Source organism: Rhyacophila brunnea, unplaced genomic scaffold, assembly GCF_057557595.1.
Source record: "Rhyacophila brunnea isolate RB1 unplaced genomic scaffold, BYU_Rbru_1.0 scaffold_15, whole genome shotgun sequence".
Lineage (NCBI taxonomy): Eukaryota > Metazoa > Arthropoda > Insecta > Trichoptera > Rhyacophilidae > Rhyacophila > Rhyacophila brunnea.
This window is the reverse complement of record NW_028232806.1, coordinates 37,290,988-37,363,076: the sequence shown is the minus strand read 5'-3', so window position 1 is coordinate 37,363,076 and position 72,089 is coordinate 37,290,988. Positions and strand designations below refer to the sequence as shown.

The 72,089-nt window shown below is 32.9% G+C and overlaps 2 protein-coding genes across 8 annotated transcripts in view; one reads left to right on the top strand and one right to left on the bottom strand.

The window, feature by feature from the left end:
• LOC147075296 (uncharacterized) overlaps positions 1-6,216 on the top strand; it is a 16,985-nt gene extending 10,769 nt beyond the window's left edge. For both annotated transcript variants that reach the window (XM_085942692.1, XM_085942691.1), the window contains exons 5-8: positions 389-795; positions 1,862-1,989; positions 3,429-3,538; positions 4,691-6,216. In XM_085942692.1, coding sequence (XP_085798818.1) covers positions 389-795; positions 1,862-1,989; positions 3,429-3,538; positions 4,691-5,131 — 1,086 coding nt within the window. In that variant the 3' untranslated portion in view covers positions 5,132-6,216. The remainder of the gene's footprint in view (positions 1-388; positions 796-1,861; positions 1,990-3,428; positions 3,539-4,690) is intronic.
• A 22,814-nt stretch (positions 6,217-29,030) lies between these two features.
• Positions 29,031-70,109, bottom strand: Rcd6 (Reduction in Cnn dots 6). Of its 6 annotated transcripts, none has more exons than XM_085942711.1 (7): positions 69,831-70,109; positions 68,420-68,789; positions 41,776-41,919; positions 39,062-39,157; positions 37,078-37,220; positions 35,846-35,985; positions 29,031-33,735 (listed from the first exon to the last, which is right to left on the bottom strand). In XM_085942711.1, the coding sequence occupies exons 2-7, from the start codon at positions 68,552-68,554 to the stop codon at positions 33,224-33,226; spliced, it is 1,170 nt and encodes a 389-aa protein (XP_085798837.1). In that variant the 5' UTR covers positions 68,555-68,789; positions 69,831-70,109; the 3' UTR covers positions 29,031-33,223. The 6 variants fall into 6 exon arrangements, with proteins under 6 accessions (XP_085798837.1, XP_085798838.1, XP_085798841.1 ...); XM_085942712.1 differs by having other exon boundaries at positions 69,651-70,100; XM_085942715.1 differs by having other exon boundaries at positions 68,420-68,655; positions 69,655-70,100.
• Between the last annotated feature and the right edge of the window lie 1,980 nt (positions 70,110-72,089).

The following is a 72,089-nucleotide window of genomic DNA, read 5'->3' as shown; positions in this document are numbered from 1 at the left end:
TTATTTGTTATGCCATCCGTCAAATAAGAAAGTATTATCTCAATTAACCTATTTAGTGCAACATCAGCTCTTTGGTCAATTTTTTGTTACAACTAAAAGAAAATAAAATTCTATGAGTACCAATTTAACCATACTAAATATGTAGAAGAATCAGTGTTGCAGTACAAAAACTCCATAAGACTCCCTCTAGCTATAAATTCAAACTCTATGTATAGCATCATACAAATGACAGGCATTATGTTCGAGTTCATGAGAAAATTTTGTTTGGAATCTGTGACTGGTTTATAAAGTACTTAAATGGTGTGTGTGGAATTGAAATTGTGATACATACTGTCACATATTGTGTCTGTATGTTTTTGTATTAATATACCCTTAATTCTTTTTTCAGGTCCTCACCCTGATGGCTAAAATGGCAACTCTAAGAGCCGGCGCAACGAAGAAGGAAGCGTCTCCAAAGATCGAAGACAAGAAACAACCGGCCAAGGTGGATGAGAAACCGAAACAACCGGACGCAGACCAACAATCAATGGTTGTCACCAGGATCTTGAAAAACAACGACAGAAACTCTGCATCCATCACTAAAGCTCTCGGAAATACAAATTCGAGTGTTTCACCTCAGGGCAGTGAGAATGGTAATGTCGAAATGAAGAGTCCAGTCATAGTGCTGAAGCGAGGGGAGACACTTATACCCGCCAATAAGAATGTGGAAAGCGAAGCGACAGATCCAAATCCTGAAAGTGTTGCGTCTCAACCCAAGACCGAGGAAACTGAAGACGAGGAAAGTATCGCAGATCTGTAAGTATTATCAAAAAAAATTTTTATCAATCCACTCAAATCTTTTTAAAGTGAAACTTTTTTACGTATGATACATGAAAATTGCCGATGGAGTGAATCGTTCTGTGAGGCTATTCTAACATATCATTTTATGTATTCAGGCAGTTAATTATCACAAGAAGTTAACTGTCAAAAGTGCTGTTTGTTAACACCCTCTCTCTTGGCTATGTTAATAACTTTTACGAGATAGAGTACTTCAATTACATATCATGTATTGAAAATTGAGATGCAAGATGTGACTATTTTGAAAAATAGTCACGGCCGATGCCTTAATTTATAGCCCTCGACGAGCTGTCAAATATCGATTGGCGAGTGTAACATTTTTTTTAATACATACTGCAATGACATGACTACTAAAATTGTAGATTATGTTGATATGTTCAATTCTTGCCTGACGTTTCAATACAAGATTTTCACGAGCATACCCGAATTTGACCGAACTCCGCAAATAAGAGACGGAGAGAATCGGAAATTTCGTAGGCACATCTATGATCGTAAACAAAATTAATGAAAAATAAAAAAATTTTCAAAATTTTAATATTTTTCCCCCATACATTTCATAATTCGAATTTTTTTTCGATTTTCGGTCCCATGGAATTCGTATTAACGAGGTTTTACTGTAGCAGATTTGGCCATTATCAATCTACACTTTGTTTCTTTCTTGCACCTTCCCGAATCCATACCAAGGATAGAAAGTTTTAAATTATACAGTAAATTTCACATATTTCAATAAATACCGTGTGACGCAAAATTGCCTCTCCAAAGAAATTATTATATCACACGAGAGGCAAACATAACACAGTTGACTCTTGTATGGCATGAGTGTTTCGGTCCACTTAACTCACAGGCCTCTATACAGGTCCGTAAGATGATAACAGTAAATAGTCTGGGTGGTAAACCAGCCTACAGGGTATATACATACATTGCTTTGTGAGGCCAGTTTACAAGAATGACTATGCAGTTAACTGTATAACTTTTCTCGTTTCATAGCAGAGTATAATATATGTGTGCCTCATGTTCATTCCAGTGTTGCGAAGATAAGTGTGTCCACCCATACGGAGATTGAAGCAGCTATGTACGCTTGGCGATCGGCTGTCAGTCAGGTTCAGAATGCCCGCAGACAAGAGCTGCAGCACCAGAAGGAAGATGAACTGCGTAAGAACCAATTTACACTTAAGTTACATTGAATATTCGGTAGTGAATAGGCTTTGCAATCATCATGTTCGATTTCTTGATTCCCTAAATTCTATGACTTGAAATATTCCAATCTGGGATTATACAGACAAGCAAAGAACAGAATGTATAAAATATTTTACATAGTAAGGCAACTAAATACACTGAACCATCATTATTTAAACATTTAGATGAATACACTAAAATCGTGTATCGTACGTATGAAATGTGAAGTACATACAGATAATATTTAATCATTAAAATCATTGTTCAAATCAAAACATTGCAGAATAGCTATCAAGTGTTGTAATACTATAAGTTCATAGAACTCCTTTTGTTATAAGTAGTTTTTGTTATAAGTGGCAAGTACAAAAATTGTTTTTCAATTTGTGTGTGTCAGGGTATGGACCTAATAGGTTGAGCAAGTGGCTGACATCCATTTCTCGTAAAAAACAAAAATCTGTCAATATAAACCTCCACTCTGTGGAGGCCCATATGATCCTATCAGGATCGGACATGGTCGAAAAAAAAAAAAAAAAAAACTGTCAACACATAGTAATGGATTGTTATCCATCTATTTAAAAAAAAAAAAACAATTAGAAGACATTTGAAAGAATGATTATGGGTTCAATAAGAAGGCAATTATTTTGTGGGCGTTTAACGATTGTGCATTGATGAAGACTGCTTGTTTGATGGAGCCCAACAATTATAACAAACTAAATGAATGACAGTGATCAATTGAGTTATAATGTATATGTAGTAATGCCCAAATAGTGGGCTAAATGTAAATTGTACGTAAAACATTTCACTGTGGCACAGTTTGCCGTGAGTTTTCTTATCAGGAAAAGATGACCGTATATTATACGGTCTCCAATTTTATTAGATTCAATATGAACATGAATTCAATTTTCATAGCTGATTTTAGCAAAATTCATGAATTCAAGATTGAAAACCTAACCTAACCTCACAAATAATTCAGTATACGTATCGGCTATTTTCAAAATTTGTTTGCTGCTGACTTCCTGTAAAGTGTAAACCGACAAGAACCGTGTTTTATTTAGACATAAATTTTATGTCAGTACTATACGACCTAGAGGCTGGATGGTCTTTCATATACGGCCGTATATTTCTGATACAACATTTCGCGGTGAAGTGTGATACGGCGAACTGCATACGTACAAGTTTCCGGACACGCAAATAGTGCGCTGCAATTTGATAATTTTTATTTCTCGAAAGTTGGGCGTTAATCTCTTATCCTCATACAAATATTAGTTATCAATAATATCATAGTATTATTTCATTGTAATTTCGTTACTTATGTATGGAATAATGATTTGATTGACGCTATCCGTGGCTATAAGGCTCCCTTGCTACTACATATTGTCCAAAATTACACCTACAATATAAATTATTTGTTTCAGTTATAACATCTTTAGCAGAGAGCGTCAAACTTCTATCAGAGTGCGCAAGAAAAGCCCGCCTCGCAATGTGGTGCGATCTCACGCTGACGGTCGCCATGGCTGCTGAAACAGTATGTTTTTTTACACATCAATATTAAAAAAGATATACACAAAAATATATTGCAAGCATTCTGACAATATGACCTACTTACGAAATTATCTGAGTTTTTTTTTAATTGCCTACAATCTGCGCATTTATTCTATACACAAGACTGCTTTCGGCCGCAACGGCAGCTGTCTAGGGTAGGTTTGTATCGAAATATTAACTCTTATTGTAACAATTACAATAAGTTAGCTGTCTAAACCAGAGGTTTGGCGCGGACCCTTTTTTGAGTTGCTCCGCTCTGGGACCTAATACTTGCTACAGCTCCGCTCCAGGGTCTGCTCCGCTCCGGGTAAAAAGTCTAAGTTGTATTATATGTATCTATCTATAGGTATCTATACAAATGTTAAAAGAATAAGCAGTTTTGAAATAACGCTTATTATTCGTCCTTTTCATTATTGAGTCTTTTTTTTTACAACAACAACAAAAATTCCGACAGCAAATCGTCTTTCATTATCTGCCTCTTCTCATTAAGAAATAATTCCAGTGTTGCAAAGTGTCTAATATAATATTTTCATTGGATTTTAGGACGAAAATTTAATAATAAAAAACATTTTGAGCAGTGGAGCACTACAAATTTTCAGTGCTCCGGGTAAAACCTCATTGCTCCACTGCCCCAACACTCTGGCCTAAACAGTCAAAACTGTCTATCTCACTCTAAAATTTACCACAGCCGAGAGTGGTGCTGTTAAGACATAGCACTTGTTGTAACAATTACAATACTTTGGTTGTGCTAATACTTCGATACAAACCTACCCTAGATAGCTGCCATAGCGGCCGAATGCAGTTGTATGTATAGAATTGATGCACTGATCTACTTAGATCTTGGCCGAACCCGAACAGATTTTTTTATGAGAAATGGATGTGAGCTAATTGCTCAACATGTCAGGTTCATGTTCTGGATCCAAACAGACGTTGAAAAATAACATATTAGTTTGGCAGATGCGATATTCCAACCCGCGACCCATGACTTCATAAACAGACACTATACCATTTGCCCATTGCGGTTCTGTGATTGTATTACACAGACTTTAATAATTATGTTGCATCATCCACGTTTTCACAATAAACATTCTCATCTTGCTTAAACTTGGTGTATTTATTACTGTATTGTTTTCAGCCTGCCGAACCAATCGTTGAGGTTCCTAAATTGGAGAAGCCGGAACCGATTAAGAAAACTGAAGAGCCTGCAAAAGTGAAGGTGGAGATCCCGGAGAACACAAAACCAGCCAGCGTCACTACGGTAACACCTCCAGTGCAACCGATCAAAGAAACTTCACCCAAGGCGACGCCCGCAATTACTGCGACCACTGCCGCCAGCAACGGCCCTTCCAAGTCAAACGGTATGAGCTACAGCAGGAACTTTAGAAACAACCGAAACGGAATGCAGTACAATCACAATGATAGAAACGCAGGCAAGATTTGCAATGTCGTGGACGGCTTCCAAGGTAAGTGTGATCCGAACGGAGCAAGCAATCCGGCCGGCAGACCTTACTCAAAAATGGCGCATCATCCCAATCACAACAATAACTATGTAACTGCCGCCTCCCCTATCAAATAAGCTAAACAGTACTGTCAGATATTGTGAATTAAAACATATTAACCCGCCAATTGTTGGCCTAACGTCATAGGTGTATTGTAAAGTAACACGCCTCATTGGCTATAAATCTTTAGCCTATTGTGATAGGTGTATTACAAAGAATATTATGCATTGTGTAATAAAAACTACAAATCAGTAGGCGTGATTGTTTCCTGTCCTATCGTTCGTTATTAGACCGTGGTTTTAAAATCTCGGCTGTTTTTTTTTTAAATTAAGTAAGGCTTGTTTATCTAAATTGTAGGTTAAAAACATGGTGCAGCGGTGGCTCAGATGAATTTGAGCCGTAGACAAACAGCCGTGGGATTATTTTTATAATCGTCTGATGCTCGTAATGGATGTTTTATTTTCGTATTGTCAACGGCGGCAGCTGCGTTGAAACACAATTATTTATTTAATAATTATAAAAGTTCAAGCGTAGGAAAATAATAATAACGAATTGATGTTTGCAATAATCGGGCGTTTTTGAAGCATGCGCGCGTTTGTGTGAAAACGCTACGCTAAGATGTTACCTTATCAAAATAATATGTCCATGACTGGAATGTTCCGGAAAGAACCTTTTCAGAATGTGATAATAATGTGTGTTTCCTTATTAATCGTTGTCGTTTATCGGATAGATGACTATTTAGGATGATAAGAGAAAGAAAATAATCGTTTTAAAAAATAATATATGTGTGTACGGACTTCGCCTGTTGTTTCAGTCCCATTCCATCACAATTGATAGATTACTCTCCCGTTCTACTTCAAAGTTGCTGTACTGATTCACTATAGAATGGATCTATTTCAAATTTGTTTTCCTTTAGAATGGAATCCGCTTCAAATAATCCAAAAATAGTATAACTCTTGATAACGCAATACAAACTATTTTCTCCTATATGTAAGCATAAGGAAAATATACCGATCCATGCAGTGGTTGATACGGTACGGTGTTACAAACCCCTATTTATTACTTTTAACAACATTATTGCTAACATTAAGATGACTAACATTGCAATATAAAATGATATTTAATTTCTTACGTTTCAAATTAAATACATTGTTTCTTCTTCAAAAATGCAATCAATGAAGTCAAACTATTTATTCTTCTTCTTGCCATATCCGCTTTTAATTAGATCACGTAACCGCCACGCGGTACTTTGAAGAATACCAGTTGTCTTGTTCTTCCCAAGTTATCCCAGTTGTTTTGCTGTATATGGGATGATTCACTTAAAAGTGATCTCTGCGGACAATTAACCACACCCATAAACCAATGTTTTATTTTAATTCCAGCATTTCTTTGTTTTGTTTACGGTTACTATATTATTCAGGAATGGATAAAAGAAATGTTGTAATTCGTAACTCAAAATTCTAATGGAGACAGTCCAATTTATAATATTAAGTGAGAGTTTTGTGAATCAGTCTCTTGAAGTGGATAATTTCTAGTTCTTCTACGTTCTGGCATAGTTTTTGGCTGGCCTTTAGCCTAACATCAGTTGCCATGACTTGTTCAAACTAAATACATAACTGTTTCTAACAAACATTCTGATAGTGTTTATGATGGAATTGGGCTTCATATATCAGGCGGTACCGTGCATATCTTTAAACAAAACTTCTCAGTGTGTTTATCGTTGTACTTCGCAATAGGATAATTACTATTGACAGAGCTTTTAAATTAATATTATCATTATTAATACATAAAATATTATTAATTGTTTTTCTTATAATGTTTATATTAAGAGGTCGCCCCTCTTATTATGTTTTTATTTTGTAATCTAGCTTATAACGCTCCCCATTGGATGGATTTAATATTTTTTTTTTTCTATAATGCATGCAGAACTATTTTACATTGCTTTCAAAGAATTATACATACTCTCGTAGAAAAGTTTCTATATACCTACATAAGACACTTTTGAATCTGGTTTATTAATTATTAAGTAATTCTCCAATATTATTACATTTAAAAATAACAACTTTCGCATGTAGTATTTCAGCGAGTGAATTGTGGTGAAATGCGTCTCCCCAGCAATATTTTATATACTTATAAATATCGCCAAACACGGACCAAATATCAATTGATTCTCTGGCCAAGGTAGATAGAAAAAAAATTGTGAACTTTTTCGCTCATTGTTGCACAAGTTTCAATTTTCAATCCATAAAATAATGAAAATTCGTTACTTAAAATGGCTTTTGGCTATTTTACGAAGATCGCTTAGCACCAACTGTCATATTACTAAGCATTTAATTCATTTCGTATTTTTAAAATACTATTAGACTTTGAGAAATTTGTATCCTGGTATACATAAATTTTAACGTTAAAACACCAAACCTATTGCGGTCCAACAATTTATCTTAACTTAAAAACAATTAGAAGTGATTAAAATCGTATAATTAGTCGTACTTCACTCTGTAGAGCTCTAAGCTGACGTCTACGTTTTTATTGTAAACTGCATTTATACGGCAGACATTTTATTGATTGTAAACAAAATTATATCCGTCTGAAAATACCTGATATTTGATAGTGATATATAACGCAGCAAACATATTGTAATATGTTTTAGAAAAATTACAATGCAAAGGTACGATTTTTTAATTACAATTACGTATTACAAAATACTGTAACTCAAATTTTTTTTATATCGATTCAGTCAGTTATGTAATTGGTTTTTTTTTTTATTATTCGCACATCCCTTCGAAAAACGTTGTCGGTTGAAAATAGTCAATTTTAATTTTACAAGGAAAGTACAATATTAATAATTATTACAAAATAGTTTTGATGCATAATTTTTTTTTTTAATATAATTCACCTTTTAACGGAAGTCTCACTATGTAGAACCAAAAAAAATTGTATTAGATTGAAATAATCCATTTTCGAATGAATGGATGGACAGTGCCACATGGCTTCCAAAGAAAACAGTATCGAATCGAAATAATAGATTGAAGGTCAAATTTAATGTTCCCATTGTAATGAGAATTTGTTTTCGATGGGGAAAGATTATTTTTATTTTATTATTCCAAAATAATCTTTAAAATGAAAATTTGTGAGGTATGACACTTTTCTATGGGATGTGCGATTATATTATTGCTCAAGGCAGCCATGAATAAATAACATTAAATTGACAATATATACAATTTCGTATACAGTATTGTATTTAAATGATTACAAATTTCCGTTTTTACAAATTACGATTATATTTCTTTTCGTAAAACTTACACCATTGCATAATATTATAAAATATTAAATTATTATTTTTTTAAATGGGGAGCTCATGACTTTAATGCTACTTTTCTTCTTCTTTTCTAACGTTTTTTTCTTCTTTAAATAAAACGATAATAATTACGATTCTCTAAACCGGATTACTAATAATATGAATTTACGATGATCCTTTAGTCTCGCTAGTAGAAGTTTAGTCATCATTGTTAAGTGTCTATTTAATAATAAGAAATGTTTATCATACCCCCCCTCCCATAGTACATAATTGAATATTGTGAATCTGTCAAAGACGTTCTTTTTACAATAGAATACATAGTGGGAAAGTTGGAACGTGAAATGTTTTGCACTTTCCATGACTGAATATCACATATAATCGCGATCGATAATGATTTTGACGTTTGTTCATAGATCAACGTAGACTGTATATTGCACTCACGCAAATTTCTCTCGCTTGTTGAAATTTCAAAAAACTAAAATATAAAAATACACCAGTGCATTGAAACTGTCATATTGTCTGCGTGTGAAAGTCGCAGTGTTGCCATCCTTATCATAGACAATGTATGCAATAATCAGATTTATAATTATTATTAATCCTTCCTTCCAACCCTATATTATTTTCCACAGGGCGTATTTACCGAAGTATTTTCTCACCCAATTATGTTTTGATGGTTTTTTTTAATTCTTTATTTTACAACATTTTAAGTCTTACCGCTGTATTTATACACAAAATGTAATACTCCGTTATCTATTGACCAGCAAAACGATTAATTATCATTAGTCATGACTGCTTAATTTGTTATTCATTGCTTCCACACAACAAAAGCTATTCTGTGACAACCTTTGTAAAAACCATTCAATTTTTTGATTTCAATTTATTTCATTATAGTTTGGGTGAGAAATTATAGTATGTATGTAGCTATTCATTGATTTGACAAATGTCATAATTTCAAATTTTATTTTTGGTTTTCAATTTACAGTGGACTGTATAATGCATTGGTAGATAAACTGACTTTTCTAAAAAAAAAATGTATAATGAATAACAACTGCTTGTAGTAAATCCATTTTCCCTTGAGGAAAGTATTGAATAGAACGCTGTTTTGCTGATTGCATACTATATTTAAGAAAATACATAACCTCAAACCCGATTAACTCGAGTCTGGTCAAAATGTCCCTCAATTTATAAGAAGTGTATTATGCAGTCTAATTGGTAAAAATAACAGTTTAATTTTTATAATAATTATTGTTATCTGTATTTTCTTACATACATACATCCTGGGCCCTGCAGTCTGCGGTGAGCCCCGACTCCGTAAAGATTTCTCTGCAACCCTTCATCTCCTTTTGTCTTGCCTGTTAGTATTATTAACCCATACCTAATCCCATATCCTTAAAAACGTCTGAAATGCATTTCGTAACTCTCTATATAGATAAAGACCAATCACTTTATGAAAGTTTAGCCAAATCGTTAGTGACAAAGTATAGGCCTTGTATGGAAATATCTACTCGATCGGTTCGTCCAGTCGAATATTCTATATTATTATAGAGGATAACAATTTAATAATAAATTAATTATATTATATATTCTAAATTTCATTGGGTACGAATATTAAATAATAATAAATAAATAAAGTGTAAGTTTTAATAATGTTGTTATGATAAATGTCTGAATTAAAGGTGTAATTGTTGCCCTCAACGCTTTATATTAAAATACCCCCCTTAACGTGACGTATTATGTTACTACACATCAGTGTGTGTAACTACTATTCTTTTGATTATATGAAATATCACGTGCAAGTTAAAATCATATCATCGTGTACTAAATAAATAAATACGATCAGTATTTCCTTGAGAACCGCTTTAATAAGTAGTGATTTATAACCGTGTCTCCTAACTAATTCGTAACACTGAATATTTCGTACTGCAAAATATATATCATCGTCTATATTAATCAAAAAGTTGTATTACGTATCACTAATTAAATTCACATTCTCCACACGAGCATAATTGGAAATGAAACATGTCTACTACAAAGATTCTCATGAAAGAAAGTACATAGCATATGTAACGATAAACCGTACTTAGTGCATGAATTGTTGTCGTTATTTTTTTTAAATGGAAATAGGATTAAATTATTTATCGTATTTGTGTGTTTATTTCAAATAAATTAGAACCATAGAGTTATCTCTTAATATTTCCGGTATAAGAAATATAGAATCTGTAATCTTACCGATTCTGTAAACAAAACCAGTACAAAAATATTATATAGACAGTAAAAATCCTCATCATGCCTTTATGTGTAAATAGATTGCAATATTTTCTTTCCTACGTATCAAAATGATTGTATTTTTTTTTTGTCATTCAGAAGATGCTTTTAACTGTAACTTATTCAACAAACAAAAAATAAACTAAACTATAGTATGTATATGCATACTATCGCCAAACTTGCATTTTTTTTTATCATAATAAGCTAATCTTCGCAAGACTTTTGCAATTACAAGCACATTTTGATATTTTTATTATGAAAAAGACTCCCTATATACATGTCGCTTTATCCGATTTCGTAGGGTTAGATCATTTTGTAATGTTTAATATTATTGTAAATTTGACAAAACTCCATGTGAACTCCATGTGCTTGCTACAACAATGTTGGCTATTGTAAAGTGTCCTCCGACCAACAAGGAGTAAATAATTATGAATTTTTAACTCAAATTATGTCAAACGATCACTCGCAAGACCTATATTATATCAGTTCAAACTGTAATCTGTCTTAGGTCTAAAAAATAATAGGTTGTTTTTGTAAAATAATTAAGAATGTGTTTGAATTGAAATAATTATTTGTGTTTCAAAACTTATGCTAATTGACACCAAAATGTAGATTCAAATATTTATTACCTATGTATTTTGATTTTAGTATTTATCGCATGATAACTGTTTAATTATTGTGGGTAAATGATAGCTGGGCAGAGCATAGAGGCCATCCGCATTTTTTACGAGACATATTTGTTGCCCATTCGCCCAACACATCGAGTCCTCGCTCTAGATCAAATAAAAATGAAAAAACAACGTGACGGTTTCAGAGGTGGATAGTTTGCTATTACTCCGCTGTGGTTATAAAATCATTGTATGTTATAGTATAATTGGTAAGGAAAACACCATTTAGTAATAGGTACATAAATGTTTTTTTCAGTTTTGCTCCCCGTTAATAGTTTAAATTAATAATAACTGTTTAATCCATTTGTCTCAAATCTGCAATTATCGTATTAATTATTATTATATTATAGCATGTTATTCGGATTGAGCAGTTAATTAAAAGTAATTTTTGAATGGTAGCTTTGTCACTTTGGACATATCTAAAAATTTATCTCGAATGTAATATTGATTTTTAAAGATATATTACATCGCTTTCCTATTTGTCATTTTTCTATCGTTTTAGAATGTAATAAATCTTTGAACGGAATGTAGACAATGTAACAAAAACTGTGATAAAAATGGCTTAGAAAAATACTTAATATACTGAAGGAATTGCGGTGAAATATTTGAAAACGTACTAATGGCACACTTAAACAGAAAAAGGCTACACTTATAATAATAATGAATTAGCAATTCAATACTGTACACTGCGGTTGCTTACAGCCTCGATTTAATTTGGCTCATATTACAATACTATTTGAATTCGATTCTATTTATCTTGACATTGGCAATTCGAATTTAATCGTCGAGCAAAGGCAGCCAAAACGTCAAAACAAAGAAATAAATTCATATATCAATCGGCGCCCAACGTGGGGCTTTTCAATCTCAAAACGAAGAAATAAATTCATATAGCATCCGGCGCCCAACGTGGGGTTTTTCAATCTCAAAATGATAAAAGAAATGCATGTTCAATCGACTCCCAACGTGGGGCGTATTGAAAAAAAGGACTATTAATTATATTATAGGGCTTAAATTTAAAAAGAATCAATAAATGACACAATATGAAATCCAGTATTAGAACTATGTTCACTGTGAGAGATAATATGCACAAATAATGATTTTTTTCAATACATAACCTAGCTAGGTCCGAGATATTCAATATTGCATTTTAAGTTTTACGTGTCTTTCATTTATTGTATCTTTGTCATCGTCGTCACAGTAATTCACAAAATAATATTAAATAATAACAAAAAAAAGTACACAAAAAACAAGTATTTATTTAAGTGTTAATAAGTCTAAATGTCGTACAAGCCAAACCTTTTTATAATATACTTAACTGATTATTAACCACAAATCATAATATAATAATAAAAAAAATCCCCGCTAGATAGAACTTCCATTTATAGGAAAACAAAGAAATTTCTTAATTATAAATGTACTCATTTGGATTACAATACGAATTGTAGTAAGTAATACTTAGAATTAACGAAATAATATACTATATATCACAGATATTTTTCAATTATTCCTTCCCATTACTATCTAAATGTGTTTCTATCTAACTCAATGTCTAATGCTAGAAATATCTTCACTTATTAATATTAGACGGAGCGTATAGATTTCTGTAATTTTTTATGTGCCAAATTGGGCAGGTGTCGGTACCGAACTTAGAAAAATTTCCCATTTTGGGCAGGCCAGTACCAAATTTAGATAAATTTCTCATTTTTATCATAACAAACATCACTGCATGGGAATACTTGATTTAAAAGGGTTATGGTGTTCCACAAAGTGACAATAATGCATACTTTAAAGAGGTTTAATTGTTTAGAAGTGAATATTTTTTTTTTATCAGATTTGGATTTAAAAATTACAATCGAAAACCAAATGTACTCTGAAGTGAAGGAAATATTTCATAGTTTAAATCAAACCGTATGTGATTATTATTATTAACTATCCAGGATTTTATAATCTTATAATGTAATGTATGAAAACAAATCTTACTTGACGTATCAATTTACTTAAATACGTTGTAATGTAATGATAATGAATTGATTGATGTCAACAATTGAAGGCACCTACAACAACGATATGGGGCACATTTCAATAAATTTGAGGAACGAAGTAAACCGTTTAATTAAATATTTTGTCAAAATACGTTTATTATTGTTCTATTTACTTCATTTGGCTCTTGTTTCACAGGAACTGAAGCTCCCCTTTTGGAAATATATGGTTTCCCGACACCTTCCAGTTTTCGATGTTAATCTTCCATTTTCTGCCTTTATTTATGCCACTAGATAACAGGCTCACACCACCATCTAGGAGTGAAGGATAAACCTTTTCGATACATTAAAACGTTCACAGTGATCTACTTATCATTGTTTTACACTTAATATGCAAAATATGTGCCGCTTATCGTTGTTCAATGTTGCCATCAATTTTCCATAAAACTAAAACAGTAATTTTCAACATGTCAAAATATCATCACTGTACAGGCCAATTGCCGTAACCCTCACATTTCACCAAAGTGACATTTTGATGGTAATGGACTTATTACATACTCTTGAACAAACTGGCCAAGTATCATAAATCCCAAAAAATTATTTCATATCAAAATAATTCAAAACTATTTTTTAAACCATTTGTAACTTGACAAAAAATATTCTAGCCAAATGCTGTAACCCTCTCTAAGCGTAAGCCACAGGGTACGTACAGAGTAAGCCACTCAATTTGTAATAAAATAATAAATAAATATATAAAATAATAATTAAATCCAATGCCCACAGTTTTTTTCACTTCCTGAACAATTTGATATTTGAGAGTTACGACAATTGGCCTGTAAAGTGGCGATATATAAAACAATACTGAATAAAAAAATCTCTCAAATAATGTAACAATGAGATTATAAAATTCTGAGCTATCAATAAAGCAGATACATCGGACTATTACATTGTTTGGGTTTAGAAAGCTGCATTAGTGCACTAAACAGCGTTTTGTACACATACAATGGAAGAAGTTTGTATGCTCTGTCTAAATACTTCTGTCACCGAAAAGTCGAGTCGTTCTATAGTTAAAAATACCCTGCTTTCAATGTTTATAATGCTTAAAAACTATGTAAGCCTAATCTTTAGGAGTGTGTGTAAGACAAAAATTATTATTTTTCCTTCAATCTCATTTTATCAATGTTAGGAGTGATAGCTTTATTAAAAGATATTTATATAGGTGACAATCTCTAAATGTATGTGCTATAAATGTTGACCAATTTTGTAATGTAATATGATACTTATCACTATGCTATAAAATAGCTAGAGCCTAAATGTTTCATCTATAATACTATATATGTGTACGAGATTCGGGTCTAATGGGAATTTAGTATCCGTGCATGGAAAAGAATCGCAACAACTTTCAATGGATTACCTAAAAAATGTGATGTATAATTTATAAAATGCAATATTGATATTATTTATTTTAGACATGTCCGTCTCATTGGGAATTCATTACCTTATCCTAAGATTCTACCCCGTTTACACGTGCATGGATTTACTGTTGACAGTAAGTATTATCGCGGCCATAACAAGAAAATATATGGGTAAACATATTGTATTATCCTGCACTTGGCAAGATTGCTTGCATGCATCAAAAAAGTTTGGAAACTTCTGAATTTTCATGCGACAGTAGGATTTTTTCCATCTGGTGGCAAACCTGCCGGCAAGAAAATAAACTACGAGCGAATTTTCAGGTTGACCGATTTTCACTACCTGTCAAATAGTATGAAATAGTACCATAAAATGACAACATAGCATCTCACTCACTCTTAAAGAATGAATTGGAGAGACAGTCAGCACTTTTACGTGTAAACAGTTATTGTCACAATAGTTTAAAATACTCACTATTGCTGCTAGTAAATCCATGCACGTGTACAGGCGCTATTATACCCCGTTTACACGTGCATGGATTTACTGTTGACAGTATGTATTATCGTGCAAATTGCGAATTGCAGGCATGAATCAAAAAATTTCAGGAGCTTTAAAATTCTCATGCGACAATTGGACCGAGCAATATTTGTACGAAGTAGAACGATAGTAGCGAACCTGTCAGTAAAAAAACGAACTACACCGCGCAGACTCATTTTGAGGTTAACCGATTTTCACAACCTGTCAAATAGTAATATAAAATAACATCGCGTCTCGCTTACTCTTGAAAAATGAGATTGGCGAGACAGTCACTTCTTTTACGTGTAAACAGTTATTATCGCGATAGTTTAAAATACACACTATTGGTGCAAGTAAATTCATTCACATGCTTTACAATTTTGATTAACATAATAATATTTATTTGGAGTTTTATTGTATATTAGATTTTTCTGATTTGTATTCAGTATTTACGCTGTTTAGTGGCCATTTCTAGAGCCAATGGCACTTCTGATCTTAGGCATAATAAAATTTCATTAGTTTCTAGCATATCCATGCGCTTAAGTCAAATTAGCCAAAAAGGCACATACGTGCCTTCAATTCCATTGGGACAATATGTAATAACCGAAACTGATATTATATTTAATTTCTTACTAGAGGTATATTGTAGTACATATTGATTTTACCATAATCAAATACATACCTATGTACAAAATTTTAAATTGACATTTGTAAGTCGAAAGAATCACAAGTTACGAAATACATGTTTTATAATATTAGTTATTAATTTACGAATGGTAACACTGAAAGTTGAAATATTCCATTGGTTTCGATATGACATATCAATTTGGATAGCATGTATGGATTCATAAATTTCCAATAGTCCCGTATGAAACGATTAATGTAATAACCCTGCTTCTCCGTCCTCAACTGTTATTAATGGACAAAACATGTTTTCTACCTAAATATTCATTTCTAAATGTCAAAAAATAGGTGTTGTCTATGTGTTATTTTCTCTATTTCTAAATATAGTTGCTAATATATAATAAAAACAAGAGTTTATAACGGCTATCCTGTGAGACAAAATGGCCGCAAAAATGTTAAAGGACGATGGCTGTCATTGTCTTAATTATTGGAGAGATGTACAATTGTATTTCTTATTTATTTCTATTTGTATATTTATAGATGTCTAGGCTAATACTTATTATATTGCCGTTTATGAGATGAATTTATTATTAAAAAATATTATAAATTATTTATCCTTATCTATGGCATGATATTAATTTTAATTATTATTGTTTTCATCTACCGTGGCCATTTGCGTCACTATTGTTATTTTAGTTTGCTAGAAACAGTTTAATCTATTTTGATAATTATTAATGATAATAATGTTATTTTTATTATCTCTGGTGGAACGTGTAATACATTTATTATTACGTATCTCAAAATTTTTAACAATAAATAAATACCTGAGAAGGATTAAGGATATTTTTTTTTTAATTTCATGACCTGACGCTTTCTAAAAAGTGAAAAATTTACATGTATCTCATTTTCTTTAAAAAATAAAAAAGGGACAAACTCAGCCAATATTAATTGTGCTAAAAAGTTTTGATTTTCCCTTCGAGACTATTTCAAAGGAATAATTTATTCATTGTCTAATTTGAGATACGTCTAATTTATCAAACTAAGATGGTTGTAAAATAAAATGGTAATGTTTTTTTCAGGCTGTACCTATTTCTAAAATGACTTATAACGAACGGACTATGTTTTTGAAAATGTTAAGTTTTGAATAATAACGATAGATGGACTTTTTATATTTGATATTATTATTACTGAACGAATTTCACTGTAAACAAAAAGAGAAATTTCACATTTCTCTAATTCTATGTTACAATAATGCGTACAACCTTTTAAACGCCTGGTATTGATGTATTTAATAATAATACTATACTATTATATTTTAGTTTAATAAAGAGCTAGCTTCGAGCTTTATGAGTTTATTTACGGGCAGTCTACTATGGTACTGAAGAAACCACAATTTACTAAAGCCGAGTACTATAAAACATTATAATTGTAATACTAAATATTTATTTGCAATCAAAATGTGAAATAGGTACTGGTATATTAACGTACATCTCTATTGAGCAAAATATTATAATGGCATTATGTTTGTTTGGATATCATTGCAGTTAGAGGTTAGGGGCTGTTCATAAATGACGTCACACGATTTTCAGCATTTTCGACACCACACTTTGTCACAAAATCTTTAACCCCCCGATCTAAATCGTGTCACATTTTCTACAACCGATCCGTGACAAAACATATTATTAGGTAGAGTGTCACGTCATATATGGATGACCCCTTATGATTTCTCGAGATTTGAGGATTCAATTTTATTGTTATATTTGCATCTCTAGAATTTTGATTGTCGAGATTCTTGAATTTTTAGTTTAGGCATAAGATGCGAATTACAGCGACATTACATTTTTATAATTAATTAAATTAAAACTGTCATTCTTGTACTTGTGCTTAAGTGTATTTACCGTAACAGTTACTCAAGAATACTGTGTATTAGAATACACAAATGTAGGGAGAAATTCTCTAATTTTCGAGAATTCATAAACAATTTCTTGAGAAACAAGAATCTTGAAATTTCTTTATAATGTATTTTAAAGAATCTAAACTATTCACAGCCTCTAATAATGATCTATTTTTTGAAACAAACAATAAATGCAAAGAGAAGCCAAATAAATTTATAAGGGTTCGCGTTATTATATTATTATCAAAAACACCTCAATACTTTGTTGTTTTGTATGTTTTTAAAACATCATGTTTTCCATAAAAATAGTCACTAGTTTTTAACTCAACATTACTAGTTTTCGTTGCACAATTACGTCATTAAGATACTTAAATTAGGGTTACGCGTAACCTAACCGCTCACCCTTTCACCGTTTTGTAACGCGAAAGCTGTCCAAATTAACTGATAATGTAAAAATTGTTTAAAATTAACCGATACGCAAGTTTTTATAATAAATTACTCATTGGGTCCAATATGAAACGAACTTAAATGTCTCATCTACACTGCAATTACCTGCTTGTTATAATTCTTACCTTATTTATTATAATTCCTACTATAAACTTAACTTTCATAATTATTAGGATATTGAAAAGTGAAACTATCGAAGCCGCTAGCTCGTATACTCGTATGAAGAAAGGAATTAAGTCCAATGAATTGATTTTTAATATAATATATATTTATAGTATAAACCTAAAGCTCTGCGCTTTCTTGAACTGAACTGTTAATTTTTAAAAGTTTTATTTCTTGTAATATAAACGTCGCGCAAATTAGCCTTTGCGCTGCTATTGTAAGAAAGATTTACTATTTCGTACGACTTGTCGTAGATAATAATAGTTATTCTCTATCCTGACTATTAATGATTCAGTAAAATGCTTTAAATTTAATTTTAATATGCCAATACAGAAAACTTCAATTGACAGGACAAAATGCACACAGTGAACTCTAATTTTGATGTAATATTTTGAACAAATATATAGCTACACATGTACGTTTCGTCAAATGTTATGGTATTAATTGAAATTCTCAATATTATGTTCCGTGTTACTCAAAATTTCGGTATCTAAAATTTTCTCTACGGAAGTTAATAGAGACTTATAAATTATATAAACTATTTCACCCGACTCGTTTAAAACATTACTAATTTGTTTATCTTTAGTAAATGTTAATCGAAGAAAAAGCAATTTTTTTTTAATATTTCAATTGTACTAAATATTGTAGCTTATATTATATGTGAGAAAAAAAATGCATTGTATACTAATTTGGATACAAAATTCATAAGTAAATTTTAAACTTTAATACTCGTGTGGAATAATATATCAGCAGTTATATGGCTGTCCGAAATACCTACATATTATCCGGCTGTTGCGATGCAATCGAAGACCTGAACAAGTTTCAAGTTATATATATTAAACCGTGTTGAAGCATACATGTCTTTATTATAAAATGAATATTGATTATCAAATAGCCGTAAAGTTATCCCATAAGCTAAATCTCCAATAGATTATCGGACCCATATAAAAAAAATTATCTAAATGTGCATGTGCTGAATTAGCTTTCCATTAGTTAAATTACACCAAAATGTCTATTACAATATTATATATATACATGTCTATGAACCCAGTTTTGTAAGCGATATCACAATATGTACTATTTGTCGTAATATTCTTTTCTTTATATAAACGGACCAGACTCGCGCTTAGTTCCCCCAAACGGGGAATCTAAATCATTAGGAGTGATCGCTATAGTGTTAATTAAAAGCCACGATGATAATGTATAGTTATCCTATTTTATACTTGGTGTTCTTGTCAGTCGGTGGCTATATATTGAAAATATTCGTAATCCACGCGTCTTTTGTGAATTGCTCATTCAGAAATAGTTTTTCTTTTACTTCTACTGTGTCCACTATAAAAGTGGGTCTTTAAGCCTTTAAAATTATCTCTACTGGCTCGAATCATGCTAACATCCTGTAAGTCATATTTAGTGGACTTATTGAAAGCTTGAATCGTGTCTGCGTAAAGAAGAGAAAAGTAAAAATAACTGTCTGCTTTTTTTAATTGTGCTATGGCAGAAATTGAACCTTGGCCTTCTCCACCACTTCCAATCTAGCCTGGTCATCTGTGTCACTTCGCCAATCATTGATTTAAGGCAGTAAGTGCTTTTAATTAGGTCGAAAATTAAGAATTCCGAAGTCATTATGGGCTTCAAAATCACATCAAAATTTTCTTTTAATGATTTTAGCATTTCGTGAATGGTATTGTGGCAAATATAGTTTGCAAAATGATACAATTTATTCAATATTAAGTGTCATTCACAACGTCACTAGAAGTTTTAATGAATATATTTTAATAAATAACGGTTAGTGGAAATCAAATTAAATGTGTCATGCGCCTATTGACACAAAAATTACTTGAAGAATGTTAGTTAAAAAAATGTATGCTTAAAAGAAAACTACTTTACTGCTTATCGTATATTGAGAAAAAATAGAGAATCATAATGACATAAATATCTTTTCTATAAATTTTATGAACTGTTCATGGCCCCTATTAAATCCAAATTCTTAATTTTCGACCTATTTAAAATACTTAATAACTTTCTCAAGTAACTGATTTCACTGATATGTGCTAACTATAGCCTGATGAAGTTTAACAAGTAAGGTTTAGACTCTTAAGCCGCGTTGACACGATCCAAATACCATCCAAGTACACTTGGACAGAGTGCCATCCAAACGCATTTGTATGAGACAGCTTCATACAAATTACTCGAATGCGCACTTGGATGACGGCGTCCGATCCAAATACGATCCAAGTGCGCTCGGTCCAAGTCAACTTGGATGGTTTTTGGATGGTATTTGGATCGTATTTGGATCGTGTCAACGCGGCTTTATGATAATGTCATTTGGCCCAATTCTGACATGTTATCCCTCTTAACGATTTTTTGCAGTCATAAACATACATGGGTAAATCATTAAAACTGTAACTGTTTCCACAGAAAAGTATTAATGAACTGACTGACAGAATTCTCAATTACCTATCAAAAATACATTTATAATTTGATTTCGATAGGTTGTGTTCGAAACATGACACTGTTTATTGAATGAGCAATTTCATGAAAGACATTAAATGTGTACTGTTATTCTTATGATGGGTAGAACCTTCTCTGCTAAATTAAGACTTAGAAATTTCGCATTGTTATCAATTTTAATTAATTAAATAATATACTTAATACTTACATCTCTGACGAAGAGATTCTCCGATTGGTGCGGTGGCCAGCATCTCGGGTGAAAAAACAAATTGACAAAATCATTACAACGTCAATGATAACAAGTCAATATCAGAATTTACCTAATAAATGTTGATTGATATTTCCTGTGGTGATTTAATAATATATATATTCATAAAAAATATATAATAAATAATAACTTAGATAATTATTGTTAGTGAAAACATGAAAACGTTAGTTAGGTTCTTGCTAGAGAAAACAAACAGGATATTATAAAGTAATTAGATAGTTGTTTGATGGGTCGGGTGACCCCCCGGAATTGTGCACAGTTGTGAGTTAAACAAAAAAAATTGTTGCGAATTGCGTGGTTTGCGGCTTTTGAACAGCCTGTTCATATTTTAATTTTTTTGTCATGACTACTTTTCAATTCTACAAGTCTGTTTAAAAAAAAATGTTCATGAATTGAACTCGATTTTGAAAATTCCTTCAAATGAATGTGCAATAATATTGTTTTTAGTTTGTATCATAATAGTATATTTATTATCTATCATCAAGGGTCTTTGAAACAAATCATTGATAGCCTGTTTTTAATTAGATATTGTTATTTCTTTAGTTTAAAATCGGAGATCAATTCCTAGATTTTAATTGCAGCTAAAAATCTCCTAAAAAAAACCTGATAAAAGACAATTTAAAATATCCTTTTGGTAAAAAATAATGACATCTAGCTGCAAATAAAATATTCAGTTAATCACCCCTAAAATATATTATACATATTTTTATTTTATAGTTTATTATTAGTATTTTTTTTCAACATAATTTAAAAGCCCTACCCTACTGTGGAGTATTGATAGAGCATTGTCTCTATCTATCACGGGTGCGGGTTTGAATCTCGCCTCTGGTCGCATGTTTGATCCAGAATGGCTATGAAGACGGCTAACAACCATTCATCGTAAATATAATATGTCAAGATGACCTCCACTCTGAAAAACCTTACTGTGTTCTATTTATTAGCAACAATGGTAATTTACCTCGTAAAAGACAGTGGGTGCTGTCGAATTTAAAGATATCAAACGTCAAATAAGTGGATTATATAATTTAAAATAAAAATATTTAAATAGCGTAAAGCTGTCATAATTACATTAATAAATATATTTGCGTAGATTTTTTGTATATAATAATATATTTCTGTATATTGTAAATTTTTAAATATGTCAGCTATATTGAATGAATTTGTCTTTCACGTTTCAATACGCAAAATAATAATTTTATTATCAATCGTCAAATAATTGATTTTATTGTGAAAGAGTGTATAAATTATTAAGGAGGATTGCAACGTTTAAATATTATAAAAAGACTGAAACTTTGTGCCATCTGTGAATATGATCAAAAAGTTTTAATCATAGCCCGTTTGAAAGCAGCTCGTAATAAAAATAAATGTCTCATTTAATATTTAATTTTTTTTTATTGTAATATATTTAACAGACTTGTAGGGTTGGAAAAATAGTTATTGAAACTTTTTTAATTATGAGAAATATCTATGTGTTAATAGCTAGAAGAATTTGTTAATTTTTATAGGAAGTACTGGGTGGTATTGTGACTTAGGCAGTATTTTAGGACATCTGTTCAATGATCATTGCTTTTTTTCCTCAAATTTACGTTTAAGTGAAAGGTTTTGTGCTAAAATAATTTACCTTTAATAGTTGTTAAGGTGTTAATTCAACGTTAGTCAAATATAGATAGATATTTTGTATTTGTTGATTTGATCGAGTCAAATAATAGTTTACCGATGTGAGGTGAGCCTCACGGGACACGACTAGACTTGCTGTTTCTCCGAGCCGCGGATGAATCAAAAGCAGCCGATTCCCGGCGAAGGACTCGGCCATTTTGTGAATAATATTTTTTAGTATTTTAATGCTCCGTGCTGTAAAATGAAGTGCAATGTTTCTCGACATTCACTTACATTTTTTTTTTTTGTATTTACTAATAAATTTAATATATAATATTATATATCGTGCATTTTCAAGAGAAATTTATATCTCTCCCTGCCATTATCATACATTTCAACAAAAATAATGATTTTACAAAAGTGAAAACAAAACAGTTTTTTTTTTTCTTATTATAATTATTATTTAAAATAATGTATTTAATTAATTGTAAGAAAAAAAATGCAATAAGTTCTCTAACCATTGTTCCTTTCAGTGTACTATGCTTGTATTAAATACTAGCTTTTTGTTATTACTATTTATTCATTGAACCATAGATAATTATTAATAGCTTTTGTCATAGCTATGTTAATATTATTAATTTATAAAATGTACTTAGCGTAGAGAATTTTGTATACGATCCCTTAAAACTAACTTCTAACTAATCTGTTACTATGCCAAATTTATGTCAATTTAGTTTCAACTATATACAGCCGTACAGCACCTATATATTTAAAAATCAAGTCGGCTATTATTACATGTATATATAATAGAACTTAACATTAATATCCTGCTGTGTAGATGTTGTGATATCTTGACTTATTTCGATTCTCGAGAATTCGAGAATTAAGATAATATCGACAGTTGAAAGTAAAAAGGGCATAACCCTCAGTTTTTTCAGAATTGGTTTTATTGGATAATAACATTGTACATAACTAAATACACGTTGTGTCCAAAGGATGTAAACTAGGAGGAAAAACGACTTAATCATCATTTGTGTTTATCATTATTAACTCAATAATCAGATTAGGAATATAAAAACTAAATTATTACATAATTATGATGCACTTCAAGGTTATGTCTATTTTGTATTTTAACTTTGACCGAAAAACATAAAAACGTTTTTGTGTGTCCTGAAGAATTACGTCATTTTTCCTTTTTACAGTCGATATATTAGATTCTTGAATGTTTGAGATTGGTTTTTGTAGTTTCTCGAGATTAATTTTTATTGAATATAAAATTTTCGTCATCTGTCAATTGAAATAAAACCTTTCAGAATCAAATGTGTCAATTACAAACGTCAATCGCAGTATGCAAATTATATTCAATATGCACACACAATTTCTTGAATTCTCGAGAATCTCATAATCGATTTCTCGAAAAATAACTATCTCGTAATTTCTTGAGAATTCTCATCTTGAAAATCACAACCTCTTCTACTGCTGTAGTATACTAAAATCTATATAGTTCAATGAATAAAATTAATATTTCTTTCATATATTTGCAAAAATATATTATGACATCATGACGCGCTCTCCTAATTTTGAGCATTTAGGCGAGTTTGTTTTCTAAATATTTATATTTATATTGTACCCGACATCGGTGACATGATTTTTTTTTTTATTTAAAGGATTCGTAGAGAAGTTCTATTATGTTTTTATTATTTAGCATTTATTCATTTACAAAATAATATATTCAATATTTAATATACGAGAAATCTTGTGGTTTTATGGGAAAGATAATATTATGTTTCCGTATGATTGTATTGTATTTTGAGAGAAATTACTTACTCTTCTACGTGTTGCTTTTTTTTAAAGATACAATTTTCATCTATGTAATCAAATATTATTGATAATTTTAATTTTTATATTTTTGGCCGTCGAGCTTGTTAGTGAAAAAAAAAATGCATTTTAAGTCATAACTTCAGTCAAAGTACAATCAGAAATCTATTTTTAAACTTTTTTTTCTTACGTATTGATGAAACCACTCACAAGACTCCATCAAATTGGCGAACCTGTCGGATTAATTATCCATCCTAACAATGCAGACCTTTTAAATCACATTACTTTTTATTTACACACATGTGTATCGAGGATTTTTTTTTCAAATTATGCTAATTTAGAATAACGTAATTCAAAATTTATTAGCTTCCATCACTTGGTGAGATTAACGTAATTAAATAAATGTAAATTTAATTTAAAGTAAAGGTAATATTTGAATTACACGTTTCAAAATTTATTAGCATACAATCTCATGTTGCGATCAACTTTACTAGACGTGTCGAGTTATGTTAGGTTATTGAAATTTTTGGAGTTATTTGTAAGTTTACGTGGGATTAATACGTAAGTTTCATATCTATCATAAAACCCTTCTTTTTTTCATACTTATTTCTATCTAATTTAATTTTAAATTTGTGTACATAGATTATAAAACCACGGCATGTCAATAACTGCCAATGTATTTTAGTTATCAAAATTATTATCTAAATACTAGTAGAGGTACTAACTATTACATACCGTGGTTTTGACGTCTCATTGGAAATGGAACTTGTGTTCCTTTACACTTAAAATCATCGGGTTCCTTAATAATTTAATAATTAATATAGTTGTAAATTCTTATCAAGAATTATAATGGAATTGTGTATTTACAAAGAACTGGACCTTCAGACTTGGAATAAATCATAATCTTTAATAAAAGAGGGTTGTATTAATTGTATATTTTTTGCTAATGAATTATTCAGTATGTATTCATAATACCAAAATGGTTTACTGGACCACCTAAAAATAAACGTTGCTTGCGTAATGAATTACTAATATTCTGAACTTCTCGTATTGCAACCATATCAAGTGAAAAGTTAAATGTTAATTAAGAATTGGTATTTAGAAAAAAAATGCTTCAAAAAATACAAATTTGTTATCAAAGTAATCTACCCTCCACGTAACCTTGCAAATTGGAATAGATTTTTTGGATTATTTGATGAAATCAGCCAATTAGGCATTACTAATACACTAATACGCAGTGCGTATTACACACAAATCTTGTCACTGTGTACAATTGCAAAGTTACGTGGAGGATACTCTACATGTATTCCTCGAGTAACGACGGGGTTTCGTTCCGGCAACCACCTCATATGTCGAGTTTCATTCAAAATAATATTAATGTACTCTTTTTGGTAAACTTTCAGTATATGACCCCTTTCAGACTTAACATAGGCGAAAACTCCATTTTTGGTACACTGCATTAATTTTGTGTTCTAATTATGACTCCTGACTTTGGGAAAAAAACAAATTTATCGCCATCTTTATATAACCTTCAAATGCCATACATCATAATTGGTGCAGCTGGAAATACTGTCCGTCATTCTGGAGCAAATTCGAGTGCACAGGATTTTCACATATAATATATTATTATTACAATCAAAGAATTAAAATATATTACACAATTATTTTTTAGCATTATTCCGTTTATCCGACATTATGAGTGGATTATTTATGTACAATAACATACTGCATCCGATTGCGTCTTCTCAATTGTCACAGTGTGTGCGAAAATGTATTGTTTTTATGTGAAATGTCACAAGTCAGGGAAGTCATTACTCGCGGAATGCCTGTACTCAAACCATAAATAATGATAAACTCTGTTTATCAAAAACTCATTTTACTAAGTATTTTATCATAATATTATATTTTCTATTCAGTCTCTATAACCTTGCCATTTATATTAATAGCTAGCTGAATAGTGTGCAAATGAATTAATAAAAACAAACTTCTTCCTTTTAATTGACAAAAAAAATCAACAGAGATTTTCTGATGATTTTTGGAAAAAGTACAATAAAATTACAACAATGTTCAAACATAGTACTTCTGTCACAACAGCTGGAACTTTTGTGTAACTCATTTATTTTCTTACTATCACTGGAGTTAAAATGATCATCTGCAAGATAAAATCTATTAGAACTATATTTTCTAAATAACGTTTCTATCATACATACAAAATTGAAACATATTAAATTCTTATTTTTTATACTATGTTTCCAGTAAAATTACACAAAATATACCTCGACGCAGTCCATTCTATAAAATTATTTATCTCCAGTATTGAATAGTAAAAAAAAAAATTCTAAATGTTACATCAAATGTTCACTGTTATAGTATAATATAATATACAACTGTGTTGTGATTAATTTTATTTTGGTACATACTTACATTAAGTAATAATTACTCTATACAGTCTTTACTGAACAAATTTAGTTTTTCCCAGAAATTTAATATTATTTAGGTTGTATGTAAACTAATCATATATGTATGAATATTCTTGTAACATGTTTTGTATTTCTCCAAAATGTATAATATTAATTTAATATTCGTCATGAATAAAACCTGAATACATAAATTGCCCAGTTCCGTTAATGTCAAAATACAAAATAATATGCCCAAACAAAACATGTTTAAAGAATTTTTGTCTTGGATTATTATGATTGTATAACTGCTTATAATAATTAATCTTGTTGGAACTGAAACTCTGTATTGATTAAAAAAAATGGTAACTGTAAAACAATGTTAATTACTTATGAATTTTTTGTCCATGTTTTCTGTATACTTTTGAAAATGTATTGGTAAAATGAAAACAAGTTGAATGATAAAAAATGGTGTTTTCAATATTATATACAAATTCCATTCAGAGAAGCATCATCATCTCAGCTACTTTCGATCACCTGCTGAACGAACGCCCCTCCTTACCAGTGGCGAAGGTTGGAGGTAGGCTGTTAAGATCCGTCATAAATTACACCCACGATGGCCGCGTGGCTTAAACGCCAGCCTATAGAGTCGAGGGTCCCAGGTTCGAATCCTGGGTCTGGCAAGTACACATATTGTTTTTCAATTTGTGTATGAGTCTTATGGACCTAATAGGTTGAGCAAGTGGCTGACATCCATTTCTCGTAAAAATAAAATCTGTTAATACAAACCTCCATTCTGTGGAGGCCCATAATATGATCCTATTAGGATCAGACATGATCGAAAGAAAGAATAAATGGTACACACTAAACTTTGTCAGTCATACGTATTTTTTTTTATTGAAATAAGACTGCAATTTACAGATGGTGTTGGTTAGTTTTCAAAATTCAATTGAACCCTGCTAAAACCAAGCCATAATAGATAATAGTCAAAAAATACTTGTCTATCTATAAAATATCTAAAATTATGCAATTAAATCATACATTACTTAAATATTTTATAGATGGAATATTTTTTTCTTCTATTATAGTTTGGTTTAGACAGGGCTTAATGAATTTAAAACAATGAACTAACAATTTATGTAATATGTATTTTTAATCCAACGAAAACAAATAAGTTTGAATGAAAAAGTGTGCACAATTTTGTCATATCGCCCAAAATATACCAAAACTATTATGGTTTGGTTTGGCAGGGTTTAATTGATTTTTAAAAACTAACCAATACCATCTGTAAATTGTAGTCTTAGTTCAATAAAAATAAATATGTATGACTAATAAAGTTTAACGTGTACTATTTATGGCGGATCTTAATAGCCTACCTCCACCCTTCGCTACTGCTCCTTACTGTCTCCGTTCTTTTCAGCGTTGCCACATACTTTCACTTAACTTAATTGTATTATCATCGGTTGACCTTTACGTCTCTTAGTATTGCTCAGCACCATTGGTCCAGCGATGTGAACCTCTTGAATGTTAAGTCCACGTGTCACGTATGTAAATTAATATCGGAAGTAAACATTGTTTTAACACCACACTTCAGCACCTCTATATCATTTTACCCACCACAAGTGAAATATTGAGTTGTTATTATCTTAGTTGCTAAAGGCAGCAAGCGGTGCGACACATTCCACTCATGTATACATGAAATAAAGGCGCTATAGTGAAACGTCACACCAAACAGCTCAACAACCATCTCCCACTTTTTTTTCATTTCATGAATTGAATAATTTGCAAATGGCATGTCCCAAAGCGCCCCCTCCTTTTATTTTTGTAATGTATCTTTCTGTATTGAAATCCATTATTTTTAATAAAAATTAGATGTGAGCCAAACAGCGATGAACTCTGTTTGCAGACTGGTTAATAAAAAACAAGCTCTCCTATTGGTTGCCAAGTGAATTGTTTTTGTTTTCTTTATCTCCGGCAACCATCTAGTGATTTCTTTTCTTCCGCCTGACAGGACAAGCACAAATTTAATGTATAGCTCACTATAACATTCTTCTCTCACTCGACTCATTTCTTACCTGCTCACAATCCATATTGGGACTCATTGCAATTGCATGCATTCTGATTGCAATATGATTACAAAATTACGATTGTGAGTTCACGGAATGTAATAAAACAAATATGCACTTTTAAAAATGGTAACATGAATATATTTAAAATACATCAGAATAAATACATAAAAAATATAATATACTTCCAAGACACTCTATAGTCAAACTCCGGCACAAAACTGAGAATTTCGATCGCAGTGCTAGTTATTGCTTATACTTCAAATGCAATATGGTTAATTATTATTTAATTATGACATGATTGTTTCATGTTGAAAAAAAAATGATAATATAATTAATGAAATATGCAATCAAAAATCTACATTTACTGCATTGCATTAAAGTTTAGTAATAAATAGCACTACCATTCAAACTCGCAGTTTAGTGCTGCAGCCTGACTACAGACGGCCCTGATATACTTTATATGCCATCTTCTTTGGTCTGCATATAGAGAGTTATACAAAACTTAATTTCAGAAAGTAAATCAATATATACATTGCAAAATAAATATTTCCTATGTTATGTTATTGGTTCAAAAATATTATACAAAACTGCTAAATACAATATAATATTGACACCGAAAATCTTTTAAAATAACTATCTGTGTGATAGCATGATATACATACATAAACACCAGTGGCGTAGCTAGGTCCATCGTAAGAGTACTTACGAAGCATTGAAGCCCAATCGGACAATCTAAGTAGATAATAGTTTTTGAAAAGCATTCAGTTCCATCTATTCGTGGATTGTCATATTTAGAAACTTGTGGGGGTGAGTTGCCTGATTTTTATCCAATTTTTCTAGCTACGCCTCTGACATTGCATATTTTTATTGTCGCCTTGGTGGTGAATTGAACTATTCCACATTTGTAAAATACTAAACATGCAATGCTTTTCTACATACACATAAATAATAATATTTTTCAACAAATTCACATAAAAATTTCAAGTGGATCTCAACCGTAGCTACTTTACAATTTATTATTTGTTGTCTCACTCAAATTTAATAAAACCAATTAAAAAATACATGTGGCGTATAGCGAAACAATTTAACCTTGAACCCGCGCAGATGCAATTTCTTCTAGTGTCCACAAAGTACCGTTTCCATTCCTGATTTAACTTACATCAAACCCATTGCATCACTTTCTCTCGCTCCGTGGAGTGGTTCACGCTAATGCGGTATGTTTGTAGTCATTTTACCACCAAGGTACGATATATAGATTTTGAAATTAGAAGTTCTTGTAGCACAAAATATTATATTATAATATGAACACAGTCAGTAACAATAATATATAATAGATATTTAAAAAAATCCTAATACAATAAAAATATCATATCATTATTAGCTTCCATAATTCTTTTCAATTAAATATTTATTCGTAACTTAATTATATCATCAGTTAGTCACAATAATAATATGTCTTTTTATAATAACCTTATTTTTAATATGCCACTATTTTAAGGATTTTTTTTTAGTTTCAATAGGGGTCGTCCATATATGACGTCATGACCTAGGGTAGGGTAGAGTATTTGTTATATGATGATGACGGTTAGGGTTACGAAATATTTTTTTATTGATAATTTTCAATGGATTTGTTTTAACATTAATGGGCATGGGAATTCAAAAATATGACAATTTAGACAGTGGGTAAAAAGATTTGTGACGATGGGAATCAAAAAATTCTAAAAATCATGTTACATCACTTATAGACGACCCCATAAAAGAGACTGATGAAATACATGAGGAATTTGTAATAAAATTACAAATTGGTAATTTCAAACTGCATTTACATGATTATTACATTATAAACAGCTATTAATAACACCTATCTTATTATACACAAAGATAATAGGTGTATTATTACAAAAAAGTCACAACCGTTAAAAGATTTTTCAACTCAAAAATATTTTATCAACGCTACTCAATCATATAATTTAATTTTAATTTTGGTAACACATGAATAAACTCATAAAAACAAACATCATTGACAATATAATGGTAACATATTTTTTCCTCCATAAATAAATTAAAAATACATAACACAATATTATGTAGGTACTTACAGTTGAACTTGGTTATTACAATGAAGATGGTACCGACTGAATTTGCTCGTTATAAGTGTTACTCGTTATATCAGAGAATAGGTATTTTTAAATGAGCGTCACAACATAAAAAGTCGCAATTCAAACAAAAATACACAATTAGAATTTTTCCCCAAAACAAGCTTGGCATTCATAAACTACAAAAAAAGTTGTTTATTGTAATGAACGCTGGTAGATACCTACTGACTTCACAAACCTTGGATTTTTACATGGACCATATTGCCGGCGAAAACACCAATTAGGTAGGTACTTAGACACTTAACTAGTGTCATAAATGTAATCCGTCCTGCATCCTGTCCGGTCAGACTTTATTGTTTAGGGTCGAAATGTTTTTAAGCAATCGACACATTAACAGTTTTAAGAAAATTTTTGACGATATTTTAGCTCAGTATACCCGATAAGCAGCTCGTTATAAAAGTGAATAAATGTATGGAGAAAATCATATACTAAAATTTCAATGAATGTTTCCTCGTTACATTCGAGATCTCGCTATATCCGAGATCGTAATAACCAAATAACCGAGTTCGACTGTATTTACATTTTATATTGACTCCTCATTGCAATAATTCATGTGGTATACTTTTCACCATAAAGAAAGTAGATCTCATCGGTACAAAGTAACCCCACAAAACTAAAATCTTTCTGTCTATTTTTTTTGCAACTAAAATAAATGCATGGTGTAATATTATTTTCAATTTCACAATGTCCACTATTTTCTTTTCACTTTTTTATATTGTAATCACTTTACGGCATCTACAATGTTCGACTATCACCTACAGTGAGATGGTATAATGTAAGCCAAAAGGATGTCAGTGACAATAATTTGCAACATTACTAGCAATTTGAAATAAGAATTTTTTTGTTTTGTCATATTATATTTTCCACTAAACTAGTTACCTACCAAAACATATTTTGATGGCCTAATGTCAATATCCCGTAAGTGACTTTTTATAAATTGTGCAGGAAGCTAAAAAACTAAATATTTAATATCCCGTATCTGACTGTCCACACATGTTGTAACTACATAGCATGCCAATAACCCGTAACGTAAAAAGTGATAAAGCAAAACTATAATGATAAAATCCTATTAAATGTGACATATTATGTTATATAAAGATAAACATTCAAATTTGTTACAGTACTCTCAGTAATCCGCCACCCCAAAAACCAGACAAGTGTCCAATTAGTGAAAGTGGCGGATTATAGTGCATACATACAAAATATGGTAAAAATTATAAACTAAGTTTATTAACTAAATATTAAACAGTAAATCACTTGACACAACCAGTTGTTCAGTGAGGCAGATATTCTTGAATGGCTTAGGATTCCTCGCTTTCCCTTTGACCAAAAATTTTATTTTGTATGTCCCGATTACATTGGAGTACGGCATAATTGTGATGCGGTCCCTGGGCACTTTCCTCCCTGGTACATTACTTTCTTCGCGATGAACGTACGTTTTATGCAGGAGAAGTTTCCAAAATAAACCCGTCTCATCTGCGTTGTATACTTGTACGCGGCGGACTACTGAATTTGACAATCGAATACTGGCGAATTATAGAGCTTGATTTTGTGCTTTTAACTAATAAAAATAACGGCGGATTATAGTAGTTGTTGGATAATCTAGCGACGGATTACTGAGAGTATGCTATGAGAGTTTTACCTTTTAAATAATTCGAAAGTGACATTTTGAAGCTGAATTCAACACACGTCATGCAACACTCTTGACAGCTTGGAGGCAAGATACGGGTATTACAGGTTTATTTCTGCAATGTTAAAGTGTTCGGGAAATTACTAATATGGCAGTATCATTTTTGTTAAAATAACTAGAGATATGGGAATTTCGCAGTCGATGGGCAGTATTTATGTTGTTTTTAGTAGGTACACCAAAATGTGATTTTCGTCATATATGTTTGATACGGGGTATTGACATTAGACCATCGATTTGTAACTTTGACACAGAATAACTTACTTACTTTCATTGATGCACTTTTGGGACGCTGAAGGTGACATTATAAACAGTGTAACCTCATAAATACGTAACTAATTTTTGCCAAAATATCTCCTACATGCTTTTGGCTTCATAACTTCAAACTATCTCTTCGTAAGTCCCACAATTACACAGCTGATAATGGTGATGTATTGTATAATGTGATGTATAACATATTTACTATAACGCTACATCTCTGTACTTGGTTAAATCATCCGATTCGTTCCCCATGGATGTTTTACTTGAACCATACTTACTATCTATATACTGCCTTCTATAAATCAAACTGTCTGGTCCATAGACCATAGGTCCGTAAAAAACATAGTCTCTCGAAACACCTAAGTTAAATGGATCGTTTTTAATATGATCCAATGAGCGCCCTGCCGGCAATAGATTATTGCCGTACGAAGAAAACATGTTTTTATTGTTGACTTCATGCAGTTGTTGAAGTTCTACAAGTGAACCAGACCGCATCGGCATGTTCTTTCTGCATCTTCTATCCAGGCTTCTGGTGTAGTGCGGGAAGACGTAGTCGGGCGGGATGTTTTGAATCACCGGATGGTGGTGCGGGGGCGGATGCTGCACCTCTTCAACGGGAGCCTGCCAATATTTTGACATTTTGCCGCTGAAGTCTTGAGGTGCTTTCTTTATAAACTCGTCCCTCAAGTCTGGCATAGAGTGAGCAAATTTATCTGTAAGTAAACAAATATAGCTTATTCGTCTTCTTCGTTTATCTCATAATGGAGTTTGGTTAACATCATTGCAACCTGCGCCCTGGAATCTATGTAAAAAAAATGAAATAGTAAATTTACAAAAATTAAAGGTTAAATGTGAAAGTAGGAAGAATTTTATTAAAAATTATTCTCCCCTACATTGAAAAGATTAGATATAAATAAAATTGACTTCAACTTAAACACATTTTTATTTGAATAAAATAAAAATATGTTACAAAGTTAAAACTATGAACTATTTAAAAATCACTCCTACACCTTTGTCAAACTATATTTCGATGAGGAAAATTAATTAAAAAAAAACATGTAACAACAGGCTGAAAGCTTTCAACGAACACTCATTTTGTAACAGGTTGATTTACTTGCCAATTTGTAGGGCACATGAAAAGGCAATCTGTCACAATCAACGAGAATCACAATGGTTAGATAATATTATGTACAACATGTTTGCATTAGTATTTAGTTTAAATCCTGCAAAATCGTTTATAAATACATGCAATTAATAAGTGAACAACCTAAACACACTGTCAAAAAGTAGCGGCCATTGCTTGAGCTTGGAAATCAGAAATGCCAACATAGTAGTATTAATATCTGTGCAGTTAACCAACTTAATCATTGTTCATTTGTTCGGTAGATATTTTCAAATGGTAATGTATAATAGAGCCTGTATACGTGCATGAATTTACTGCCAACAATAGTGTTTAAATTAAACTATCATGGCAATACCATCATCAGCAAATACCATCTCTAAAGCTGTATGTGCATTTATACCACAATGATGACAGTATATTATAATAATTATGGTTTAAGTCTATGTATTTATTCTCTTTGTATAGCAAAATATAATTAATACAAATAGGTATGTAGGTAGTGTAAGTATTTTTGTTTCATTATATGAATGTTGCATAATGAAATATTATTGAATGACTTATCAATGCGTGAAATCATACTGTCAGCAGCATGTAACAAGTAACAGAATTATGTAATTATGTACATACAAAGTAGAAGAAATCTTCATATTACTATTACGAATCTATAATGTGAGATGCATTTATTTACTATAATAATACGTGTCTGTTTGAACAATTCGAAATACTGAATCATTTCTTAATTTTGTTTTTAAATTAAAATCTTTTTTGAAGAAACATTATTTTAAAAAGCTTCAAAACCTGTAGAAAGCAGGGCTATTCTAACCTATCACTTAACTCTAAAAGCAATAAAAAAGTGATAAATATGATTATTATGTCGTATTCAGTCACAAAATTATTCCGGGAAGTTAACTGTCAAACGTGCTATTTTTTAACGCGGCCGCCCATGATCGCATTAACCGCGAGCTGTCAAACGTCGTTGACTAACACCAATACATTTACAGTTTGTAATCGGATTCATTTGGAATCAAGTAAGACGTGTTAACTGTGCTAACAATTATTATAGATAACCACCTTGCTTATGGAATTGCTCCGAGTGATATCCGTGTTATTTTGGAGCGATAAAAATAACGGAAACGTATTACCGTGTTAACTACTTACTTAGAATAGCCCTGCTGGTTTGCACAACGATTCATGCTGCACACAATTGCACAAAAATGCAAATATTAAGTAATTGATGCCTTTGAGATGTAGTGTTCGCAACGAATGCTTCGTATTTCTCGGACAGAGCACAGGAAGAACCAGTCAATCTTCCAGAGTCTGAGACGTATTCTGCAGTTTTTTAGACATATTATTGTCTGGCGCGGACTGGATAACCTGAAGAGACTGGTGGTTTTGAGTAGCTTCCAAGGAAGACAAAGCAGAGGAAGAGTATTGGCACACTGGAGCGAGAAAATGAAGGAGCTTACTGGGGGCAACCTTCACTCTGTTCTGAGAGAAGCAGATGATCGTAAGGGGTGGATGGTCACTCAGAAGATGATCACGATCCTCAGCCATGAGGGAACGACCAAAGATTATTATTATGAAGTAATTGGCACGGATCAAGAGGATTAATAGGTCTTGTAAAGTATGTAACACTTCAATATTATTTTCCTTTCTTAGATAGATAGATCTTAGAATATTATTTTGTTACGTGGACTTACTTTGTTCTCTGATCATGCCATAGTTTGTATAAGCATACAATGAAGGAGCGTCGACAACGTCAGCTCCCGGGACAAACGAACTTGCATTGAATTCACTCTCGGTCAGTGAATGCTGCAAGTTGTTTACTATCTTCGATGTGCTGGAAACAAAATTGAATAATCATTAACATGTCTTTTTTGATGGTGCTACAGCTTAAATGGGCCCTTGATCTTCTCAGTCTTCTGCCTCCAAGAAACTCGGTCTTCCGCTGCTCATCATTATATTTTTTTAATTAAATTATTTTAATATTATAAATCTCATACAAGTTTTAAGAATATAAGATTCTTCATTGAACAGTGATTGTTCCAAATTATCTACATTAATATATTCTTAGAAAAATCCCATAAAAAACTCGAATGTAGTAGGTTTAAAACACATGTATTTTGCATGTTGTGTGAGCACTTTTACCACTAAGCTCTCTACCCAAATACAAATATTACCGATATTATCAAATAAATAACGCTATCCAGATGTTTTCAAATTCATTAAGAATGACTAATTGAAACTTTACTAATTTAAATCAAGGTAATATCTTTGACTCCCAAATGGCAACATTATTGCACCAGAATTTTTCTATGTGTCTGAGGTTATCCAAGTCACAAATTTTCAGTGAAGAATACTACATTCTTAAAAGCAGCAAAGCTTAAAAGCAATAAATAATTTAATATATCCATTATTTCCTAGTACTTATTTAAAATTAGGTATGTGTGTGTTGAAATTATTTTATTCTGTTATTGGGAACATTGCATACCTTACAAAGTTAGTTTCAAATTACTGTTTCTGGACATCCTTAAGGTGACGCATCAGTGAAACGCCAAATAATGTTCAACTGTACGCGCGACGAAAATCTGTACTTGCTTCGCATTCATTGAGAAAACGTGGAGTCGGACGCACGTCACTTTGCTGCGTGATGGCGACGGGCCAATTAATTCTAAAATCGTGTAAAGATGACTAAAAACTTTACCCATTTACTTTAAAAAGCAAACATGTCAATGAATATATTATTATTGATACTAATAGAATAATAAACAGAACATAAAATGGACGTATGTTGGATTTATATGAGAAATAATATTTCGTTTGACAGGCGTCATTTTCACCCGCGACCCGCAATCCGCACATCGCCTAGCAACGATCTTTTTAGACCGTGCCTCAACTAATGCATGGCCTTAAAATAAAATTATAAAATTACCCATTCAGCTCTTGAATCATCATTTGGACTTCAATAACTTTGGCTGCATAATATGACTGAATTATAACTATTCCAATCACTATGGCCAACAGCCGTATCAAGTAGAATATTAGTTCTGTCATTCCGTAGATGGACTGTAAACCCTGGAACAATTTTGAAATTAAATTATTGTCAATGTCCTAATTAAAAATCTACAGTACAATTAATTGTCTTAGTTCCAAATTCAAGCAGTTTGGTGCAAAACATCACATCAACTATAGACATTAAGAGCCGAGCCACACCGGGCGACTCTGGTCTCGAGACCAGTCGCGCAACTGGTCTCTTCGGGGGATTTACTCTGGCGACTTGCCGGCGACCAGACAGGCAGCCAATAATAATAATAATAATGAATGTACACACAAGTATGCAAAAATACGTTCTATCCGCGGCGTGGCTGCCGGCGACTGGTCGCCTAGTGTGGCAGCACTCAATACATGGTTATATGTTTTCATACATCGCTACCGATCACCCGACCAGAGAGACCAGAGAGACCGGGAGACCAGACCGAGCGCACGAACGAGATTTTACTGATCGCCCAACTTTATTGCTTGCGCGACTACTGGGCGACCAGGTGTGGCATGCTCCATATAACTGCATGCATCGGTCTGGTCTCGAGACCAGAGTCGCCCGGTGTGGCTAGGCTCTAAGTCAAAAAAAGGAACAGGCTTTTGGATGTGGAACCGCATCTCAGATTAAAATTAATAACCAGGGAACCAAATTACGATGATCTGTCATCTCAACATAAACAATTTCATCCTGCTCATTGATTATAATGAATGTTATTTATAAAATAACTTTTATTTATTTTATTTATATTTTATTATGAATGAATTTTATTTTTCGTTTATTATTATTATGTTTATGTACTAAAAAAGCAAAAAATAAATATATTTTGATTGTTATTAAAGTATATTATGCAATTTTTTTTTTTGACGAGGGTTACTCTGTGTTACGAAAATTATAGAAGGGGTACATAGATGTCGAAAGTTTGGGAAACACTACTTAGTAAACTAATGAAATATAGAAGTCATCATCACTATAATATGAAACGTGACAATCCTAATCAGGTCTCGACTTCCACCAACGGCTTTTTCTATTTCGAGTGCTTAAAGTCAGACAACGTTATCTACAAAAAAGTGTTTTTTTTTTTTTTTGAGATAACGTTATTTTACATTTACGGCTACATGATAGTCAAACAACGTTATGTCAATCTTTTCTAATTTCTTATTAAATCGTCAGTAAAGTTTAACGCTAATTACATAAGTTACTCTTGTTTTCATATTTTTTTAAAACTATCCCTATAAATTTTAACATCATCATAAGCAAGATAAATGTACAATACACAATAAATTATAAAATATTAACATTAGGTTTTAAATAAACATTTCCCTTGTAAAGTTACAAGAATCTAAAATAACGATTTTTGGCTCTCCTGTAAAGTTGCACTTTTGTAGATAGTGTTGTTTGACACTAAGCCCTCGATTTGTCCCTATCCAAAGTGGCTTCTTTACAATTGTGGGCGCCAAGCGTACAGTAATCATCGGGGGCTGCAACAAGACAGAGAACTTTTGACCTGCATCTTCTTCTGCAAACTATTAGAATGATTGGCCGGTTCATTGTCGTTCATACAGTGCACATGACCTAGTCAGCGCAGTCTACTAAATGTAATTGATTGAATTTTACTGCGATCTTCAAACACACCATAGAGCTCATTGTTATATCATCTAATCCAATTGTTACCGTTTCTACTAGCTCATATTATATACGGTGGAGAATCAATTTTTAAAAACATTTAAAGCTTACATTTCGAAGAGTTAATTTGAAGGTTTCCAACCTGTAGAGTGTAGGTGAACACACGTTTTACAATTAATGTCTTGTAAAACGTGCTTCTAGTTATGCGAAGCTTGACTTAAAATGCCTAGAAATATGTATCATGTTTTATTACCCAGTGTCCAATACTCATGTAGAAGACGAAGCAGCATTCCGGAATTAGAATCAAGATGATGGCAATCAGCCAGCCCAAGATACATCGCATGTTATTCTGGAAGAAGAAGAATAATTTTCATTAGCCTTTAATCTCCCATCAGTTATATTATCTTCGTAACCGCCTGATGAATCATATTGTGAAAGATACTAAATATATGAAGAGTTTGGACTATAAAGATTCAAATGAACTTTCTTGTATTACAACAACACTAATAGAAAAATGTCAGCTATGAATAAGATGGCTGACTGTTTTGGCGTTTTGTTATAATTTATGTAAGTATGAGACATTGTAGTTTGCGTTTTTTGTGATTGTTCATCTAAGTATTTAAAAATAAACTTTTTCTACACTTGTATCACTAAAGCAAGGCGGTTTTATCTCGGTGTATCTCTAGAAAATAAATCTTGAAGTTCAAAAATGTGATGTTTGCAATAAATTAATCTGAAATGTAAAACTGTGTGTTCTTCCTCCTTCTTTCCTACTATATGTTTCGGCATGTTGAAGAGGCCATTCTCAAGAGATAATAGTACCTATATTAGTATAGTGTATTAAAGTGTGCTGTTAGGTGTATGAATGGCTGACAGCGAGCGTTGCTCATAGTAAATATAGAGAACAGGGACGTGCCAAGGGTAGCTTCCTCCCAACCCTCCAAATAAAAATAATTATTAATTTGAAGTGTGGCAGAAGTCAAAGAAAAGTTAAAAACAATTATATTATTGTCATCAAAGTTAGCCGGCTCTCACATCTAAACTCTGCCGCACAGCCATAAATCAAACCTTCCAAGAACATCGATCCGGTGTTGCATATGAACCGTGCACATCTACCTAGTGTCAGTTGCACGTAACTTTCAAAACATATAGATATTCGGATGCGACTATATAGGAATGACCAATTCGTAGGTGTTCATATGAGTCCTGGTGTCTTCGACTCGCAGCCCGAGAAGCATGCAACTTTTCGATTGCAACAGTAGATCTTATTTTCTAATTAAAAAGTCGCATTCAACCAATCTGCGTTAGCTCGATTTGGCAACGTGTGTTTTGTGCATAACGATGACGTCACATCGACGTATTCGACACGTTGCAGGCGAGACCAATTTTGATGTGAGAGCCGGCTTAAAGCTATATATATGTATCGATGGAACACGGAAGCATTTATAAATGAATATTTAATGTCATGAAAGAGAATTGCGCCGCAGTCGACTATTTTCCATGATAAAGTTTATTTTGTAAAATATATTTTTATCTATATATTTTTAATAATATCATTAATTCGGACTTTGGCTGCCCCTGAATACTACCGCCCGGGTGTTTTGCACCCCAAACACCCCGGTATGGTGCGTCCCTGATGTGGAAGTTGGGTTATAGTAAGTTATAGATATGACCAGAGATGCCAGATGTCATTGTCAGGTCTCAGATGTCTTTAGATAACCTCCTTGTGCCCCTTGTTTCGGCCTAGTATCTTAGTCTCAAATTCAAATTTGTGGCTTGTATCCATCGAGTATTCGGCGACTGCTACTTGAAGTTAACACCACCAGCAAACCACACCCACCCCAGACCACACCCGATAAAGCATCATTTTTTTATGACTGGGAATATCTCAGAAGCAGTTAACCAAGACTAAGGTCGCCATGCACTCAAATGTGCTTTGACTGAATTTACATGACTTAGTTGGAAGAAACCATGTGACCATGGGAGAGATAAGCACGTAGAGGCAATATTAAAAATTGTAGTAAGTAACAAATTAAGGCTAATACAAAACTGCCGAACATTCTAAGTGAAGAGATCTTCACGTTGGCAGTATGATGCCGCAAATTTTCTAAATGCAATAAAATTGGCCTTTATGGCGACCAGGTCGGACGGTCTGGTGGGCCCAACAGCTGGTTGAACCGACTTGAGCAGCTCATCCCTTTTCGTACACATTTTAGGACATTCCCAGAGGATGTGGTTTGCATCCTGTATTTCTCCACCACAAGGACATGTTGAACGGGTAATAAGACCAAGCTCAAAGAGCCTGCCAGCGAAGCCACCATGTCCAGTCAAGAATAATTATAGACTGGTGTAATGATCTGAAGTCAAAGCGATTATCTCCATTTGACATTTGGAAAAAACATATATGTGTGCCTTCCTTTGGTGGAGGCATCCCATTCCATTCTGCCAGGCAGCGCTCGAAATGGAAAATTTTACGAACCAGAGCGCTCGATAATTTTTCGAAAATATCAACAATATCCAATTGTACATGTATTTTAAAAAAAAATAGTGTGCACATTTTTTAATTATATGACATATTATCTAACTCAGACGGTCAAATTAATATTTTCGCGATATGGAGCGATAATTCTGGGGGTTTTATGAACCGGAACGGCGCTCCTGTGCGTTCTTGTCCATTTCGAGCCCTGCTGCCAGGTCTGTAATGCCGCATCCAGCGTCATTAGACATATAGTTCGCTTCCTCATGAATAGTTTATCACCAGCAAGGCGGGGAGGCGGCGTGAGATGAAAGTCACCGACATCCACCTCCTCGCCTTTGAGGAGCATCGTGGATGATCCGCGTACCTGTACATGCAGATCAAGAGGGAGGACCCAGGAAGCGACTGCTACTGATCAATCGTCTTGTTACTGTCCCTAACGATATTGTATAATTAATTCCGGAAATCTTCTACAAATAATCAAAACTCACCGTTGCCAGGCCGTGTATGAGGACGGCAGTCGCGGCCATGACGCCGAAATAGCACACGGCGAGCAGATAAGCTGGCGCCGGCAGACCAACCTCTGACTCCAGGATCCATAGCAACTCGTAGGCGAACGCTATCGTGTAGGAAATCTGAAAATAAAAACAATAATTCAAAAGACGTTGGGTCATTGTTTTTTATTATCAGACAGCTCCAAGTACCTGTTTATTACCGCTGAGAATTATTTAGAGTTTATTAAAACGAAATAATTGGCCATTTTTTTATAAACAACACAGGCGTACTTAGGATTAATCTGTGCCAAGCTATACAGAATTAATTATAGGTGTAGCAATAGTTTTAAAGAGGTTTGTATTTAACAGATTTGGTTTTTACGAGAAATGGATCTTAGCGACTTGCTTAATCTATTACGTCCATACTCTGACTCATACACACAAATTGAAAAACAATATGTGTACTTGCCAGACACAGGATTCGAACCTGGGACACACAACGCGATAGGCCGACGCTTAAGCCGCTCGGCCATTAATACAAACCTCCACTATGTGGTGGCCAATATTATGATTTTATTAGGATCGGACATGGTCGGCAAAAATAGTTTTACAAGAAATATTATTCGATTCCTACTCCAAGTTCAGTTCAACAACGTCTGCTTCATGACAGGTACCTATGTAACTAAACATAAGTAGGTAATGATAGAAACTAAAAAAACAGCTTAGCTTTTTATTTAAAACCAAGACTTCACCTGCGTAACATACGGAAATAAGATAGATACACAATATGTATATTATACATAATGACAACGGTTGGATCTAGACTCTCACCCCTCCAGACGTACCTCACCTCAACACTCCATCGCTGCTATCTGCTACATTATCCACTCGTGATGTGAAATGTTGCAAGTGTATTATTTGCTAGAGGTTTTATTTTTAACGTAGGAATCTTTTGAGATATTGAGATGAAAGTGTGCTAAATTATTGGTACCTTACAAATAATATAGTTTATAATATAGTGAGTTTTATCAATATTGGTCCAGTTGTTTTTGAATTATAATGGAATAAGCAGGCAGACAGACATTTAAACTTGATCGAATTTAATAAATCAGATTGCTGCTTTGTGTAAGTACCTACATGTGGATATAAAACTAATATCTACTGCGAGAATCCAGGAAATTTTCAACCAAGCATAATATTATTTCATACAGTTGAAATTATATTTTAAGCGTCGGCCCATAACGTCGCGGGTCCCATGCTCGAATCCTGGGACTGGCAAATACAGATATTGTTTTTCAATTTGTGTTTAAGTCAGAATATGGACCTAATAGGTTGAGAAAGTGGCTAACATCCACTTATTGTAGAAACAAAAATCTGTTAATACATGCCTCCGCTCTGTGGAGGCCTATATTATTATGATCTTATTAGGATCGTACATACAAGTTAAAGTCCAAAATAATTACAAGATAAAAAGAACTTTTTATATACCACGTTTTTAAATTTTCTGTTGAATCATATAAACTTGACAATTCTATGTGTTAATAATTTAGGACAAATAAGGCAATTGTCAACAAATCATTTTTTTGCTATTTTGCAACAAACAAACAAATATAGAATACTGAAATGTCATTTTGATTTCCAAAGTAACGCACGTATATATTAATAATTTAGTTGCTAGGACCATCCCCTTAGCAACCAATAATAGTATTTTACTTTTTACGGATTTCTTCCGAAATAACTCTTCACACAAAACAGAATTAACTGAAAATGAATTCAATTCTACTTAAATATGGCTAAAAGTATTAAAAGAACGCATTGGCATCGTGTTATGATATATTGTAAAAGTTTCAAATGTCTAGCTAGTCGGGAAGTTAGTTAAAAATCGATTGCAAGATTTGTACCGGACAAACAAGAATACGAGCTAAGAAAAACGTGGTAATATAAAGTAAAAATGATTTCTTTTTACATAAAACAACCGAAGGCATACTTTTGATGGTTTTGGACGAAATAAAACACGTGTAAACAAAAAGATATCTTTAATCTATCATGAAGACCATGAACTGACAGAACACATTTATTAAAATCAGGTATTAAGGTATTAAGCTGAAACCCTGTACTTGAGTTATATAGGTAGGCACATACCTATATAACTCTTCTGCACGTCTGCAGAAACTTAATCATTCTAAGACGCAATAAAAAAAATGGTAGCATGAAATTGAAGCAGTTAGGTACAACACTAGTTCGGCCCTGTGTGCAGGAACCTGACGTTATGTTGAAATTGTGGGAAATATTACGAGATTAAGATCTTTCTCGTGGACAAGTAAAGAGCCAGTTATGCAATGCCAGACAATTACAAGTGTGAATTGTTCTTAAGGTGAAAAAAGAAATAATTGGGATTTATTCAGTGACGTAGCTAGTATCTCTTCCTAGAGAAATATCCTAACTAATAGGTGCATAGACACTTAATAAATATCAAAGCAATGTAATATTAACATTTGTATACTTACAAATTTTAGTGTTTCTAAAATATGGACCCTGAAGGCAAGGGAACGGAAGGCAATTGATGCCTTTGAGATATGGTGTTGGCGGAACACAGGGCGAACCAGTCAATCATCCAGTAACTGCAGATAAAGGAACAGCTCTCGACAATATGTCTGAGACGAATTCTGAAATTTTTTGAACATATTTTCCGGCGTGGACCGGACAACCTGGAAAGACTGGTGGTTTTGGGTGGCCTCCAGGGAAGGAGAAGTAGAGGAAGAGCGTCTACGCGTTGAAGCGACCAAGTGAAAGAGCTGACTGGGGGGCACCATTAATTCTGCCTTGCGAGAAGCGGAACATCGAGGAGGATGGAAAGTCTTGGTTTCCCAAAGGATGACAAAATTAAAATGTGGTCACGATCCTCAGCCATGAGTGTACGACCAATTGACCAATGACTTATGATGGCGCCACGAGCAATAATTGACCGTTCGAGATGTAAAATGTGAGTGTTCGTGGTCTGAGGAAAATGTTTCATTTTGTTGACCATCTTAGCAACCGTTGCCGTGATACATTTTTATGACGCCGATCGTCGTAACTGACGCTCGGTGGAGATCATGTCGCTTCATTCAATTTGAGACATGTACTAATTTGCAAGAGGTCAAGAACAATATCATAAAACATTAATGCAAGAAAATCCTGCAGCTAGGTCGAATTCGCGTGTTATTTTTCCAATCGATATGTGTGTTTAAGCCCATGTAGGTATAAACTCAACGAACGAGAGAATTGTTAACAACCAGTGATCGTAATGAAACATAATTCGATAGTTTAGTGCAAAGGTATTGCATGGCCAGTTGTGTATGTTTTGAGAAAATCGAATTTTAAGATGTCAGATGCATGAGAAATGGACGTACAATATTTTTACAGTATAAAGATAGGATGCAGATTAACGTTGTGTGTAGTTATATTAACTCAATTTCAACAAAAACTGGACAGACAATATCTTTGCACTAAGCCATCGAATGCACTTCTATATAACGGAAATCCAGATATTCAGCGATGACCTCTTTAGGTGAAAACGGTTTCCTTGTCTCATGCCCATCAGGCACCAACAGATAGGGCTGCGTCGCTGATGAATGCCCTTCCTAGAGACATTTTTTAATATATCATAATATATTTTTGTTTATATAATTTTGTTTTATTGCTTATTTCGTTTTCTCCACGATTATTCATTATTTTGTGTTTTTATTATAGCTTGATTTGCCAGTTATTTTTCTGAATGACTTGAATTAATAACCTGTCCTCACTCTGTCCTCAGTCTGTCACTCAATGTCTTTCTAATTTTAGAAGGCATAAAAATAATAAGATTTACATATTTACAAATAATTCTTAGAATACTTCTTAAAATTGGTGGAACAAGAGAGATCGGTACAAGTCGGTTTAAGGGACGCCAGGCGGGAACCGCGCCAATTTTTGTCATAGCCGATTTTGGCAAGATTCATGAATTCAAGAATGAAAACCTAACCTAACCTAATCCAACCTAGCTAAACCTAACCGAACCTAACAAATAATCCAGTATATCGGCTATTTTCAAAATTTATTTGCCGCTGGGTTCCCTTAAATTGACAAGAACCGAAAGATATTATTGAAGTTTTACCTATTCTTAAGAATTTATAACTTGTTTTACATTAGCATGGATACATCCTTTTGTCTTGACCTCCCGGACGGATTCGTTACGAAAAATCGCACAGGCGTAACGAAAAATAGTGTCACAAAAGTTGCGCGGCCGCTAGAGACTCCAGTCGGCCGCGAGCGGTTGTAGTATTGACAAATTTTAAGCTGTTCTATAATTTTTCTTTAATACTTAAGCAGAGATAAGTCGTTTATTTTTGTAGTCTTGATAGTGTGTGCATGACCAGTTTTTATTAGGTATGTAAGGTAAGTTCTCTTCGTCAAGATAGTTTTCCGATATTCATTCTGAGAATAATGTACTCCTACATTTAATAATTTAAAATAATTACAAGATAAAAAGAACTTTTTATATACAACGTTTTTAAATTTTCTGTTGAAGCATATAAACTTGACTTGACTAGCTTAAACGACCAAAAAAATTTGTACTTGACATGTCATATTGATTTCCATAGTAACGCAATGAAAACGAAGGACCCCAGAGCTCTAGCAACCAATAATGGTGTCGAAATAACTTTTCATACAAAACAGAATTAACTGAAAATGAATTCAATTCTACTTAAAGATGGCTAAACGTATTAAAATTGCATTGGCATCGTGTTCTGATATATTCCATAACAGTGGTTCTTAACCTTGTTGGAGATACTGACCCCCAACAGTTTCATATGCGCATTCGCCGAACCCTTCTTAATTGTAAAAATAAAATATGATTTTTTTCAAATTCAAAACATAGATATATATTTTACTGGTGCACAAAATGAACCGTGCATCAACATCACTGTGTTCAAAGAACAAAACCATTAAAACATGATTTTCACACAAAAACAAAAACATAGTAATGAATATTTACTGCAAATTAGTGTGACTTCTGTTGTTGCCTTTCAGAGACCAGTTCAGAAATGCGCGGCTTCACCTTGGCAAATGCTACTCTCATGTAATTTTCGCAACAAAGTCTGTTCCTTTTCTTCGTTTTTATGTACAGCATCCTCGAAAAGGATTGCTCGCAAAGATAAATGTTGTAACAAACGATATGAAAATCTCCAGAGCTTTCTTAGCAATAACAGGGTACATTACCATACCATATGAGTCGGGTGTGTGTCTTGACCTCCGCCGAACGCCTGAGACTGACTCACCGAACCCCTGGGGTTCGATCGAACCCAGGTTAAGAACCACTGTTCTATAAGTTTCAAATGTTTATCTAGTCGGGAAGTTAGTTAAAAATCGATTGCAAGATTTGTACCGGACAAACAACCACCGGACAAATAAGAATACGAGCTAAGAAAAACGTTGTAAAATATATTTCCACCTTCATACCATTTTAGAACATTTTTTATGATAAATGTAGAGTTGTCACTTCATAACTTTGCACTCCGTAATATACTTTTACGTGTTTTATAATCTATTATTAATGCATTCTTCAACATTTTGTGAAATCTTCCGTCCAAACCTCGCGCTGTGCCCCTTTTTGGTACACCACTGTTGGGAACCAAACTTATATTACAACATAAGCGTAACAACACAAAAACAAATAATATTACGATTGTCGAAAATCTTACAATCTGTCTCAGAGAAACGGTATTTTTTATTAATTTATTTTGGAAATCCAAGCAACGGTAGTGTATTCTGACGAGAAAAGTGGTATTTTGACATAATTATATTTATTCTTTACTCACAATTTAAACTTCCGTGGCAAGCCGACAGAAAACGGCAATTACTTTATTAATAACGATTCGTCATACCCGTACTTCGCACGAGGAACCCAACGTAAATCGATGACGAAATCGATAATTATTATTGTCTTATATATTATATCTGATCATGATTTATTTATTTATTAAAAAAAGACACGTTGAGCACATAACAAATAATTAATTCAAGACGTTCACAACATGACATTTAGAATAAAAAGTACAAGTAAATCAACTAGAGAAAAAAAACTACAAATTAAACAATAAAACAGAATTTAAAATACAAAATAGGTACATAATGCATCGCTAAAAATGTCTACATCTCTAGGGAGTGCATTGACCAGCCGCACAGCCCTCGCTATTGGTGCCCACCCTTTCACCCAAAATAGGTTATGGCTGCGACCTCGCATGTAATTGACGGGTGCATAAAAAATCAAATTTTCTATAATATCGGGATTGGAAACTATACCACGTGAGGGCAGAGAAAAATGTTTTAGGAGCATAAGTGACCTACGAGCTTCAATAGAATGAAAGGCGAGCATGCGTTGAAGAAAGTTAGTCGGAAAATACTCGTTTGAGAAGCTGTCAAAAGAAAAATAATTATATAGGTGCATTAAAATAAAGATGTCGATGAATTTTTTTCTGAACACGCTCTAAACCAAGCTTATAGGAAACCTCATAGGACTACAGATAATGGTCCCATACTCACTCAAGAATACTCCGTACTAACGACACATAGAGTGTACGTAAAACAGTTGGATTCTTGAATGGCTTGGCTTGTCTGATGACTAGGCTTGGGATTCTTAGGTATTTAAATATTTTTTTGAGCGGCCCCACAACAACTAAAAAATATCTATCTATTTTAGACAATTTTGAAACATTTAAGCCGTATTTGTTAGCACCTATTTTCAAATATTTTTGGATAATTACATATTTTTACATATTCTAGGTTTAAGCACATATTTTCACATAAACACAAAATTTCAACTTCAATCACTACCCCCTCAACCCGTGATAACTAGGTGAGGAACTTGGCTTAGTGCAGTAAATTACTATACTGCGAATTTGGAAAAAAATCAAGAAATTATGGAGATGCTTGATTAGGGAAATTCTAACTCTATTTCGATAGCATCAGAAATAATGGGAAACCATCCCATAAAAAATGAATTGGCATTCATCACTTGAAATTATGGTCACCTGGTAAACACAATAATTGAAATGTTAGAATCATCTACAAAGTGAATGCAAATCATACATAACTTTGGATATTTTATGGATATAATAATATTTTTATCTATTGTAGTTTGTTATAAGCAGGGCTTAATGAATTTATTTAAAAAAAAATGACCGAACAATGTTTAATTATGTATTCTTAAAAATAAATAAGCATGACTAAAAAAGTGTGCACGATTTTGACGTATCGCACAAAATATACCAAAATTATTATAGTTTGGTTTAGGCAGGGTTTAATCGATTTTTAAAAACTCACCAAAACCATCTATAAATTGTAGTCTTAGTTCAATAAAAACAAATACGTATGACTAACAACGTTTAATGTACACTATTTATGGAGGATTTTAACAGCCTACCTCCACCCTTCGCTACTACTCTCTTGTGTGCGCGCCTAATAAGATCATCGACTGGTAGATTAGGGCCCGTTTCAGATGGGACACCAGTGTCGCGCTCGTACATAATAAGGAGGCCTTTGTATTCGAATAAAGGGGCCTTTGTATTACGTTTATGAATGCCCAGAGCTAATGAGTCAACGCGTGTCTGATACACTTTTCCGTCGGCCGCTACATTCTCAGGCCGCCGATATACTTGTTTTTATTACCGCAGCCAGTTTTATGTTCTATTATATTTATAACGCGAAATTATGCATTGATTCATTAGCTCTTGGGCGTTCATAAACATAATACAAAGGCCCGTTTATCTGAATACAAAGGCGTCCTATATTATATCGAGCGCGACACCGGTGTCCCATCTGAAACAGGCCTAACTAGCTAAAACCTTGCCATAACCATAACGGAACCACAAAGTAATATAAGTATTTAATAATCCAAGTATCCAATAAAATAAAGATTGACTCAAGTATTCGCTTGTTATAAACTGCCAATTTACTTAGTTTATTTGCGGCAACATTCCTTAAAAGCTAACATGATTTCCGCAATCCATACCTACCTACTTTGCTTGTAATTTGTAATCTAAACTGCAAGACACTCTTACCTGTGGTTTTAATTGAACAGGTTCATTCCAATACTTTATTTTATCTATATACCGCATAGTTAAATTTTATTTTAAAAAGCGTTAGTACGTGAGCATATTATTATACTGTTAGTAAAACTTCATCGAGCTAACCGTATTTTTTTTTCTAGGACAAGTAAGTTATAAAAGGATACTGGTAAAAAGAGTCTTTGTGCAGTGATGCTAAACCGGTACATATTCAGCATTAAACGTTTCGTATATTTTAATTTTGACAACCTGACTATTTGTGTCATTGCCCCCACATCCTGAAGCGGGCCCCAAGGCTAGGATCTTTGTCGGCCCCCCTACCTATCGCAAAGGTTAAAGACAATGTGTATTTAGTGTATTTTTAATACTTACATCCACTTAAATAATGGAGTTATCAAGTAATGACACAATTAAAAATTACATCACACAATCACATATTCTAAAATATAACTATTATGAAAGAAAAATAGCACCGTCTGTGTGTTTATCTCACTTATTTGGTCGACTCGCCACGCCGGCATCCCATGAGCCCGGGTCCCCAGGCTAAAGCCCTGTCAGCCCCCCCCCCCCCCCTCGTGGGTGCCATTTGCGTACACAGTGAATGAGAAATCAGCACTTTTCTCTCAATATCCACCCTACGGCTCGAATCCTCAACTAGATCAAATTCACGTTTATTGTTCTTTTCAGTGAATTCAGTGTTTTCTTTTTTTTTTTGAAAAAGGACAATTCAAGCCAAAAAATCAAATTATATATAATTACTCTATAAATAAAAATTACATTTTATACACTATGGCAATGGAACAGACCATGGGCCCCACAAGGGGGGGGGTGACAGGGTTCAAGCCTGGGGGCCCGGTGTGGCGGGTTGACCAGATAAGTGACATAAACACATATCAGATTTGCTCTAATATTAAAAAAATCGCCTGCGGTGCTATTTTCCTTTAAGACTGTAAAGTGCAAGCATTAAAAATATGTTGTTATGTGATACAATTTTTTGAATAATATATAAGTATCAATACTCGACAACTTCATAATTTAAGTTGATATAAGTATTAAATAATTACAAGATAAAAAAACTTTTTATATACAACGTTTTTAAATTTTCTGTTGAATTATTATGCTCAATATGCTCAAACTTGTACTTGATATGAAGTAAATAAAAAACAAACAAATATAGAACACTGAAATGTCAAAATGACATTTTGATATCCATAGTAACGCACGTATATATTAATAATTTAGTTGTTAGAACCACCCCTTTAGCAACCAATAATAGTCTTTTACTTTTTACGGATTTTTCTGAAATAACTTTCCATACAAAACAGAATTAACTGAAAATAAATTCAATTCTGCTTAAAGATGGCAAACATTTTCATTTTCAGTTAATTCTGTTTTGTATGGAAAGTTATTTCGGAATAAATCCAAGCAAAAAGTAAAACACTATTATTGGTTGCTAAGGGGGTCCTAGCAACTAAATTATTAATATATACGTGCGTTACTATGGATATCAATATGAAATGTCAAAATGACATTTCAGTATTCTATATTTATTCAGTATTTCTACCAAGTACAAAAAAAGTATTTATTAATACATAGGATTGTCAAGTTTATATGATTCAACAGAATTAAAAACGTGGTATATAAAAAGTTCTTTTTATCTTGTAATTATTTATTTATAAGTAAGTACTATTTTAATTATCAGCATATAAATTATCATCATTCTGATATTATCATAAACAAAACTTAGGTAAGTATAAAATGTCATTGGCATAAACAAATTTTGTTTCTTATCTTATAGGTAAGTACATGACCCGGCCCGCATGCCGATAATTTAAGCCGCTGTAAATTCTTGAATTAAATTAAATGTACTTTGCATGTAACCAGAGTTAAGTTCGCTAACGGTTTTATTTATAATGCACGTGATAACAATGTAAGTGAGTAGGACTTCGACATCCATTTTGCATTTTAAATAATTGTCATGCCAATTGAAGAAAGTCAAATGTAAATAGAAACCTGCCTAAACACTATTCTACAATCTACAACCAACATAGCATATGATTTCATAGTGCCGTGGAAGCTAGTGTTGGGTTAGATATGTAGCAGTGGCGAGGGTTACTTTTGGAAAGAGATAGGCTGTGGAGATCTGATAAAAAGAACACACTTTTGTCAGGTATACTTACGAGAAATAAGAAGATAATACGATATTATTACTAATGAATAGGTACACACTAATCACAATGACACACTAATTTAATGAAACTTCAAAAACTCACTGACGACATAAAATTAAGCTATCAGTTTAAATTACGTATTTTTACATTAATACACATCAAAAATCATTACCTGAAAGTTCTTTTTATTTTTAAAAACAGTCTATATTTATTAATATTCGATTAAACACCATAGAAATTTTTTTTTTTTAAATTATCTAATTATTAATTATTTAGCTTTAGGCTCTGCGATTGGAGCTTACCTTAGTTCATTAATTCGATAGACTGGGCGGGGCTGCATGACGTAAAGTCCATATGAAAAAAATTGAGAATTATTTGAAACATAATCCGACCTTCATTTAAGTCAAGACAGATGGCGCGCTGTGGTATATTTTTTAAAACCTTTGCAGATTGTTTTGTGTGTAATACATTCCTACACATATATCATCTCTCGTTGTCAAAATAAATTATTTTATAGAATATATAATCAAGTGGTTATATAAATAAGTCAATATGCAATTAAAAAATATTTACCGTAAAATCTATTTGTATCAAATAATATTACCCCCTCCCGAACTTTAAAATAAACAAAAACAGGCTAAATGTTGTAAAAATATAGAATAAATTTCTCCCAAGATCAACAATAATTAATAAAAGTCTTTAAAATTTTAAAATAAAATAAGAATAGCAGACAACCAAAAAATAAACAGGATCGAAACACTAATGACCAAAACACTTCCTTACCAAATTTTGACAAAATGATGTTGTTTAATTGCTGCTTAACATTGACATCAAGGTGTTTGTTTATATCAGAGCAATATGCATGGTGTCTTTGTAATCTAAGAGATTACAGTAGAAAATCCTTGTCCACAAAAATCTCGTTTAATGAAAAGGCAACAGCACCTTAACCGTTTCCACATCCGCAATTATAAAATTCTTAGGATTATTTGAATATACACAAATAACTACTGTTTGTTATTTGTATTTTGATGCGTTTTTACTGTCAAAATTCTCACGTGTACCCCATTTGGGTACCCAATCACTGTAGCAGGTTAGTTATTTTATTTTTATTTTTATTTTATTTATTAAAAAAACAAACAGTTACATTTTGATTACAAAAATCTAAAATATAATAATGAAAATTTATTGCAACCAGCAAAGTTTCCATGTATACATTATAATGTAGTTAAGACTAACAAGATAGAGAGTAAGAATAATATAAATATAAAGAAATTACATAAGAAAATTACATGAGAAAAATGAGGAATAAAAAAGGAAGAATAATATATAATTAAATTATATACAAAAAAAGTAACATAAAAAAATATATATATATTTATACAAAATTTTGGAGATAGCGTGTTTAAATGAAACAGGTGAATTATTAAAAGGATCAACGGTGGAGAAATACATATTATAATTTAAGCAAGAGCGCCGAATAAAAGAGTTTTGTGCATAATTAGAACCGCTACGACTGATATGGTACAAAGTTTGATTTCGCGTAAATCTTGATGGACAATGGCAACCCACCCTTTCGAGTAGGTTTGGCGAGTCAACAAAACCATTGATAATTTTAAAAAGAAAATATTGATCAGATATAGAACGTCGACTTTCCAAAGATGGTACCATAAAAGTTGCAGTAGTCGAAATAGAATTAGATAAATCATAACAGTAAGCTTTAAAATTGACGTGCTTACGAAAGTAGTTATATTATACGTTTTTCCTTCGACCATGTCCGTCCCTCAGTTGGAGTATATGGACACCACACGGTGCCTCCAAGAATCCATGTCTTCTCGCGTCTTTCCAGGTCTACCGTATCACTTTGTGGATAGTATTTAACGACGGTCACGTGGCAGCCAGGTTGAAATCCTACTATGCTAGATGAAACAACCGTTCTTGATTGACATTCTTCAATTGTGAGAATCGTGAAAAAATTTAAACCTCGTTTCTTGAAAAAATGAAACTGATTAATTATTAAATAGCTGCAGTGACGTCCCATGGGAGTTGGCAGATCGAGCGTCACTTGGGAGCGGCAGTTACTCGAAGGGCGGCAAATCGAGAAGAATGATTATTGGTTTATAAGTATAGAAATAGCTAAAATTATTTTGTTTACATGTTGTACAATAATGGCATAGTAAAATGGTGTGAAAATAATAAATCTGTGTATCGCTAAATGGTACAAACCAAATATGTAAGAAATATCAACCAAATAGAACCTCAGACTCTGATAATTTGGGTAAGTGTCTAACATAATTATTAATTTTTTTATCAACTATTTCTTTTATTCAACGAATAATTCACAAGATTTAAGAATGTACCATTCTAATTATTGAACGTACATAATTTTGAAAAATACTTCTGAGAAAAAATCTTTTTGAAAAAAGTAAGACACCCGGCAGGAATCAAACATCGTCCGAGCATTATCCACTATGCTACGAGTTGACATACTAATTAGGACAAATTTTAACTATTGGCCTTTTAATACCTGCTCATCAGCGCAAAAACCGATTACCAATAGTAGCTATATTTAGAGGAGCGCTGATGAGTATTTATTAAAAGGCCAATAGTTAAAATTTGTTGTAATTAGTATGTCACCTCGTAGCATAGTGGATAATGCGCGGACGGGGCGTAAACCCAAGAGATGCAGGTTCGATTCCTGCCGGGTGTCTTACTTTTTTCAAAAAGATTTTTTCTATTGGTTATAAAATATTTTATCAGAAGTGTTTTTCAAAATTATGTATGTTCAATAATAACTAATATACTTACGAATATTTATTCTTTTTTTATGCCTATCTAACTTTAATTTTGTATGTTTTAGTGGTACTCATATATTTTGTTAGTAATGTATCCATACAATACATTAATTATTAAATATTAGAGTCATGAAAAGATGATAAAAAATACTCTATGAAAAAATGGGGCGGCATTTTGTCTAGGGACGTCATTGAGTAGCTGCTTTTAAAAGCAAAAAAAAAGTCTCAAATCTGCGTTTGAAATTTGAAAGAAAATTGAAAACAAACTTTTTAAAAAAAATCGAGGGAAAACTTTCTCGAGAACCAAAAAAAAATAATCTCAAGAATTACTAGACTTAATGTCAATATTAGTGAGAAATGAGAATGACAGAATTCTCATTTCGACCTAAATAATTAAACAATGTGGCTGTGTTATTGGCGAGTCGATCGTTTCTCTTCGAGCACAATCGGTGTTTGCTTTTTCGATCTACTGGTAAATTTCGTTTAAAATAAATAAAACTATTACGGAAAATTAATTTCTTTCGTTCAAGCGTTTAAAACAGCGGAAACTTACGTAACAATGAGAAATGAAGTGTCAAATTTAATTGCGAGATTTGTCGCGTAATAGGTACCTTTTATATTATCTATTAACGTGCGTATCCAATCGTCTCTAGATCTATAATACCTATATTTGTAGCGGAGGGTGGAGGTAGGCTGTTAAGATCCGCCATAAATAGAGCACATTAAACTTTGTTAGTCATACGTATTTGTTTTTATTGAACTAACACTACAATTTACGACGTTGGTTAGTTTTTAAAAATCAAATAACCAAATAAACCCTGCTAACCAAACCATAATAGTTTTGGTATAATTTGGGCGATACGACAAAATTGTGCAAACCTTTTCATTCATACTTATTTGTTTCGTTGGATTAAGAATATGTACATACAATTACACATATTTTTGGTTTATTTTTTTTAATTCATTGGCCTTCCTAAACCAAACTATAATAGATAAAAAATATTACTTATTATATTTATAAAATATCCAAAGTTATGTATGATTTAATTGCATCCCATGTCAGATCCTAATAAGATCATATGGGCCTCTACAGAGTGGAGGTTTGTATTAACAGATTTTGTTTTTACGAGAAATGGATATCAGCCACTTGCTTAACCTATTAGGTCTATATTAGGTGTATTATTTGTCAGACCCAGGATTCGAACCCATGACGCCATAGGTCGACGCTTAAGCCGCGCGGCCATAGTTCTAGATATTTTATAAATAGACGAGTATTTTTTGACCATTATTTATTATGGCTTGGTTTTCACAGGGTTTAATTGAATTTTAAAAACTAACCGATACCATCTGTTAGTTATAGTATTATTTCAATGAAAACAGATACATATGACTGATAAAATTTAGTGTGCACTATTTATGACGGATCAATTTTAACAGCCTACTTCCACCCTTCGCCATTGAGCTATAGTACTGTAGTATTGTTACAGATTTAGACTTTAGAGTAACGACAAGTGGGAGTGTCCTATTAAGGTTGAAACTGGCGAATTCTGGGTAGTATGTTAGTGATTTTTAGCCTGAACAGTAAAGTTGATAAGCTGATTAGTAAAGATATTTGTCTCGTCATGATGCCTTATCTTTTCTCATCTACAATACTGACAATATTTTATGCTTGACTGTAGCTACTTCCAGAAAACTATGCAAAACCTGTACTACGAATTATAGAGATATATAGAGACTTTAAGATTTTGAATCTGCAAATAAACCAGTCAAAAACTAAGTATATGGTCAACACACGCGATCAGGTACCGCTGCAGAATAGAGACATAGAACAGCATGCATATGAAGGGGTGAACAAGTTCACGTATCTCGGATCCAGCCTAAATAACCAAAATAAGACCGCAGCGGAGATAAAAATCCGCCTTATCTCCGGGAATAAATGCTGGCATGCCTGCAAGCGACTGGTGGGGTTGAAAATTCTAGGCCGAAGAAGTAAACTTCTAATACATAAAACAATCATAAGGCCAGTGGTCACTTATGACTGTAAGACTTGGTGCTTAACTCAAAATGAGGAAAGTAAACTAACTGTCTTCGAGCGCAAAATACTCTGAAAAATCTTTGGACCCACGTTGGTAAATGAGAACTACAGAATAAAAATGAACCACGAGTTGGAAGAGCTGATTGAACAGCAAACAATCATAAGATACTGTACGTCCCGAAGACTATGATGGGCGGGACATGTGGAGAGAATGCCTGAAGTCAGAGCGGCAAGGATCATGAAAAAGTGGCTATCCCAACGGAAGAGACCCAGAGGCCGTCCAAGAAGGAGATGGGCTGACGCCGTAGAAGTGGACTGGCTTCATATAGGAAGTCCCGGTAACTGGAGAAGTGTGGCGAGAGACCGGGGTGAGTGTAGAGCGGTTGTGGAGGAGGCCAAATCCCACCCCGCGATGTAGCGCCGTGGAAGAAGAAGATATCGAATTTTATTTTTAAAGAAAATTAAAATAAAGCTCCTCACCAGGCTGTAAGAAGAGTTCAGAAATCTTATGTCGAAAAGCTTATTCGTCGGGTGAATTCGATACTCGCCGAGGAACCGGCAATTAATTCTTGATAAAAAATACATTATATTAGTAATTAAATCTTTAAAGCGGTGACGAATCTTTAGCATGCATGCCACCTTGCTTGCACTCTAAAGAATTGCATAATATAATTTCCTACTACGAAAATCTTCTTGGAAAACAAGTCTCTGTCCCAGAGACCAACGCTAGATTCGATACATATTATGTAAATAAAAAAGATTTAAAGTTATTAATATGACTTCTTTTTTAAATCGATTAAAACCACGAATTAGGTATTGAAAAAATCTTTCTAACATTCGAGAGAATTTATTAAATTACATTTTAATGATAAAAATAACTATAATATTATGTAACATGAATTCTAGGGACTCAAAATCTTTTTATTTTTCCGTATTGATTATTTAAAATGAAAAATATTATTCAAATACTCGTACATTATTAAATAAAATTACAGTTTTCGCTAAAGCCATTACCCGTGCCCTTAAATGGAGACGTGTTTTAGAGGTAACCAAGGGAAACCATAACCGTAGTGCCAATCATATTTTAAAAAATTATGGAACTACAAGAAAAAAATTGATTTTTATAATCATACATCGTCGAGGCAAAACTAAATACATGCCTGTCTATGTCACACCACGAGAAGGCGCACCAAAGTTAGATATTGGTGCATACAAGTTTGATACCGTCGACAGTTTCATATACCTTGGATCTCTTGTAACTCGACATAATGATATTACAGAAGAAATCAACAAGAGAATCATGTCTGCGAATAAATGCTACTTTGGCCTGTTAAGACATTTTAAGTCCCGCATACTATCTCGCCGAACTAAAAGCACTCTTTACAAGACACTTGTAAAGCCAGTGCTCACCTACGCATCGGAAACCTGGACATTAACTCTGCGAAATGAACGAGCCCTGAACATATTTGAAAGAAAAATTCTCCGCCGTATATATGGACCGATCAGGGATGGCACCAATTGGAGGAGAAGATATAATGCTGAGCTCCACGGGCTGTACGAAGATTGCAGCGCAGTTCAACCAATTAAGATTGGGAGACTGCGATGGCTAGGTCATGTGCACCGTATGAATGACAATGAACCGCCAAAGAAAGTGATGTCCAGCAATCCAATAGGACGTAGAAGAAGAGGGAGGCCAACGATTCGCTGGTTGGATGGAGCTGCCAGTGACTGCCGTATTCTGGGGGTACCGAATTGGAAAGCGGCCACACTGGATAGGGATAGGTGGAGGGAGCTGTTGGAGAAGGCCAGGACCCACACCGGGTTGTCGCGCCCCTGATGATGATAAATCATACATCGTACATTATTGACAGTGGCGAAGGGGGGACTGTATGCTGTTAAGATCCGACACAAATAGTGCACACTTAGCTTTGTCAGTCAAACTTATTTGTTTTCAATTAAACCCTGTTTAATCCAAGTCATAGTAGATAATAGTAAAAAGAAATACTCGTTTATCTTCAAAATATCTAAAACTATGCCTTTAAACCATACACTATTTTAGATATTTTATAGACAGAAGAATATTTTTATTGATTATCGTTTGGTTACGCAGGGCTTGACTAAAATTGTATTCTTAGTTCAATGAAAATCAATAAAAGTTTAGTATGCAGTATTTATGTCGAATCTTATCAGCCTACCCCCATCCCTTACCACTAGTATTTGAACTGTAGAATAAGAAATATGAAGAAAATTAGATCCCATTATTCTAAAAATCTTCGATCTATTTCTAATAAAGATATTTAGGATCACTACATTGGAAATAAAATCGGCTATACTTATACTTTGCTGTCACCCTTGAATAGACCACTTTTGACACCAGGTGATCTGTCTTCCAGTGGCGAAAGGTGGATGTAGGCTGTTAAGATCCGCCATAAATAGTGCACATTCAACTTTGTCAGTCATACGTATTTGTTTTCATTGAAATAATACATACTAGAATTTGCAGATGGTGTTGGTTAGTTTTTAAAATTCAATTAAGCCGAAGCCATAATTAATAGATAATCAATAGTCAAAAAATACTCGTTTATCTATAAAATATCTAAAATTATGCAATTAAATCATACATAACTTTGAATATTGTATAGATAGAATAATATATTTTTTCTATTATAGTTTGGATTAGGATCAGGTTGAAAAATGAACCAACAGTATGTGGTATTCTTAATTCATCGAAAACAAATAAATATGAATGAAAAAGTGTGCACAATTTTGTCGTATCGCCCAATATATACCAAAAATATTATGGTTTGGTTCGGCAGGGTTTAATTGATTTTTAAAAACTTACAAATACCGTTTGTAAATTATTTTAATCTTAGTTCAATAAAAACAAATACGTATGACTAACAAAGTTTAATGTGCACTATTTATGGCGGATCTTAACAACCTACCTCCACCCTTTGCTAATGTTGTCTTCTGTATGGCAGGGTTGAATTTCATTGGATTTTTCATACTTGGAGGCCTCGCACAAATATTGCAATCTTGTCTCTATCGGTACTAAATACTGACCACGACTAAAAAAATACGACCCAAATATGAATGCATTTGTCATGTAAGTATGAGAATTTAAAAGTAATGTAATTCATTTGTTTCATTCTCTTAAACGGAGTCTTGAGGTCATTCGTACGTGTCCGGAAACTTGTACGTATGCAGTTCGCCGTATCGCACTTCACCGTGAAATGTTGTATCGGAAATATATATGACCGTATTACACAATGGCTACGGGCACTTTTAATTGATTTTGTAATTAACGTGTTATTTGTATTTGAAAAGCGATTAGCAAAAACACAAATGTGTACGTCCCGTAAGCATTGAGAAGACCGTCCAACCCCTTTGGGTAGTATAGTACTGACATAAAATTCATGTCTAAATAAAACACGGTTCTTGTCGGTTTACACATTACAGGAAGCCAGCACCAAACAATTTTTGAAAATAGCCGATATACTGGATTATTTGTTAGGTTAGGTTAGGTTTTAATTAGGTTAAAATCAGCTATGAAAATTGAATTAATATTCATATTGAATCTAATAAAATTGTAGACCGTATACTACACAGTCATCTCTTTCCGATAAGAGACCTCAAGGCGAACTGTGCCACGGTGAAATGTTTGACGTACAATTTACATGTAACCAATAAATACTCACCACAACTAAAGAAATACGACCCAAATATGAATGCATTTTCCATGTATGTATGATAATTATTAAAAATATAATATGTAAATCATTTATTGTATTTTCGTAAACGGAGTCTTGAGGCCATTCTAATGCGGATACTAGTTACGTTACTGATCTGATGCGTTTTGATGCAAAGCCATTACCTATAGTTGTTGAGATGATAGGTTTAACAACCTGACTCACTTTATGTCAGTCAATAAAGACATCCTGTCGAGTCCATGATTACATTGATTACTGTCTGTATATTCTATTGGTACGGTGACCATACGTTCTTTACTGTGGAATACAGTCATTTATTTTAAGACGTTGTCCTCTAAGTATTTTTTCGAAAGCCCTCGTGTTTCGTTAATTTTTTGTTTTACCAATTAAAGTATATCGGTACTGTAATGGGAAAACTGGTCGATTTTTAAGACAAAGTATACTTACTACCAGTATAAAAAATACTAAGTATATAAACTTGTTCCAAAATACTTACTAGTATTTGGAATACTATATAGAGCGATTGGCGTGCGTATGCGACAAAAGTTTCATACTCAACTGAAACTAAAACCAACTACATATTATTAGTATTTGAAATACGTATCGGCTCAGGGAACTCAGACTGTGTATCGGCTTCAATAGAATCGCTAAAAATACGCTGAGCTCCGCTTGTCGACAAGTCTTATTTATTTTAAAATTTTAAACACATTTTAAATTTATGAGTTTTTTTTCGGTTAGGTTACAATAGTATTGTTAACAAAAATGAATAACAGTGATTTTTTTTTAATTTTAAACATGTTTTGAGCGGTCATATAACAAGTCTAAGCCTGTGCGTCATCTCACCACTGTGCTGCGATACAAAATCTATGACTTATTATTCATACATTCGAACGCAATAAACTAATAAATTAAAATATACCAGTATTCAAGTGCAATCGCGTTCGTGTGCATTTAATGTCAATAGTGTTCCACGCAATCGAATGAAATTCGAAAATAAATAGATGTTCGTGAATTATATGTATGTACTTTTAATATACATACTTAATATTATTATATTTTATATTTTAATTATTATATTGTCATTTAATGCTTGGTGAGAATTTAAATATATAGGTAGGTACACGTAAATAATTATTTAATTGTGCATATATTTAAGTCCCAACGAGATGAGAGTTCTTTTATTGTTATATAAATCCTCAGGCATGATAATTGTCAATCCGCAATAAAAACATTATCTTAACAGCAAAATAATTTAAAACTAGGTACTAAGTAGTAGATAAAACTGAATGAAATTCCTCGTTTACTTTCTGTATAAAATCCTAACGAACGTCTATTTATTTCATTCGACAGTGCAGCGCCAAATTATCCTGGCGCCCATTTGTCCTATTCCCAATAATTTGTATTTTTCCGTTCCTAGGGTCTAACGCCCAGGGACACACAAATCAATACAACCAAGTTTGGCAGTTTCTATGAACACCAGTATAAGTCAGAAAAAATATGCGGCTAAATATAGACATATTTTAAATTAAAATATGTGATCACATTTATATTCAAATAAAATTATGGTCACCGTATCTACAGATATCAGCATGCCGATCATTCCTCAGAGTCGTGACAATATCACAATATGCACTTGTTCAGTTGGGTCCTAGTTGCTATTCAGTATGTCCATGTACCCACTTAGTACCTACTGTGTAATTTAAGTGCTAAATGTAAATCAAGGACATTTCCCTTTTTAATGACCACTTCAATAGTGGCAATCATTCTTGGTGGAAAGCCAATATATGTATTATCAAATGGGTAGAGTTAAGCAGAATATAAAATACTTGCGCAATCGACTTAAGTAATTGAATAATTATAGTTACTAGTTACATAGTAGGTAACTATGAAAATCAATTTCATTTCTTTAAAACTCAGTGGGTTATTAACTGAGGAAAACACATTTCATCTGCTTCTTCTTTTCTGAGTAGTGACCGCCCGAAGTAGACCTTGACCACCTTATTAAGTAGACTCCTCCACTCTGATTCTCCAGTTTATTTTAATTTCCAACTCTGACAAGTGATTCTAGATACTATCAACCCATCGAACCAATCTTCTCGTACTCCGCTTTCCTTCTGTTGAGCTGTTTTGTCGGTGATTGATCCTCCACAAATCTCACGTAGCCGGCTTTTAATAAATCTGACGACGTCAGACTCTTCAAGGAGCTATAAACCTAATAACGACATCGTCAGATGGCGTCTACAGATATTTCGCAAAATTCTATGCAGTTTCTTCGTTTCACAGATATTCATTTATAATAATATTATATAATAAAAACCTGTTTTCAAGTAGGTACATTACATTTTTTTGTTATTGGTACTAGACTAGGCAGTGACGGGTTTAGGGACTTGAAGGCCCAAGGGACTCCCTGATTTTGAGACCCCCCACGATAAAAAATAAAATAAAAATAATAATTTCCAACTACCTCTAAACAACTATGACAATATGACAAACAACAAATAATTATTATTGAAGATGACAGTAATGGCACATAATCATTTTTTGATGTTTATTTTTTGTGTACCTACAAGTAATTATATGTTTTATTAAAATATGTATGTTATATTTGATTTTTTTGCAGGGAATTTATTATGCTTTGGGCACTATTGAAGTCATAGAGGTATTAATTAAAAAGAGGGACAAGTAATCGGCTTTCTCATATAACTGAATGAAGCAGGCCAACAATAGCCGACAACTTACGAGAAATAGCGACGCGATAAAAAAAAGTGCAGGGCATCACGGAGAATTTACTTTGGTCATTATAACGCACCCATATAATATAATGTTAATGTGAAAATTTTGCCGCAAATTGATTACCAACCTGCCTCACCATACTTGCCTGCTTCACCATACTTTCATATAATCTGCCGCCCCTAGATTGAATTATATTTTAACTTGTGAGAAATATGCACCGTGAACTGTTTCGGGGCCCATTTTCAATCTTCAACGCTTTACGTTGAAATACTCGAAATTTATGACTTCACTATAAAATCTTGAATGGTACTCATAGCTTCTGGCTAAAACGCTACAATCGTGAACTCTGCAAACTCTTCAATAATCCTGGCGTTATCAGATTCATCATTATCATACGCTTGCGATGCGTCGGTAACTTGGCACATGTGGATGATCAGACATCGACGAATCACCTCTCGTTTATACACTAAAATGAAAAGAATCTAGAGGCGGCTTTCATCGAGCAGTGGATAGACCCTGGCGTATGATAATGATGATGAATGATGATGATCACTATTTACAGTGAAGCGGAATCGAGCTCCATTTATGTTTATACCATCATTATTTCATAAGACGATAATCGAGTTCTTCTCCTCGTGTGACCTTGCGGTAAAATACGATTTACTACCTTCAATAAAACAGGTACTTAATGATAATTCGCTTGACGAAATACATAATAATTTAGCAATACATCTCACCTTGGCGTAATCGATAATAAATCATTACTGAGGCAATACCTTACACATACCAGGTGAAAAAATGAAAGTTGCTAGTTTTCACGGCCTCTATGGAAAATTACTTGTTATCCACACTTTCAATAATAATATCACAGGTCATTTTGGAAATGCGTTGTTTACGCAAATTGATACGGCGTGTGAACTAAGCTTATTATTTAGGTTTCATCATCATCAGTCGCATACGAAATAGTTTATTATAAATCTATATGTTGTTATTTGAATCGTATAGTTTCAAAAGATGACAAATCCACCTACAACTTTTAATCTATAATAATAAAAAAATAAATTCAAATTTTATTTATTTTTTCATATAGCGAACATTTCAAATTATTCATTTACGATGTTCACAACATGAGATTTAGAAGAAAAGAAAAATTAATAAAACAGTAGGTATTATATAAAAAAATAGATCAGCATTAAACAGTAGAAAATTGTAAATACAAAAAAAATATATAAATTAGATACAAGGAAGTACCTACACCGAATGAGCTAAGCAGACCCTATTTTAAGAATTTATAAAACAATGCCCACCTAATACTCATTCTCACGCAGGTGGAATTTGTCAATATCTTAAGTGATTTGGTTGAACAGAGTTATTGCCCTCCCAATTGACATTACCAATGGTAGGTTAGTTATGCACCTTGGGAGTACAAATAGTGGATGCCCTCGATTTCTATGATAATTATCAAAGATACGCAAACCAATACCACCAAGAATGGCAGAGTTTCCATTTACAGGTTAACTAGTTGGTAAATTTAGTTCCTCTTGAAAGTAAAAAATTACAGTTATTTAAAAATATTGTTTACTCCACCTCCGAGTTTAAAACTCATTCACTGCGAACCTGTTAATTACTAAGTCATTAATTACCACATTTAAATAACATGCTAATTATATCTAATGGGCAACGAAATAGTTGCGTTGGACGCACGTAATGAGTTAAAATGTTGTTAACCTCATTCTAATCAATTTATTACAATGACAAGAAATGATGCCATTATAATAAAATTCTCGTCTGACCTAAGTTTCCTAAGTACTAATTACTACTTCACCCTATCAATCCCCGGTATCAAGGCATAGAGCAAGCACAAGGTCACGCCATTTCCTTCTCTCCATCGCCACGTCTCGTGCCTCTAGCCATATCGTGAGACCTGCATCGCGTAGATCGTAGTTACAGGCCATCCATAAACTGAAACCGCACATGGTTTGGAACCGTGTGCCATAATGAATTTATGATTTCTGTTCATGGAAATATATTTTCACGATGTATAGGTAATGTGACCATACGTCCCGTCTTTAGGTAGCCTATCCCATTGTCCCCAAGCACAGCTTCGGGACGCCGAAATATCCCGTTTTCAGAAAGAGAGCAATTCACGGTAACAATTCCAAAAAAAGGCGCGAAAAAAAATGATAGTAAAAACACAGTTGCAAGTCCCAGTTCTTAAAGCATGTTAATTAAAAAAGTAAATTTTTAAAAGTCCTGCCAAGAATTTCATTCCTATTTGAAATCAAAACCAAACATACTTTGTTCTTCAGAAAAATATCACACAAATTATTTATTTTGCGTGTTCATTTCTGATCTTTTCATTAATAAATAAAAAATATGAATAAATATATTATGTATTTTATTGAATACACATACTATTACCTAAAAATTAGTTGATGTGAGGAAAAAAATAAATGATCAACGTTAGGTATAGATGAGTATCTAATCGTATCCGTTTGTATAAAATACTTTTACTCTTACAAACTTAGTGAAAATATATTTTCATGAACAGAAATCATAAGTTTAGTATGGCACACGGTTCTAAGCCGCATACGGTTTCAGTCTATGGATGGCTTCTTAGTTTCAGTCTCCAATGTGTATTATAACATTTTCTAAATATATATAAATCATATATATATATATATATATCTAATTATTTTTCCTAATAAATTAATTGTATTATCCCATGATATTTAATCAGGTTGACCATGTGTCGTGAGAAATAAACCCGTGACCTTCAAGTCACCGGACAACAATGCTGTTGCATTTTATGATATTCTACATTCTACAATAACAGATGGTTAGTCAGATAATATAGTGATATTGTAATTTTTAATGAAAATCAGTGATGACTGCAACAGCTCCCACGGACCGGTTAATAGAATTTTTTACATATTAGGAAAGCCTTATCTTTTGACTGGGTACTGACTTTAAGAGTTACGTCATCGAAACCATCTCCAATAGATGCAGAACGAATGCAGCCTAAAAGTGTATCAAGCATATTATTTGGTAGTCATTTACATATAAAACAATCGGTAATGACATATATTATGGTCAAAGTGCTAACCATAAAAATACCCTCGAAATACACCACCTTACCATTTTCATTTTCCAATTTTGTTTAGATACATTCTACATCATTATTAAGTGCTATGTATATAAGTATCTATTATTTCCCACTAATTCTTGACACTATTTAATGAACACATCGAAAAATAATTACATCTGCAAATATGCAGTGCATGAGTACCGCAGGCGAAAATATTAAAATATGAATCAGTGGCGAGGGGTAGAGGTAGGCTGTTAAGATTCGACATAACAAGTTCACACTAAACGTTATCACTATTATCAGTCATACTATTTGTTTTCATTGAACTGAACTAAGAATACAATTTCCAGATGGTGCTGGTTAGTTTTTTTTGTTTCATTAAGCCCTGCACTAAAATGCACATTTAAACGCACTATCTCCAAAATGTTGTATAAATAGATATATAATATATATCTTAGGTACCTATATATATTATAAATGTTACTTTTTTGCGTATAATTTAATTATTCATTATTAATTATGATGAAGTGAATAAATCGAAACGAAAATTTAAAAAATCAACAAAGTGGCGTTTAGATGAGAAATTAATGTGTTATCCAATACACAGGGGGGGGCAAACTTTTTGGATGGAGGGCCAAATTCAAGAATTAAAAATGGGCGGCGGGCCGCAAGTAAAATACCATTTTTAGATATACACTATTTATTATCACGAAAAATAAACATTACAAAAAAATTAATGAGAAGAATGAAACTGATATACATTTTTTTAAATTCAGGTGTTAATTTTGTAGTTGATATTCTCAAAGCTGCTTCTAAATGGGCATCGGAGATATTTGATCGTAAAGAATTTTTATTGAGGTTCATGATCGAAAATGTTTGTTCACATATATAGGTTGATCCAAAAATAACGAACATTTTTCTTTCATAATCTTTAAGTTGGTCGAAATTGTCTGAATTAATGGCATTGTAAAATTTGGAGATTTCTTCACAACGATGCAATTCTCTTAAATCAGTGTCACACTGCAGATCAATAATCTCAAGTTGTAGCTCTGTCGGCACACTATCAATATCTATTGAAATCGATGTTCAACGTAGAAAATAGTGGTTACATAGTGTGAGACGAGACGCAAGGAAGAAGTACTGAGATAATACATTTACGAAACAAGAAATTCTTCAAATTTTAATCTATTGTCAATATTTTTTAAAAAATATATAAAAAAGTTATTCGTAATCAGAAGTACAATTAATGATGGCGGGCCGCAAAAAAATACCCGGCGGGCCACATGCGGCCCGCGGGCTGCAGTTTGCCCCCCCCATGCAATACACAATCAATCAAAAATTAGGAACATTATGGATGAGAAAGAGCGTCGTCGCGTAAGAGCATATTTCAGTGAAACGCAAATAATTTTCAACTATAGGTGCGACGAAATTTAGGACTCGCTGCCAATCGGAGAGTGAAAGTCGAGCTGTGGACACGTCAATTTGTTTTGTGACGGCGTCGGGGGAATTAATTCTTAAATCGTGTAAAGATGACTAAAAAACGTTACCCATTTACTTGAAAAAGAAAACATTTCAATTAATATATTATTATTATTAGTAGAACAATAAACATAACATTAAATGGACGCATGTTGATTTTTTATGACAAATTATGTTTTGTTCTGCACGCGTCGTTTGCACAATCTTCGCGTCGCGTAGTCACGATCGTTTTAGACCGTGCCCCAGCTGAAGTATAACCTTAACAAATGAACAAGTTCAAGCTATGTCCAAGAATTTGACAGATGGTACTGCCACCTGGTAATTATGGAGTTATCCATAATTAATTACCCACTTGCTATAAGAAGTATACCTAGGTATGTCTGAGATAATTGTTATCTCGTTATCTGTATGTTAATTGGAAAGATACCTAACTGGATTTTCTACGTAACTTGCTTAGTGCCAAGCACAGGATGTTAGCACACATTATTGTATATTATCAAACAAGTTGTTGCCAATTATTATTATGAAATTGTCTCTTTCGCTTACCAGAACATAGACAGCGACAACGCCGGAGGCTGCAAACACGCTGCAGCAAAAAAACCTTCGGACAGCCGGCTTCATTTTGCAGACAAATCCGCTCCAATTTGCGATCAATTCACCATTCTCCACACACAGCTCCATCTCTCCCGATCGATGACACTTCACTCATTAACTCCACCATCTTAGAAAATGTAAGTATTTTGAATTTGGAACTAGTCAGCCATTACAAACTAGAGATGTATCTGACAAATTTCACAACACTTCATTTAGGTGGACTGAATCAATTTAAGATTATCAACAGATTTTGAACAAAATTTCTTGTTTTAATAATTTTTCTCTTGTTTATTTATAACACCAAGTTATAACCCTCTACATTCTATTCACAAAAACATATAAAATTCTAATTTAAACATTTAGGATTGATATTCAGTCAACCGTAATTTTCGTTCCAATATAAAACGTATTAATATTATGATCCTGTACCGTATCAAGACGTTTTAATATTCGTTTTACGAGGGTTGATTGTCAGTCATTCGCTGAACCCCTACTATGCTGGGGTGAGGAAAAAGAAAAACTTTATAAATACTCTCGCCCCAAATCAAGGCCCCCACATCCTGAAACGGGCCCCCAGGCTAGAATATTTGGCGGCCAGTAGATGGCGTAAGATGAGTATTATTTTCTAACCTTGAGAACGGGTCCTACAATGGGCCCAAAATGTTGTGCAATTGTGTTTCAATAATACAATTAAAATAACAAAAATCACCTATAATAGTGAAGCTAATAAAAGTCATCTTCTACAATAAATTTGTCAGGTAAGTGTATTAAAATAATAGACAATGCTCTACAGTCTACACGTAGTGTTTCCCAAATGATGTTCGCGTAAAATTAAGGGTATTCTTTTTAGCAATTTTTGGTGTTTTTTAATAATTATATCCACTTAAATTATGAAGTTGTCGAGTTATTGATATATAATAATCAAAAAGGAAAAAGGTATTGAAGGAAAATAGCGCCGCAGGCAATTTCTTTTTACTATTAGAGAAAAATTGTGATGTATGTTTATGTCACTTATCTGACAACCCACCACATCGGACCCCAGACTTGAGCCCTGTCAGCCCCCCTCGTAATCAGGACCTATTGATTGTTATTAATTTATTAGTATTTAGCATGATTCTTTCTATTATAATGTGTAACTGCTTGAGATTGAATACAAAAATACCGTCTAATTGTATTTATATACCTACGATAACAATAATTCGACCTTAAACTTATAAATATAAATTCGCAATTTTCACAGCTTGTACTTTCACTGTTTTTTATATCATATCATAAAATAACACATTGATTTTTCAACAAAACACTATATTATTATTTTATCCAGTTAATATAATTCAGTACATTAACCATACGATTTTAATACCTGAATAATATTGACATTTGTGATACCAAAATACACATTCTATTTTCCACATTTCAACACAGCCGATTTATAACACACAAATTAATAATATTTTCGACTGGTAACACCGAACTAAACCTGCAACTTGCACAAAGATCAAATTATGAGACGGAACCGATGTTATTGCATTGTTTTTTTTAATTGATTTGACGTAAAATAAGGAAGGTTGGTTTGCAATTAAATGGACAATTTAACGGTACGAAACTGATTAACGTGGTGAACGGAGGTTGACTGTAAAGTAAAACCATGAGATCACTTCGTGAGTAACAACGTAAGAAGGTAGTATGAAGGTGGGAGTAACTTGAAGCGGTACTTCTAAACATGTTTTCCTCAGCAGTGCCATTCATAATCGACGTTCGTCGCTATAGGATTGGTTTCCCGAATATCCGTTTTTATCTAAATCGACCTCTTAATGCAGAATGTTTTTTTGTATCTAATTGGACGAGAACCATCCCTTTCTTTAAATTACTTTGTAATGGTAATGAATACATCATTCATATGCTGTAAAAATAACAATTTAAATATCTCCATGTATTTAAATATAGGATTATGAAATTTGTTTTTCGTCTCCTGAACATTTGGTCTATTCGGGAAACCAATCCTACAGCGACGAGTATGTAGACCTATAACAGAATCGTTTCGGTTATGCGAATATGACTAAGTTTTATGTTCATTCGATAAAAAGCTGTTATTGAGTAGTGTCAATGAGGTCCAGTTCTGGACGAATGCCAGCTCCAGCTACGTCAACCTCTATTAGTACCTATTAAGCTTTTCGATGAATTTAATAAATTTTATGCGAGTTGGCAGCCGTGGGTATAAAATATGTGTTTACATGTCCACTACAAACAGATAAAATTGATACTTTGACAGCGCTCGTAATAGAAAAGTTTACGAACCGGAGCGCTCGAAATTTTTCTGAAGATATTAATAAGGTTATCAAATTTTATGTGTATTTTATAAACATAAGTGTGCTAGATTTTTTGTTATATCTATGACATATCTAGCTATCGTCTATCTAGACGGTCAAATTAATTTTTCCGTGAGACGAAGCGATAACTTTACATATTTCACGTCGGAACGGCGCTCTGGTGCGTTCCGGTCCATTTCGAGCCCTGCACTTTGATTATATTAAATTTAACCTTTTAATAAAAATCGGTTATTGCAATAAAACCTTTATTGAAACATGACAATACAACACAAACACTTACTACCTGAGTCCAATTATAGACTTTTTCGAGAATTCAGGAGTTTATTAATTTTAGATTTTGAGAATTCTCGAAAATAATCTTCTCTGTACAAGTCGGTTATAGGGAAGCCAGGCGGGGCCGCGCTAATCGTCAAACCCGATTTGGCAAAATTCAAGAATGAAAACCTAACCTAACCTAAACTAACCCAACCTAACAAAGAATCCAGTATATCGGCTATTTTCAAAATGTGTTTGCCGCTGGCTTCCCCATAATCGACTTCTACCATCTTCTACAAAGAAATGTAAAACCCTGTCATTTTTTTAAACTTTTCTGAGCAATCACAATATTCCCTTCGAAACAAGAGCCATTCGAGGATTTTTAGCAGGATTTAACAGGAGGGAAAAGCAGATTCTGAGCAGACAACATTTTAATTTAATTCAGATGATAGGTTTATTTTCTCGGCATTATTTAACTTTTCTCGAATTCTCGAGAATCCTATTAAAAAAATCTCGAAGAAATTATAATTCCAAAATTTCAAAGTTAATAACGATTCGACATTTAATGGAATGAAATGAGAAGATTCTTCAGTTGCTATAATATGTTAGGTTGCTAGTACTTTTTTATCCATGTTCGATCCTAAGAATACCATATGGGCCTCCACGGAGTGCAAGTTGTATGAACAGATATTTTTTTTACGAGAAATGTATGTTAGCCACTTGCCCAACCTATTATGTCCATGGCCCCCACATTATGAAGCGGGTCCCCAAGCCAGAATCTTTGCCCCCCCCCTACCTATCGCTCAGATTAAAGGCACTTAGGGTTTTCTAAATGATGTTTGAGGTCAAATAAAATTCAATGTAAATTTAGCGATTTTTTTAACACATCGAATTATGGGGTTGTCGAGTATCAACACATGACAATCAAAATGCATCGTACAACCATATATTTAAAAATGATAATAACGCCGAATAAAAATAGCGCTAAATAATAAATAACTTTTTTCACTATTAAAAAAATTTAAGATGTATGTTAT

What these genes read in the sequence shown, in the direction of transcription:
- Rcd6 (XM_085942711.1), bottom strand. Translation starts at nt 68,554, where the DNA reads ATGGAGCTGTGTGTGGAGAATGGTGAATTGATCGCAAATTGGAGCGGA. An exon ending in ATGATTCAAGAGCTGAATGG is followed by an intron (nt 35,986 to 37,077) that starts GTAATTTTATAA and finishes TTTTGTTTCCAG; the next exon opens with CACATCGAAGATAGTAAACA. An exon ending in TGGCATGATCAGAGAACAAA is followed by an intron (nt 33,736 to 35,845) that starts GTAAGTCCACGT and finishes GTTTACTTACAG; the next exon opens with ATAAATTTGCTCACTCTATG.